Below are 72,089 nucleotides of genomic sequence, written 5' to 3' on the forward strand. Positions count from 1 at the left end.
CAGAGGGAAAATCATTATACTTAAAGGGCATACGAGCTGGATCAGGTCTCCAAAGACCTCTGATCCTCGCCAACCCTTGCAAAAAGTGGCACGTCCACAAAATCAAAACGGGTATGAGACATAAAGCAAGAATGGGTATGCACAAGCCTGAGTATGCTGTTGAAACTACCTAAAACCCTTGTGCCGCTTAAGGCGCATCGGGGTCTTTAGAGTACCAATGTGAAAAGTACCTGTATTAAAACGCCACGAGCTACACAATACAGGGAACACACGGTATATTTATTGCAAAAGTACTGTGAAATACAGGGAGCAATCAAAATGCTTCTTCTCCAGACGTGGAAAGCAGCGAAGCCTGGCACTTGGGTCATAACAGCCACACTAGCACCTTCTAAAGCCTGTCAGTGACTTCCTGCAGAAGTAGAATACAGCATAGGAACTCGATAGTAGCCAGCTTCCGAGCAGCATAATGCAAAATCCAAACAGGTACCGGTAGTACCCTTGCCTAGGAAGCCGGAATACGGTCCCTGCGAAAAAAAAAATATTTCGGGTTCCCAAGGAACTTCGGGTCCTTATGCAAGCCCCCGATCTAAAGAGGAAACCCACGATTCCCCATACGATTTCGGGTCCTATGTGTAAAATCTGAGGAAGAACCTCCGGGTTCCCCTATAGCCTCCGGGTTCCAATCAAAGATCTCAGGATCTAAGGAAGAACCCTCGGGTTCCTATATGGCCTCAGGGTTCCAAAGATAAAAAAAAAAAGCTAGAACCCCTGTGTAGCCTAAGGCGCATCGGGGGTCATTACAACTTTAAGAAACCTCAGGGTTCCAATCAAAGATCTCTGGATCTAAGGAAGAAACCTCTGGGTTCCTATATGGATTCAGACGCCTAATATGATTTTAGAAATAGGATAGAACCCCTGTGCAGCCTAGGGCGCATCGGGGTCATTACATCCCTAAGAACCTCCGGGTTCCCATGCGACCTCAGGGTCCAAATACAAACACCAGGGTCCCGATACGATTCCCAGATCTAAAAGAAAACCATGTATTCTCCCATGACCTCAGGGTCCAATCACGATCTCGAAAACCTCCGGGTTCCAATTACGATCTTCGGATCCATCAAAGAATCTTCGGGCTCCTATACCGCCCCCGGGCTCCAGTCATGATCCCAGGATCTAGAGAAAGACCTTCGGGTCCCAAATAAGACCTCAGGGTCTAGGGGAACCTCTGGGTCCCGTATAAGATCGCAGGATCTAAGGGAGAACCTTCGGGCTCCTCCACGACCTCCGGGTCCCCAGACGACCTCCGGGTCCTCACGCAACCTCCGGGTTACAAGAACAATCTCTGGACTCCAAGAGTCCATATTTTAGCTCGAAACCTCCGGGTTTACAGCCCATCCCCCGGGATCCTATTATTTAGCCTACGGAAAGAGAGGGATCATGGACTACACAGCCCCACCTCGATCGAGAAACATGCAGAAGGATATCCTCTTAAAAAGAAACATGCAAAACACTACTATCAGAAGCATGCGAAGCAATAGGAAGGAGTGGATAAAGGAGAAAAACTATGAAGCGTCATTATTCAGAAAATCAGAGGGGGCTACAAAGATCCTTTATTAAAAAAAAAAAAGAGAGCAGCAAAAGCCAGAGTCTCAAAAAACAAAGAAAGGAATCATTCAGAAAAAAGGCTCCTCCGAGAATCGCGACCTTACAACGGATCTCAGGGTTGCAGCCTGGGAAAAGCTCCCCGACTGATGGTTGATCCCTCCAGATAGGAACAGATGACGCCGATACTCTTCTTCCGGATTCCAATGTTCCACACGCTTCTCCAGCCATTCCTTCATGAGCTCCCATCTAGTCGAGGCTTTCACTTGCTGAACTAGTAGATCCCGGCGAGCCATCATGTCCTGTACCTTGCTACGAAGAAGGAATACGTCGCCGATCAATCTCCGGTAGGCATCCACCAAAAGGTCACGGTTAGGCATAACATCAGCACTTGTTGATGAGGTGGAAGAAAGACCATTACCCGATAAAGCAGCCCTCGCTAGTCTTGGCAGAGGAGTGTAAGAAAGACGCTGCTTCCGCGCTTTAGCCTTCTGATACTCATCATTGACAACCGATACCGGGAGCCTCGCCACGTTCCCTGGAAAAAGCAATGTAAGAAATAAACGAGACAAAGTCTTACCGGCTAAAAAGGGAAGGCTTACCCCAAACACGACTATGACGCAAGGCTTCCCTGCTCACCAAAAAGGTTGTTGGGATCGAAAACGGTTACGACGAAGTTAAGGTCCAAATCTTCGTAAAAATCAGCGCAAACATTTTTTACGAAAGTTATTCTTCGTAAAAAGAATCTTCACAAAGAGCCTTGCGGTAAAATCTTGTTCTAATCTCAATCGAACCACTAAATACCGATTGTCCAGAGGCAACAAACATGTATCCAAATCGGCCACAGACAAGCTCAAGTATGGCCATCGGACCACGCACAAGCCAAGCTCGGTCGCTACGTAGCGACCAAACTTTCCCAAAACGTCGATACGACACGAATCCATGCATTCTCGTCTACTCTTTAATGCTATCTCCCGTAGGCCATGGCTAAACCATTCTTTGTTTCTCAACACTCGATGTCATCAGTCAAACTTTATGATAAAAACCGCGGGAAGTTTGTTTTATCGAAAAAACTGTAATAAACGTTTCGAGTCAAAGACGGCCCAAAGAGACCTAAAACGCAACTCAAAGCCCACTTACGATTTCTTAACCGAAAATCCATAAGCCTTATGACGGTTTATGCTGGGTTCGTAAGGCAAGATAAATGTCAAGTATCCGCAGATAAATGTGAAATTTCCGAAAATAATCACGAAGATCGGGAAAATTGGAATATCTTCATTTTTGAGCTATGACGGCTTAAGGACAGAAGGGGAAAGGCGCAAACCGACCTAGGAGCAAGTATATAAGGAGTCCTAGGTGAGAGGCAAAGGAGGATTCGAGACACAACAAATTTAGCACTTAGAGCAATTTAGGCAATTTTCCGTTTTTGTTGTTCGAGCTGCGACTCAATTACGTTTAGCAGCTTTAGGGTTTTAGAACTAGAAATCTCGACGACAGCTCCCATAGCCCAGGCTCTGACCTTGTTGTAACGCTCAAATGCGAATTGGAAATAAGATCTACTTTACTCTCTTTTCAATTTCTTATCTTATCTCGTCTTTATTTCGTGTTCTGATTGCTTGGCGTGTGGTATTAGCAGATATCCGGGACCTCTGGGAAATTAGGGTTCTCCTACTTTCCTAATTTAAACGGAAATAGACAATGCGAATTTCGGTTCCCACAGTTTGGCGCTAGAAGGAGGGGGGGGGGTACGGATCAATCTAACTCTCAGCCACAACAAACTCGATCAGACATGTCATCTGACAACACGAACAACATGCAGACTCCTCTAAACGGAGGAAGCAACGACGATCAAAACACTCCAGTAGCAGTTGTGTCTGCGTCCAACGCGGCAGCCAACGCCACGACGCTCGAGGAGTTCAAAAAGATGTTCTCTGCCTACGAAAAGAGGCCAGAAGAGCAGGACAAGCTCGTGGGCACCTTGACAAAACAGGTCGAAACCTTGACGGCTAGAACCCGTGCAGTCCTCCCTCGCGGATCTACGAAAAACCGCGGAAGAAAACTCGGCTTCGCAACCCCACTTGACAGGCCTGGAACATCGCGGGAACGTCCTTCGTGTCAAGATCCCAGCGAAACATCCCCTGCTAAGAAACTGAACTCTAAAAACCCTCTATCCCCCGCAAAGGACACAGAGGTCAATGAAGTCAAACATGTCGACATGGATCCCAGCGACGTTTCCAACGATACGGAAGAAGACGCTGACGTACATCCAAGGCGAACCAGAAGCCGATCAGCTCGGGAAGACTCCCCGTTTGATAAACCAATGACGGAAGAGGAGGAAAACCTCTACTGGGTCGAACAGGAAGAGTTAGCCGAAAAACAAACTGAGATCACTCGCAGCAAACGCCGACAAGCTCGGAAATCTGCTGGCGAAAAATCAGACATTCGCGACCTTCGCGATTACATAACTAAAACTGCAGCAGAAGTAAGGGCCGTGAAATCCCAGATCCATCATGCTACCAGCGACGCCCCAGAAATCGATAAATTACTCGAAAGAGCTCGGAAAACACCTTTCACTGCTCGCATCTCGGTTACCAAGGTATCTGACCCAGGAAAAATCAAAGTACCAAAATACGATGGTACGGCCGATCCTAAAGCGCACCTTCAAGCCTTGCATAGCACGATGGGAAGGGCCAGACTTAAGGAGAGCAAAAAGGATGCTGGCTACTGTCGTCTGTTCGTCAAAAATCTGGAAGGAGCGGCGCTCGAATGGTTCGCACGCCTTAAGGGAAACTCCATCGGAAGTTTCTGCCAGTTCGCATCGAAATTTCTCAAACAATATTCTATGTTCATAGATAGAGAAACGTCTGATGTCGATCTCAGGAGTCTATCCCAGAGGGAGGACGAACCTCTCCGCGAGTTCAAAAGCCGATTCAAGCTGGTTATGTCAAGGGTTAGCGGAATAAGCGACAAGGTGGCCATAGACGCGCTCTGAAAAACGCTCTGGTACAAGTCGAGATTCAGAAAATGGATAACCCTCGACAAACCGCAAACGATCCAGGATGCGCTTCACAAGGCGACGGACTACATCATAATCGAAGAGGAAACGAAAGTTTTGTTGCAAAAACATAAGCCGACAAAAACGTGCTCAAAAGATGCAGACCAAAAGACCAGAAAGAAAAAATCTCGTAACGACAAATACGTCCATCTCGAGGGGGAAGAGCTTTAAGGCGCGCATAACTACGCAATCAACTCGGAACAAGGCAGAACCTCGGGCAATACGTGGACTCGCAATCCAGGATACGACGAAAACACCTTCTGCAAGTTCCACCAGACCCGAGGGCACTCGACGACCAACTGCAAAGTCTTGGTAGCGAGGCTGGCCGCAAAGCTACTAGCCGGAGAACTCTCCGAAGTAACCAGCGTCAAAGATCTCATCCTTGAGACCGATCATCCTCCAAAGACCGACAAAAATCCACCCGCGGAAAATTCTCCTCGGAGAAGTCTAGCAGGGGATAAACGCGGAAGGAGGACGACAAAGGAAACGATAACAATCGTCGCAGAGTGAACATGATCATCGGAGGATCACAGTACTGCAATGACACAATCTCGGCCATCAAGGCCTACTAGCGAAAAGCCGAGTCAAGTGCAAATTGGCCCACATGGTCCCCTCCCCGAGATGGTCAAAGCGACTCGATAACTTTCACTGAAGAGGAAGCCGGCGGAATCGATCAACCCCACTGCGATCCGCTCGTCATAGATCTCGTCATACGAGACCTGGAAGTCGCAAGAGTCCTCATCGACACGGGGAGCACGGTTAATGTTATCTTCCACGATACTCTCAAGAGGATGCACATCAAACTCTGTGAAGTTACCCCAACACCGAAACCATTGACGAGTTTCTCAGGCGAAACGTCAATGACTTTCGGATCAATCCAGCTACCGGTCATGGCCAAGGAAGTTACCAAGATCGTCAATTTCACGGTAGTATATCATCCCACCATCTATAATATGATCATGGGAATCCCATGGCTGAACGCCATGAAAGCAGTTCCGTTTACATACCACCTGGGCATCAAATTCCTGACCCAGAGCGGGGTCGCAGCCATCTGGGGTTCTCAGAAACAATCGCGACTTTGCTTTCTCGCAGAGCATAAGTTAAGACAGATCACGACTACCTCAATGGCGACTCGCAAACGCACGAAGTTAGCTAAGCCCTAGGCCGAAAACACTTCGAAGAAAGACGACCCGACTTCGTCTGCTGAAGCAAACACCTCGGATATCGAAACTCAGCCTGATTCCAAAGCCAACGCTACCACTCAACCGGAAAAGTAAAACCCGGACAAAGATATCGATCCTGCCACAGTCGCGACGATTAAGGCGGTCAACACAGCACCAAGCGCCGAGTAAAAACACTTGCGGCATGAAATAGAACTACGAGATGGCTTGATCCTCGAAGGGGGTACGTAGGCAGCTCGTCGAAAGAAGAGTTCAGCTATCCCCCTCTCTAAAAAGGGGGGGGAGTGGGTACGTATACTCGTATATTCCCACGTTTTAAAACATGCATTACTGTACTCGAGCTTTTTAAAACTTTTACTACAATACGCATGTTATGAACTCTTATGCTTCAGCTACGCAAAAATCTCTACAAACATTAAATTCTTGTCAACGGCCGTATCTGGTCCAAATCGAAAAACATTCGCAAACCTTTCAGAACTTAAAATGAATGTATAGTCTTCAAAATAACAGCGAGACGTCACCAAAGTTAGAATCGAAACTATACGAAAACCTGTCCAAACGCGACAATAAAATTTCAACGAATATTTACATCCTGCTTGTCGATTGTCCCCGACGAACACATCAGCCGTCTTAAACAAACGCACCCTGATCATTCTGATCCTCAAACATCCGACACAAGGATAAAAGCGCGCTATATAAAAAATCCGAAATTATGGTCAAGCTCTTCCAGTTGGCTTAAAAATTGTCTCTGGAGAGATGCTCGATTCATGCCATACAAGTTGTATAAGCCGAGAACCTATCGCGGACTTTAAATCGGTACGAATCAGGTTAAAATCGCAACAGGAAAATCGATAGCCGGCTAGTCACCACATAAAACCTTAAAACCGAAAGTAAACCTACGTCTTGCCCTAAACCCAGCACACTGGTCTCTAACATCTGAAGACATGATATCTAAAAGTGATATGAGATCTTAAACCATGTCTCTTCGTCCATATCTTAACGTTCACGAAAACTTCTTAAAAGAAAATAGGCGACTTTTACGGAAATTCACATCTCAAGCGAACCATCAGATTGAACGTCTCGTTAGAAGTAAATATGGGACGACAACTCATATTTATTTCACACATACTCAGAACAAGGTACTTCGATAAATATTTGTCATATATATAAAACCGCAGAGCGGTAGGGATTCAAAGCCACCAACAGCCAGTCCCGATAAAAATAAAGCGGCCAAAAAGGCCCACACAAAGTCTCAGCATAAAGGCCACACTCGGCCAGATACAGATAATAAAGGCCACACTCGGCCATAAACACAAGATAAGGGGAAACCGCTTCCCAAAAAACGCCAATTTCGATCCTCACATATCAAAGTTAAAATTCCCAGACATAGAGGCTCCGAATGCGTCCCCATGATAGTCCACTTCCTCGTCATCACCAGCAACCTCGGTCGCGACCTCCTCCGTGTCGGGAGAAACCAGGATGGGATCCCAGAATCCTAGAATCCTCAAGTCGATCGGGGGAATAAGTGCCTCTGCATGGGCATGATCATCTATGCCATCTTTCATGGTCGCCATCTCATCCCCGAAATCAAAGTCATCCGTCTACGTCTTCCAGAGGGTACCGACTGAACCACGACATTCACGAAAATCGCCCACCAAGGAATAAGCCTCCTTAAGGTTGCCGTACTCGGTCTTGAACTACAAAGCACGGTTTCTCATCACCTCGACAATCTCTCTCCTACCTTTCCTCTCTGCTCGACGGATGGCCCTGTCGTAATCCTTGGCAAGCTTCGAATCTCGCTCTAAAACTTTGTTCTGCATACGGGCAAGGTCCTTTTCAGCTTTCTCCGCCTTGAAGCGATAAACCATGGCATCCATGTGGCTCGCCTCAAGAGCTGAGCCGAGCAAGTTCAGACCCTGCAAAAATGACCAACGCGTTAAAAAAATAAAAAAGGAAAAAGGGCATGATCCTATCCGCAAAAAATTTCTAAAAAAAAAAAGAGCAACTAACCCCATTGATTATAGGAGATCCTTCTGCGACTATCTTAGACCTTCCCATTTCATCCACTGATGAGGGAGGATCAAAACTCGAGGGTAGACCGACAAAGAAATCGTCAAAATCTGGGATAGGCACCTCGCTCATACCGCTGCCGTCACCATAAGCAAGGTCCGGGTCCCATCCTGGGAGGAAAGAATCATCTACGGAGAAATCTATATCACCAAGCTCAATGTCTTTGCCCTTCGAGGACCTCACGTTCATCTCCTCTGCGGAAACATCGCAAGGAGGAGGACCATCGGACTCAGAACCACTGTCCGCTCCCATGCCAACTTCGAAATCAGGATGCACGAGCCTCAACGCCTTGCGAACTCTCCTAGGCGTAAAGGAGGTCCAGAAAAATGGACCGTTCCTTAGAAGATCCCTCGTTTCGACCACGTCTTCAGGGAATGGAGGGAGCGGGTTGATGAAGGGACTGTCATTCGGCTTACTTTGGAACAGTGGGATACAACTCTCTTCGACAGATGCAGCGCTTATACGGACGAAAAAGAAGAACTTCTTCCACGAGTTAGAGTTGGAGATAAGCCCCTTGATCACCGACATGTAGTTCCGAGGGGCCAACCGGTAATTATCCGGCTTTGAAACGAGTTGCAGCCTGAAGAGCGCTTCAAAGTGGTCGATGGTAGGGGAGAGACAATGCTCATAGCTCAGGATCACGACCCCAATGAGATGCTGGAACTGGTGGGATTCAGCTGGCTTATCGATACCTCGAAACGATCCTACACACGGACTATGATTTCAGGAATCGGAAACCACAAATGACAGCGCACCAAGAAGGCCTCGTAGCAAGTAAAATAACCCTTCGGCGGATTATCAGCGTCTTCCCCACGACAAGGAATTCGAAACTCTACCGCGTCTGGAATACGACAGAACGTCCAGACGGTCTTGAGAAATTCACCAGTGCCCCTGCTCGGTGCGCCTCTCTCGACCGAACGCTGGCTCATGAAAGGGAACGACTTTTCAATAGGAGGAGTCATCGAACCATATCTCGCTGTCCACCATGCCGCATTTTCGGCTGGAACTATCGAGTGAGGCATGAACTCGACCTTCGGTACAAGAATCTCGTCATGAACACCTTCGGACGAGGAACCGTGAGAGGTACCTCTTTTCGAAGTCTTCTTTTTGCTAGACATCTTGTAAACTTCAAGAAAACAAGAAGAAAGAGAGAAATAGGAAGAGGGAAATTTTTTTTTTCAAACAACTTCTTATGAGACTGAGTAAGTGAAAATGATGAGGAAAGTTACCTTCCTTCTTATAGGCATAGGAAATTACAATTTGCCTGCGAACTTTTGGTTATAAACTTCGCCCAAATACGCCAATGTTGTCTAACTCACCATACCGCACGCTAGAATCTCGTCGGAAATCCACGATTCTAACGGGCTGGGGGGCTAACAGTTGGGGTCGAAAACGGTTACGACGAAGTTAATGTCCAAATCTCCGTAAAAAACAGCATAAACATTTTTTACGAACTTTATTCTTTGTAAAAAGAATCTTCACAAAGAGCCTTGCGGTAAAATCTTGTTCTAATCTCAATCGAACCACTAAATACCGATTGTCCGGAGGCAACGGACATGTATCCAAATCGGCAACGGACAAGCTCAAGTATGGCCATCGGACCACGCACAAGCCAATCTCGGTCGCTACGTAGCGACCAAGCACGAACACGGCTCGGTCGCTACGTAGCGACCGAACTTTCCAAAAATGTCGATACGACACGAATCCATGCATTCTCGTCTACTCTTTAATGCTATCTCCCGTCGGCCATGGCTACACCATTCTTTGTTTCTCATCACTCGAATTCATCAGTCAAACTTTATGATAAAAACTGTGGGAAGTTTGTTTTTATCGAAGAAACCGTAATAAACATTTCGAGTCAAAGACGACCCAAAGAGGCCTAAAACGCAACTCTAAGCCTACTTACGATTTTTTAACCGAAAACCCATAAGCCTTATGACAATTTATGCTTGGTTCATAAGGAAAGATAAATGTCAAGTTTCCGCGGATAAATGTGAAGTTTCCGAAGATAATCACGAAGATCGGGAAAATTGGAATATCTCTATTTTTGAGCTATGACGGCTTAAGGGCAGAAGGGGAAAGGCACAAACCGACCTAGGAGCAAGTATATAAGGAGTCCTAGGTGAGAGGCAAAGGAGGATTCGAGACACAGCAAATTTAGCACTAAGAGTAATTTAGGCAATTTTCCGTTTTTGTTATTCGAGCTGCGACTCAATTAGGTTTAGCAGCTTTAGGGTTTTAGAACTAGGAATCTCGCCGACAGCTCTCGTAGCCCAGGCTCTGAACTTGTTCTAACGCTCAAACGCGAATTCGGAATAAGATCTACTTTACTCTCTTTTGATTTCTTATCTTTTCTCGTCTTTATTTCGTGTTCTGATTGCTTGGCGTGTGGTATTAGCAGATATTCGGGACCTCTGGGAAATTAGGGTTCTCCTACTTTCGTAATTTAAACGGAAATCGACAGTGCGAATTTCGATTCCCACAAAGGTCACCCATCAGAATAGTCGAGGAACTCCCATTATAAGCTTCGCTACTGCTTCTCCAGCAAAGGAAACCGGGCGGGACACATCTGACAAAGCAAAAGTGAAACATCAAATCGGGTTTCCAAAAGAATGGTAAAACTCAAAATCCAAAGGAGAACTTACCAACGGTACGCCAAGACATAGGATAACCAGCCGGCTCCTGGATCTTCACGAACACGTACCAACTGTTCCAACCATCCCCGAATGGGTAATTGCCCCTGACACCCCTCGAAGGTTCCTCGACCAGAGGGGTGCCATCACGGGATCGAAGGTGATAGAACCCCGCTTTGTTCATCATAGGAGCAAAGTAATAAGAGTATAAAATCTCATGCACCCCGACAGAAAATCCATGGAGTTCCCCAAGCACTTGGATGGCCATTAAAGTCCTCCAGCTTAGAGGAGTAAGTTTAGAAGGATAGAAACCAAAAAAAGTTGACACTTTGCCTATAAGAGAAGGGATAACGCCCCGGAAGCCTGCTTCCAGATATGCCTCGTAGAAAGCTACCTCACCCGCTCCCCCATCTGGAGAACGTTCGAACTCAGTCGGACTCCTCATCCCCACTGAAGGATGAATCGCTTACTTCCTCCTCATATTAGCTAGTTCTCCCTCTCGGATCTCAGGACGGGGGCCGTCGTCGAAGAAACAAGAACGGAGACTTCTCAGGGGCGCCATCGGAACCGCTTCACTATCAGCCTGCGGAACATTTCCCCAAGAGGGAACAGGAGATGAGAAAGGGTCGGTGAAAGGACGACGCGGCCTTGGACGACCACCCACAAGTGAGGATGAAAACATGAGCAATTCGGGATTCATCTTTCTCAATTAGGAATCAGCGCTGAGGTTGGGCTGAGGCCAGTTAGGATATATTGCGAGTACTTATATACATCTGGATCCTTCCCTTTTGCGGGGTGAGAAAAGGAAATAGGGATGTTCCCAAATATTCTGCTGAATCCCTGACATAAAGGATAAGCAGCGAAAAGGAAATCCGTTCCTTGTAGAAAAAAAGGGAAATCCTTCCTACAAAAAGGAAAGTTTCGAGAAAAGATATGCGCTTTTGAGGAGTAAGAAGAGCACCTAGTATCATCAACCGAACGGGCACCAGCCTCCTGATCTATTCCCACGCATCAAGCCTTTAGGCCTCCTTCTCAGGAAACATCAGAGCTCCAGGCTCCGCCATCTCCAAGACACCATCAGAAGCCTAAAGCTTCTCCATCTTTGACAAGAAATCAGCGGTTCAATAGCGCCAGACCCCGGTCTGGAATAAGGGAACCGGTCCTCCCCCGGGTTCAGAGTGTGGTTTCAGCCTGAGTGGAACCCGGGATCGCAGGATTACTGGAGCGATATCCTGCCTAAGGGAAGCCTGCTGAGAATGAGCAACTCCGGTTGACTTGAGTGCATAGGTTATTCCCCGAGTTCGATGAGGAGTATGATGAAGATAACGAGGAGGAACGAGCTATAGAGTACAGAGCCATACTTTCTGAGGAAGATAGACTTCTCCACCATTCCTATTGGAAAGGGAATGCGACGTCGATCGACAAAACCGTCCCAACATCGATCGACACTCGTCTTCACCAGCCAACCTGCAAATGAGCATCTACCGACATTGCCAACTACCCATCGATCAACACTGGAGTCGACCGTGCACGAGAAGGAAATTACTCAATTGGCAGTTGGGAAGATGATCACTATTACGAGAGTTTTGCAGTAGAGACAACAATATCTCAACCACACGCAGACAAGCTTCATGAGGGTTTCACTACTGAAAAACTTCATAACATGCGAGAACGTGATGAAGTAGATCAACATCAAGCAGAAGCTTGTGCAGAAGGAACACGTTTCAGCCACTTTTTCACGAGAACTACCCGACCGTCGATCGACGTTGACGTCCCAACATCTATCGACAGACACCCATAATTTGGAAAAATAGCCTATGACCGTGATGGCACTAGGAGATTTCACTGGGAGGAGAAGGATGAGTATGAAGTCTACATAGATGATTAGGGACATGCCAGAGATGTAGATGGAAACATCATCTGTGTATCCAAAGATGGTATCATATGTCTTCATGAAAGAGCATCAATGGAAGAGCACAACTACTTATGTATTCCAGAACATGCTAGGTCATTCAAGAGATCTACACCAAGGATGAAATCAATGAGATGTTTTATGGAGTCTGTGGAGCCCAAAAAAATAATGAAAGTGACTTCCAGATGAAACTTGATGGTGTCTACTACCCACTGAATGATAGCATCAGTTGGTTGACTACATGCATGGAGGAGATGAGGCAAGACTTAGCCTGAATCCAAACACAGCGTGCGGCCGAAGCAACTGCACCAGCATCGATTGACAGACACTTCTCAACTTCGATCGAAGACGACCTCACACATTCAAATCCGATGAAGTCTCAACAATATTCTTACACCAGAGCAGAGATTGATATGTTAGTAGAAGATACCTACAGAACTTTGGAAACAGCAGAAGAGAGGCTTGATAGGAGATGTGATGACATCTACTTCCCAATGGACCTTACAATGAGTTCTTTGACTTCTCAAATAGAAGCAATACATAGTAGAGATTCAGAGATACATCGCTCGTCGACCAGAGGCATCAACATTGATCGACAGACGCAACAACATATCGACCGATAGTCGTAGACGGACATCGATCGACGGAGCTACAAACCGAGGGAGGCTAGTACCAAAGATGACATCAGATATGTCTGATACAAATAACCATGGAGAGGATATCTCAGACGACGCATATGCCACACACATAAGGAATCAGTTCCAACTTGAGAGTCTTGGAGAAAGATTGCAGAAGATAGAGAATGAAACTGCAACAATGAAGGACAAATGGCGCAGAGGAGATGAAGTAATGCGAGAATTCACTGGTACATGGTTCAACAAGCGCAGAGAAGAGATGGAGATTTACTTCCCAGCAAGTCCCAGCTTTTCACATTACTAGTCAAATCACCTCAAAGTCAAGCTAAATGACTATAACAAAGCGCTGAGTGGGAGGCAACCCACTATTTGGTAATATCTAATTGGTTTTTACTAGTTTAGTACTTATGTTAGTTTTCAATTATTGCAGGTCATAAAAAGAAAAAGAAAATAAAAAGATCAGAGTAGACGATTGCCATGAGTATCGACTGACGAAATACTGCCGACATCGATCGACAGAGCATCACCTGCCGTGACCGATGACAACACCTCTGCATCGATCTACATCTAATCCAGTCTGGTATATCGTTCTAACTTGTTACATTGAGTCTTTATACTTTAGTTATTCACATAACTCCAACTGAAATTTACACTAGGGACAGTGTAGTTTAAGTCTGGGGGGATATTTACTGATATTAGTTTATTCATGAGTCTTATTAAAATGTTTTCAAAAAGACTTTTTATTGAGCCAAGAATGGGATAATGAACTTGTTAATTTTTTTCTTATTATCTAACCACACCATTCTAGACTTACTAGTTGCAGATAGCACTAAAGATATCAAAGTGGATCAACTTGTCAACTATGTTACACTTGCTGAGAATGTTTGAAGGAACCAAAGCTGACCTCCAACCTAATTGAGCTCAACTCTGCTTGTCTTGGGGCTTGGTATACATGGGATCGGATTCTTCAGATAAGTCTGGAAGGTAAAGCCTTGTGTAGAATTTTCATCCTCTCTCTCTCAATTTTGAATTTAGGTTCTTATATTTAAAATATATATATATATATACACTTATATATAATATAGTTAGAAATAGAAAAACTTAGGAAAGAATTTGAACAGGACTTGGTGGCTACATCCATTAAGACTTGATTCACATATAATCCTAGGATATAGGTCAAAAAGAAGTGAACAGGATTTGGTGGCTAAAACCATTAAAGCTTGATTCATGGAAGCATGTCCAACCTTGGTCAATGATCTTGCAATAAAGCAAACATTGACTAGGGGAGAAATTAGTAGAGAGAGAGGATAGAAACTTTTGTTTACCTGCAGGTCCAGATACTTATTTGAGCATCCTTGCATCCTGTGATCGATACCCCAAGGTAAAAGCCTACACTTTATTTACTTATGCAGGAATTGAGGTTGGTAGAGGGGATTGACAGACATGATTTGCTAAGTTGTTGACTAGATGAACTTGGTTGCTAGATTAGGATATGGAATAGTGTGCTTCTGAGACTAGGGTATTGATTTTAAGTTTTAAGATCTGTGAGTCCCTGCTGTTTTCAAACCTCTTTCAAAGAGACTGCATGTATGTTTTGCTTGAGGACAAGCAAAAGAATAAGTCTGGGGGGAGTTGATCGACCATGCATTTCACCCATTTTACCCATGATTTATAGGTGTTTTAATAACTATTTATTATATTCTAGAGTCTATTTAGTATATTTATAAGATCAGAAGTGATTTGGAAGAAAGTGACGATTTTGTATTATTTTGGAGATATTTGGAGAAAGAATCCCAGCTGACTATCGAGCACGACCATCGGTCGATATTGAAGAGGAAGAATCGATCGATGTTCACATCTTGACATCGATCGACAGAAAAGCGCGCAGAAAGCTTGTTTGGTCGCAGCCGACTTAGAGCCCAAGTCTTCACCAATTTACAAGATTACCTCTGGCGAGTTTTAACCTAACTATATAAGCATTGCCAACATGTTAGAGGCAAAGTGTGCTTTCTTGTTTTACTATTTTCACAGCAAAGGTTTTCTAGGATTTTTAGTAGATTGGTGAGAAGATCCAAAGAGATTTGTGATTGGAACTCCATTGATATATATCTATTTATCTATGCAGTTTTTATACCTAATTGTTGTTATGAATTCCTTAGCCATATCTGAGTAGTTCTCTTGTTAGATTCAGGGTTTAAATAGGTTATGAAGGATTAGCCCCAACTGTAGATTGCTAAGTTCTGATATTCATCATTAGGATTGTCATTAATGCATGTTTCTATATTAGCTACCTAGAACTTTCCCTAGGAGTTGTAGACACAAGCGATAGCTTACATATCACCCCGAATCCATCCAAACTGCGCTAAGATTGCTAGAGTAAGCCAGAGCTGATCTAGGAAGCTTAGTGAGCACATTCAACCCGCGCGTTAAAACTTGACCAAACGCGTCGATCGATATTCCAATCGAATAATAGGTCGATGGTTCAACAAGTGTATCGATCGATATTCCTATAGAATCATCGATCGACACTGGTCAATAGACAAACCTTGAAAGCGAGAGCCTAATGGTTTGTTTATAAGTGTTTAGCTGTATAATATCATGCATACAACTTGTTAGGCATCTGTAGGATTATAATCCTGATTACCTGAATAAAAACCCTAAGTCTAGCTACTTTCATCTAAGTACCAAAACCCCAATCAAATCAATCGAGCAACTGCCTTGCTCACAAACCTGCTATTTGCATTTAAACATAATCAACCTAGCTTAATCAATCTGATTAGATTTATTAGGTTCCCTAAATCCATGTGAATTCGATCCCTAAGTACTACAACTGAACAGAGTAATTCACTCCTTAGGGTAATTTGAGTGAGATAAAAAAACAGTAACATGCATGCCTTAATCGTAGTGTATAAAATGATTAATCAACCCATATAACTAATTTAGTTTAAGAAAGATGACAAATCGGTTTAAAAAAAAATCTTGGGTTAAGAGAATCAATAGAAGAAATTGCTAACGTGAGAGTTTGATGAAATTGATGGAAGACCACTTCGATTTCGTAATGAACCGTCTGACGAAACTTGTTGAGGAAGAACATTTTGATTTCATTGTTTTGTGTGTGAGAGCGAAGAGGTGGATGACGAAACCGAGGTTAGAGACAAAAGGTCTGACAAAACACCGATGAAGAACAAGGATTCACTCTAAGAACCTAAATCGCCATGGATGGAGTCAAGAGCTACGGCGGAGAAGACAAGATAAAAAAAAATAGGGTAACCTGAGACCCTTACGTTAACTGTGTCTCTTTTGTTTTTATTTTTATTTTTACCTTTTTAATATTAAATCAGTTAAGAAAATTATAATTATAAATATAATTATGTTATGAATATTAATGTGGATGTCCATCATAGGCCCATAAACCCATGTTATAGAAGGTTCTAAACCCTAATTTTGTATTCCTAAATAAGGTATCGTCGTCTACGGACTAATAATAAGATTAACCGATTTCCTCTTTCTTTCTATTCACAACACGTTATCAGCACAAAACCCTAATCTTGAGCAAAACCTAAATACACTAAACTCTACCACCAAATTAAAAAGACGATACCCTAGCCAGTGAGCAAAACCATAAAACCCTCAGTCGATCAATTTTTGGATCCTTATCAAATTTTCAAGTTCTTGGATCTCTGACTTACGGCGTCGCCCCATCTCTTTGTTGTCTTCACCAATTAAGCTAAGTATTATTTATGTTTTGAAAACATATTTTCAATCGTTTGTGCTTGTGAAAGTATAAGTCAAAATTGCTTTGGAAACATTTTTACAATCGTTTGTGCTTGTTAAAGTATAAGTCAGAATTGCTTTAGAATCATGTTTATAGCTCTTTAACTCATCACCGTTGATATTTCTTGGTTTATAATTAAGATCCGCGTATTTTAGTTACCACCAGTAATTTATTAGTACTTTACCACGTTAACTGCAATGTTATTATAATTGTATCAGTATGAATTGAAGGGGATCTGTCTTATTTGTATGTCTTGTAATTTGAATCGATCTGATCTTATTGCTATCTACCGATTTAAGTTAGACATGTGATAGATAATAAATATATTACATGTATGTTATATAGTTATATAATAATCTGAGATAAGTAAATCGTGTTTATTGAATTCATAGAAAAGTTTATTGAATTCATAGAAAAGTGAATATCACTTAGAAATTTCTTAAATTTTGTTGGTTTGGTTTATTACTGGTTTGTTTAGTCAGATTTTACAGCGTTGATATTTGTGAGGTTAATAACTCGGCGTATCTGAAGTTGGCTCCGATTTTCATATTACTTTGCTTCCAAATATGGCTAATGATGCCTCCAATAATCAAACCAACAAGATCGAGAACTCAACCTCGCTTCTATTGAGCGTTCATGGATTTTTTTCAACTCGCTTGTCCAGATAAGTATCCTTGTTTAATTTAATTTTATTAAGTTAATGAATTACAATTCTTAAAGAAGAAGATTGCTTCCTGATTTGCGGTTAATATTATAACATTTTACTAGGTTAAGATCCGCGCCTTGCGCGGAATCAACATTATATATATAAATTATTTTATGTATTAAATATTTTTACATATTATGAAATAATAAATATATATTAAATAATTAAAAGTCAGTAACTATTAAATATATAATTAAATTGGTGCGAACATATAAATCAATTTTATTATTCCAAAAATATTTTTTTTTATATTTGATAGGATATGTTACTAAATTTAAATGATACTAACATAGATAATATATTTTAGTATATTTTTAATATTAATGTCTATTAAATGATGATTTCTACTCATATAGTTTTTTGATTATTTGTAACTTTTATAAAAAAAATTTAAATTACTGATAACAAAATTTTCATTGTGGAATTAATATTTTTAGTAATTTATAATTTAAAAAAAAAAATAAGTTGTCAATGATCGTTCAAAACTTTTATCAAACAAATTGTTCAAAGTAAATTTTGAAACTAAAATATCGTATTTTATATGGTGTATAGTTTAATTTAAAATGATATATATATTAATCTTAATAATTAATTAAATTAGACTTTTTACTTATATAATTTTTGTAATCATTTGTATTTTGTCATAACAAAAAGTTTAAACCATGGATCATAAAATTTGAATGCGAGACTTTTAACAGTTTTAGTAATTTATAGCCGTTTGTAAAAATTCAGAATATAAGATATAAATAAAAATCTAAATTTTTATTATATGGTTATTGTGGTTGTTTAATTCATTTAATAGTTTAAAATTAAACAAATATGATAGAAGACACACTATTTTTTATCAAATCTTTATTATTCAAAATCGTTAATTGTCATATATACTTTAGCCACATTAGGCAATTCCGTAAATTTTATTTAAGGAAATAATAAAGTACATTAATGATGAATTTATTGTTAGTTTAATAAAAAACTTATTATATAATTAGATGGACCAACATATTTCTCTAATGATTCTAAGAATCATTATATTGATGACATGTGGCTACAAAAAGAAGTTGTAATGCTTCTCAAATAATATATAAGGGATTGATTTAAAAATCTAAATATATCTCGTATAGTATAATACACATATAATAGAGGGCTTTTTGCAGAATTGACCTATAACTTAAAGTCAAACACAAAACTAACCTCCTTTTTTTTGAAAATTGGTTTTTCCCTATTCACCCCACAAGTTAATATAATTTACGAAAATACCATCAATTTTTTTTTAATTTTTTTTTTCGAAAATGACATTTTTACTCTCTCACCCTCATCATCTTCAAGTAATTACAAGATTGTCATTGTCATCAATACAACAACCACCATGAACAACTAATTTGAAGCTCTTAATGCTCCAAAAATCGATTTACCCTTCTTCTTTTTTCATTCTTGTGAACTAAACACAACATATCTCTCACTTTCTCTCCACAATGAGCTAAAAAAACCCAAGATTTTGATTCTAATTTTTTTATGGTTCATAGAGTCATAGAAGCTAACGATTCTGGGTGGGTTACTTTCGTTTGTGATTCTGTGTGCTTGGAGAAGCCTTATGTATGCTAAGGAACTTATCTCACCAATTTAAGGTATGACATCGAGTTTTTTTCCAGATTTGTTCGTCAGACGACTTACTTGGGAAGTCGTCTGGCTGTAGACAACTTACCTAGAAGTCGTCTGGTCAACGCAGAGGTTATTTTTGCAATTGACTTTGAAATTTGTAACCTGAGACGACTGAAAGTTAAGTTGTCTGTTTTTGTTTGGTTTCAAAAAAATTTCCAAAGAACCTAGACGACTTACATTTCAGTCGTCATAGGGTAGTTTTGCATTTGACTGGATAATTTCAGAAGTTTGACTTCCCCAGACGACTTACATTTCAGTCGTCTGGCGAAAATTAAAATAATAATATTTTTTTAAAAGTAGACGACTTACAGTTAAGTCGTCATAGGTTAGTTTTGCAATTGAAAAAAAAACTTCAAAATTTAATTATACACAGACGACTTATAATTCAGTCGTCCACGAGACGACTTACTTGTAAGTCGTCCAGGATTTTTTTCCGAGATTCTGGTCAAACCTCGTAAATCCTGGACGACTTACATTTCAGTCGTCTCGTGGACGACTGAATTATAAGTCGTCCGTATACAATTAAATCTTGAATTTTTTTTTTCAATTGCAAAACTAACCTATGACAACTTAACTGTAAGTCGTCTACTTTTAAAAAAAATATTATTATTTTAATTTTTACTAGACGACTGAAATGTAAGTTCCAGAAAAGTCAAACTTCTGAAATAATCCAGTCAAATGCAAAACTAACCTATGACGACTGAAATGTAAGTAGTCTAGCTTTTTTGGAGTTTTTTTTTAGCCAAACAATAGTAGACGACTTATTTTTCAGTCGTCCGAAATAACAGATTTCAAAGTCAATTGCAAAAATAACCTCTGCGTTGACCAGACGACGTATAGTTTAGTCGTCTGGACAACTTAAATTGAAGTCGTCCGCGTCTTCTCCGCTAGTTTTTAAGTCTTCTATGTTAGTTTTTGAATAACTTGTATTTTTAAGAGTGATAAGTAACTTCAAGATATGTAAAACTCATATTTACAAAATATGTTCTCTCCCTTAGTTTTACTAAATTTGACTAAGTTTTCCAACGCAAACTTATAATAAAATATGATATGCTTTGACTAGTTACTATTGTTTGTTTCCATCTCTTAAGTATTATTGTTATAGACAATAATGATGACTATTGTTATGAGTTGGAAGAAGGGTTAAAATGCTTCTTAAAATGTTGTATCAATATAAAGCTACCAACATTCTTGTTTATTAAGATGAGAAAAAGGCCATTGGAGTTTATTATTGCATATGAGAGATCCAAAGATAAGAAAAAGACTACTGAAGTCTATTATTTCATTGATTTGTAAATGTGTAAACACATTGTTAGCACATTTAATACATCTTGGAAAACATTATTACTGATTTTACAAAAAATTCACAACTAAAAGAGTAGACATGCAATTTACAAAACACACCACAAACAAAACTATTATAGATCATTCCTCTACAAATACAAGCTTGGATTCCACTTGAGTAGACATGACCACACGACTTTTAAGAAGTCCAGACGACTTCTAAGAAGTCCAGACGACTTCCAGGAAGTTCAGACGACTTTGTCAGAAGACTTTTAGGAAGTTCAGACGACTTCCAGACGACTTTACAGGAAGTCCAGACGACTTTACAGGAAGTCCAGACGACTTTGTCAGAAGACTTCCAAGAAGTCCAGACGACTTCCAGACGACTTCCAGACGACTAACAGGTAAGTCGTCCCAGAAGTCTTCCAGATCTGAAAAACCTGCATATTAAATCCAAATCTGAAAACCCTGCATATCTAAAAACGTTCAAATGGCTAAAAAACAGAAAAAATGAGTGAAAGATTAGATAAATCTACCTTTACAGAACACACAAAAATACATATCTAAAAATAATATATCTACCTTTAAATTAGTGGAAGATGAGTACCATCTAATTAAAAACCTGCAAAAAAGATAGATTAGTAAGAAAGACATGAGACAAAACTGGAAAATTCATATAAAGTTTGGTGTTTTCAAGTCAAAGAGATTAGAGTGGGTTTGGAGAGTTTTAGTTTGGGAAAAAAGTAAGAACTTTATACAACAAGAAGTTACCAAATGAAGAAAAATCAGACATAAGAACTTACCAAAATGCTCAAATCTATTATTAAAAGGAGACTTAGTCAGAAGACTTCCATGAAGTCCAGACGACTTCCTGGAAGTCCAGACGACTTCCTGACGACTTCCTGGAAGTCCAGACGACTTCCTGGAAGTCCAGACGACTTTGTCAGAAGACTTCCAAGAAGTCCAGACGACTTCCAAACGACTTCCAGACGACTAACAGGTAAGTTGTCCAAGAAGTCTTCCAGATCTGAAAAACCTGCATATCAAATCCAGATCTGAAAAACCTGCATATCCAAAAACGTTCAAATGACTTAAAAATAGAGAAAATGAGTGGAAGATTAGATAAATCTACATTTATAGAACACACAAAAATATATATCTAAAATTAATAGATTTACCTTTAAATTAGTGGAAGATGAGTACCATTTGATTAAAAACCTGCAAAAGAGATAGATTAGTAAGAAATACATGAGACAAAACTGAAAAATTCATATAAAGTTTGGTGTTTTCAAGTCAAAGAGATTAGAGAGAGGTTGGAGAGTTTTAGAATGATGAACATTACATTTTTGTTGCAGCCATTTGAGAGGAGGAGAGAGAATGTGTAAATTTTTCTTTATATAGGGAGACAAAAAATCCAATTAGGTTAAATATTTTTGACTCAGACGACTTCCTGGACGACTTACATTTCAGTCGTCTAGTGAAGAAATTAAAACAGACGACTTACATGTAAGTCGTCAAGAAGAGTTTAATATTTTTAGCGGGAAATTAAATATTTTTAGCGGGAAACTAAAATAGAAGACTTTTCAGACGACTTACAAGTAAGTCGTTTGGTTTAAATTATTTAAGCGGAAAAATAATTTTTTAAACAAATTTTAGGCGGGAATATTTGGACGACTTTCATGTAAGTCGTCTGTTTTAATTTCTTCACCAGACGACTGAAATGTAAGTCGTCCGAGTAAAATGATCCGGTTAGGTTAAAACGTACATTGGTAAAATTAAAGGTTCGGTACGATGTGTACGACTGAAATATACGTCGTCCGAGTAAATTATTCAACAGGCGACTGAAATATAAGTCGTCCACACCCTAAACATAACCCCTAAACTTAATTATCTAATTAAAGACTTCATAAAATCAAATCAAACTTGAAAAATGTTTACTATACACATAAATAAACACATATAAGTGAAAACTAATTTTTGAAAAAAACATTTTAGTTTTCCTAAATCTAACCCTAACAATACATACAATACTACAACATATGTTTGCCAAACTCCTAAACCAAAGTATTTCATGATTCACTACTTCCACTCATCTATCTTCAAGACAAATCAATTTTATCATATCTTAATTTATATCACTTAAAACTGTTTATAATTACTTGATTTTTATTTTTCACGCATCAAAATATTTTTTTACAAGATTTATAAATTATTTTTAAAATAAACCGGTACCAGACGACTTACACTTCAGTCGTCCAGACGACTTCCAACATCTCAGACGACTCAGACGATTTACTAGGGCTATATTCGTAAAAATGGCTTCTGTTTTTTTGTTTGGTCACAAGGGGCTGAGCTGTAATTTCACTAGGCTTTTAGGTTAGTTTTGCATTTGATTCAAGTTTGGGTATAGGTTTGGGGTTAAAATCAAGTTGTGGGTTAGTTTTGGCAAAAACCCCTATAATAGATAACAATATCAAATTTAACTGGAGAAGGTCTGTGTTATGGACATGTATTCTCTTTAATTAATGCAAACTTTGTGAGAATTCGTTTTATGGTTTGGTCCGGTTAATTATTTCAAATCGACTGCCTTGTTTATTATTGATATTTTAAATATTGTTAAATTTGTAAGCAGTTTGTATAAATCAGTTTTAATATATTGATGGTTACTAACAAATAGCCATATTTCTATGAGCTAATTTCAAGTATTTCAGGATTATTTATTCTCTAGAAATAGGAGATATCATAACAGGATTATAGCCTGAAAAAAAAACATGAACGGGCGGACTTCGGATCTATGTTGCACTCCTCCTTACTAAGATAAGTATTTTTATTTATCATGTTTATATACAAGGTTAATTAAAACCTGATTAGGTATGATAATATACATGAAAGTTAATACATGATATGAAATTTATTCACTAAATTAATTGATTGGTCAAGCCTTGTTAAATAGCATGAAATGAAGAATTTAGTCCATATAATAATTACTAGAAAAATATTATTATTTCTTGATATAATAAGATGCTTCTGTTAATACATGTTTTATATAATTTGATTATCATATTTCATTACCATTATATACATGATATTTTTATATTTAAGGCTTGACCTTAAAAGATCCATAAGTCTTCGAGAATAATATAAATAAAAGTATTATCACCTGAAATAATTAGCTAAAGCTCATTCTGTATTTTGCATCTAAAGATTACAAAGACCTGAAGTCTGTAAATAAAGCCAACTATGTTGGATGTTAGGTTTAAAAGCAAAATTTCTCGAAGAAATTTTAATGATGCATAGATATTGGAAAATATATTTTTGACACAAGTAATGTTATCCAGTAGATTTATATTAAGAACATAGATTAAAGAAGTTTATACTTGTATCTCGTCTCTTTGAGACTTAGAAAAACAATGAGCTATTGATATAAGGTCAAGTGTCAAAGACCAAAGAGTTTCTTTTAGAACTCATATTCTCATTTGAAATTAAGAATAAATATGGTAATAAAGAAATGATATGATTTAATCATCTAAAGATGAAAGAAAATTATTGTGAGTAAAATATCTCGTAGTATCACAGTTGGAAGCTCTAGAGGAGCAGATACATGTATGCCTATGGGAACAAAACTTATACTTTCCCAGGTCTCAAAGATCAAAAGGATCTAAGATATAACACATGATCTTAAGTTGGGTATGTTGTTGATTTTCAATTGAGATTCAATTCGAGATTGACAAAAATGTAGTGTTATCATCTCGAGGGTGAGAATTAGAGAATCTCGCATTCCTAGTAAGTGAAACATCCATAAGTATGTTCACCCTAGAAATAGACTTGTGGAGTCATTTATAAAATAAAACCAAGGGATTTTACATCTAACAATGTTGAGACAATAAGTAAAAAGAAATGTTGAATACCTTCAATAAGAAGTATTACCCAAGATACTATTGTATTGTACTACACAATGATTAGGAAATGGAGATAAATATAATAGTAAACCAGAAGTTTACCGAAAGTGAATGTTTGGCAAACTGGCTATGCCATCCCGGTTTAGTAATGATGCGACAGATAATCATATGGACATTCGTTGAAGAACCAGAAGATTTTTACGAATGATCTGCTATATGCTGCTTGCTTACAAGGCAATATAAGAATACCGTTTTCACCAGTCGAATAGATTTAAAACCTATTTAAACAAGGACATGTTTGTGGGCTTGATCACCCACTGGTGGACTGATCATCCATCATATGTTAATGCATCAACAAGAAGGTCATATGTATCCTTGTCATAAATCGCAACCATATGTTTGCGAGACTAATTGGTAAAACTGGTGAATTCAAAAGGCTTTAATGACTATTTTATGCATGTGGATATACACGATGAACATATTGTAGCTAATGTTCATACGTAAGATGCAGCAGGAATGATTCGCGTAATGCCAAAGAGTAATTAAAAATTCTCCCTATTAAATTTGTTTTGGGTCGGGAACCAAAGATCCCCATCTAAAAAATTTTGCACAAGTTGTAATTGCTCCACCATACAACTAAAAGATGAGACCTCAAAGAAGGTTATGAATATGTTGGATATGATCTCCATTAATGATAAAATCTAGAAGCTTTAATAAGATTTATGTAAAGACTCAAAGTTAGTCTATCCAACAATAGAGGGAGAAAATAAATAGCTGGAGAATGAATGAAATGAAATGAATTATCATTGATCCTCGGCCTAAAGATCGAGAATAGAAGTCCAAAATGAATGTATAGAGATAATTCTATTACAAAGATTAGCATATGAGTTGCCAGACTCATTTACTGACCTTAAGAAAGTGATTAAGTTACAATTACCAGCTGTAAATGCTCCAATTAAAATGGATGTCCCAGAAGGACAATATCAAACTGCTAATGAGTCTAAAGAGCGCTTGAAGCGTGAAAGACCAATCGGTTTCCAATAAAATAATCCTCGGAAAAGAAAAGTAGCATGAATGAGAATGGTAGAATCGAGAAATGAAATACTAATTAAGGATCTCGAAAAGAGATAGAAAACATGACAAGAAAGAAGTTCAGGTACCTGAGAATAAATAAATCTCAAATAGCTATGTCATGTCTGGAACAATATGAACCGATATCAAATCGACGTCGTGAATACTTATGCATACAATGTAGCAGTTGATGAAAATGAGGATCATGAACCATCTATTGAAAAGTGTACACACACAAAGAAATGATTGGCCAATATGGTAATAAACAATAGATGCGGGATTAAATATCTTCAACAGAGAAGAGTATTTGGACAAGTAGTCCATACACCTGAAGTGTAAAACTAGTGGCACATAAATAGGTCTTTATGTGAAATAGATGCAATGATGAAATCATAAGATGTGACGTTGTAACAAGGATTGTGACAAAGACCTATAATTGATTAAAAAGAAACACATCATCATGTGGTGGAAGCATCAATTTTCAAGTTTCTTTAGTCTGGCAAGAATTGAAAGCCACTGGAAAATGACAATTATGCCAATGATTCAAAAGTACATAAACTGAAAGAAGTAGTAAATCCCATAATGATTTGGATTGCTATAAGCATTAAGTGCTAGTTCTCGAGAACATTACTGCGCGAGTGTATTAAACATATAAAGGAAATAATTCTTGGTCATGAAGTACCATGGTTCGAAATTTAATGATTTCTAACATGATTGAAAGATGTGATTTCAAATGACAATAAGAGTGGTCATACTAGTAAATTTTATAGGAAGAAAGAGAATAACTCGTATGTACAAAGTATGTACAATATCAATGTTTAAAAGATTGTCTATAAAAAGGAAATTTGGACATGAATTCCAAATAGACCAAGATATGACATTTTGTATGAAAGAGAGGCTATGGACTACAAGCCTAATGGTCTAAGAGATTATCTGAAAATCGAACGAGTTTATTCAATGAGAATATGTTTATATCCATTCCTAAAAGGATGATATATATGATGAGAATACATCTCCCGAGATGATGCTTCCAGGGGGAGAGTATGACGATGTGCGTGGTTGTACTCTTTTTTTCTTATCATTGGTTTTGTCCGATTGGGTTTTCCACGTTAAGGTTTTAACGAGGCAACAAAGAACAAGTAAATAATAGATACGTAAATATAAATGTTAACACTTAAGTGATGAATATCTATCAATATTCCAATGTATTTTGAGACTGAAAGAAACAGAAGAGAATGATCAAAGATCAATCATACTTGAACAAGAATCAAGATATGGACACATTTCATTCACAAGAAAGAAACGAAGGTCGAAAGTTTTTGAATCAAAGGAGACCTTCTAGATGGACTTAAAATATGAAGTTGGTGTCCAGAGAAAGATATTTGAGTCTACTTTCATCTCCAACTCGAATCAAGTCATTCAAGATGATAGAACACAAGATGTGGTTGTTTTCGTGGGACATGTCCAAGCTGTCTCAAAACACCTAATTTCGACCGATATCCCAAATATCGCTCGATATTCCAATTTTACCAGAGCTAGACTGGCGCCTAAAGTTAGACATGGATGTTAGCTTCGTTTTTCAAGTGGTTTGAAGTAATTTTGTCTTACGGTCACCAAGATATTCAAGTTTTAGTGAGGAGTGTCAGATCTATCAAGAGAAGTGAACCGGTCCAAGCCCAAGACAAAGAGTTAATTCATCAAACTGGATTGTCTCCTATCAGATATCTCAAGTTATGTTCTCATCAGTGGGAGTAGATGCGCGCTGCACTCTTTTTCCCTTAACCATGGTTTTTCCCACTGGGTTTTCCTGGTAAGGTTTTTAACGAGGCAGCATCATACGCGCTTTAGGACTTATTTTGTATAATGGACATCCAAGGGGGAGTGTTATGAATATTAATGTTGATGTCCATCATAGACCCATAAACCCATGTTATAGAAGGTTTTAAACCCTAACTTTGTATTTCTATATAAGGTATCGTCGTCTACGGACTAATAATAAGATTAACTGATTTTCTCTTTCTCTCTATTCACAACAAATTCATATTAATTGGTTAATTTTAAGGGTATTATGGTATTTATAGGAATTGAAATCCTATTTTCCTAAAATATCTGCTATCCTATTGAGACAAATCTAAGCTCAAAGTGTTCTATTTTCATATTTTCCCTTAAGAAAAGTCAGTCAACACCACTTGTTATAGGTGTTAATTACGACATTTATAGTTTCTCGTTAAGGTTTTAAAGCACTCACGAGGGAAAGAACACTTGACCTTGACTACACCATTCAATTTGTTTTATGGGAAAACATAGCATCCTTAAGTAGAGTTTGTACATAAAGCAGTCTTGGCTGTGAAGATGATGAATCTTGACATCAAATTTGCGGTAGAAAAGAGTTGATTCAGCTGAATGAGATCAGATAATATGCATATGTGATATCACTCAAATTACCCTAATGAGTGATTTTACTTTCTCAAATAAGAGATTTAGTTGTAGTACTTAGTGATCGAATCTACAGAGACTCTAGGATTACACAATAGATTTGTAGTTTTCGAAGTAAAGCTAGATAGAAATGTTTTTAACAGTAAATAGACTAAGGTTTGTTGAACAAAGTAGTTGTTCGGTTGGTTGATTGAGGTTGTAAACAATTAAAGATAAATAGCTAGATTCAGGTAAATTCTCAGGTATAATAAGGTGCTTATCTAGTGGTTTATTAGGAATTTAAGAATATTAATTGTTCACGAACTCAAACTTAAGTTACAATCTATCAACTCCCGTATGTATTGATTATCTAATGCTTAGACCTAGGAATCCAACTCTCGTATGTAATTCCTAAAGGAGTGTCAATTGATGCTTCCTATGGATTGTCGATCGATGTCTCGAATTGATTGTCGATCGATGTATCCTATGGAATGTCGATCGATACTTACTCTAGCCAGCTTTAGCGAATAGGTTTGATGTGTTCTCTAACCACCTAGACCAACTTTCGTATGCGTCTAGCTAATCAGATCATACTGGTTTTATTCAGGCGACAGGCCATGCTCTCACTTGCGCCCATCAATCTAAGATCTAAGTTTAGGGTTATCAATCCAAAGCTTAGCAGTAAGAAAAACTAGATAAAGAACTAAATAAATCACCCTAACAACAATACAAATTTAGCAAACCATAATTCAACCCTTGAGGAACCCCTAAATCTAACAAAAGAACTACTCAGACATATTCATAAGAAGCATTATGATGGTCTGGATAATACTACACTAGAATAATAATAAAAAGAAAAAGTAGAGTAAAGAAACAAAGGGAGTTCAAGATCTTCCCTCTCTCAAGGTGTTCAGATCTCTCTCTCCAATCTTATGTTTTCTCTCTCTAGAATAGTATGAAGCATAGCCGTCTGACGAGTCTGCGCAGTTCTGCACCTTAAAAAACTCCATAATCACCAAAGTTCTCTAAAACGTACCTGAACCTGAAAATACTCTAAAACAGACTCCAAACACATATAACAGAGTCTAAAACAACTATATACCATGGTCTAAATGTGGTAAAATCCATGGTATATCAACTCCCCCAGACTTATCATTTTGCTTGTCCTCAAGCAAAAAAAGAATAAATCTATGAAAGAGGTTTGAAAACAGCAGGGACTCACACAATTTTAAAAATTATTACCTTTACCTCTGCAATGTTGCAAGCCACATCAGATCAGTGCCAACTTAAGAGGCACTTCATGTACTAGACCTTCGCTTAGCAACCAAATCATCCAGCCCACAGCTCAGCTGATTCCGCCTGACATACCTCTCTACTGACCTCATTTATGCATATAAATGTGTAAGGTAAATCTTGGGAGTATCGATCAAGGGACACATGGACTCTTACTCCAACAGGTATCTGAGTAAACCGGTAGTCATATTCTGGTTTCTTTTCTTCCTATATCTCTCTTCTGTGAATCCTTTTATCTCAAATCCAATGAACAATGATGCTGATTCAGTCCATCTTATTCATCTTCTTTTCGATTTTTCTCTTTTATGTATATTTTTTTCTTTTATTGACAAAGTGTAGGCGAATAATGGGGTCACAGGAGACACTCCTACCCCTCGCTTCCAACGATGTGTGATCATTCCACTAGAGAAGAATAATGAGGTCGCAGGAGACACTCCTACCCCTCTAAACCGCAGTAAATCATTTCAATCTTTTCTTTTTCTTTCTTTTTGGATGCCGAAGAGAGGAGAGAAGGGAACCAAAAATTTACAGATTTATACCTTTCAGACCAGAAAGAGGAATCCGATCCAATGTATACCAAGCCCCAAGACAAGCAAGTTCAGTTGATTAAGGTTGGAAGTCAGCTTCGGTTCCTTCAGACTTTCTCAGCTAGCATGGATGTTATTGGCAGGTGATCCACTTTGGCGTTTCCATTCAGTACACCCTGCAGTCAATAACCTCAAATAATGGTGCTATAGAGTGGTTATATAAGTAAAATTGAAAAAGTTCATCATCTTCTTCTTGACTCAATAAAACACATAATAATTAAACTCAAAATAAAACAAAACATCAGTAGAAACCTCCCCCATACTTAAACAACAATTTCCTCAGTGTTATACAGTCTAAGATGGTGAGAACATAAATCAAAAGTACAAAATGTAACCAGGAAGAACGATATACCTGCTCGCTGATGTCAGTGTCGATCGACACAATAAAGTGGCAATCGATCGTTTCTGGTAATGAACTGTCGATCGCTATTGACCGGTCCAATCGGTCAATGCTTTGAGAAATTGCCTCCTATGACTTTTTTAAATAATAAAATACCTAATCAGTGGGTTGCCTCCCACTCAGCGCTTATTTTACGTCGTTTAGCTCAACTGTGATGCCATATCAATCGGTAGGTGGCATTTCAAGACATGTAATTTTTTTGTCTCGTATCTCTGCTTTCGCCCAATAATGCTTTACTCTTTGTCCATTTACCATGAACTCTTCTCCCTTATATTTTACTAGCACGACGGTCCCATAGGGACTTACTTCTTTAACAGTAAAGGGACCTGAACATCGTGAGCGCAATTTTCCAGGAAATATTGCCAAACGAGAATTGTACAGAACCACCTAGTCATTTGGTTCGAAATGTCTGAGATGATCTTCTTATCGTGATAAGCTTTTTTTCTTTCCTTGTATAGCTTTGAGTTTTCATAAGCGTGATGTCTGATTTAATCTAACTCATTCAGCTGAACCAATCTCCTTTCCCTATCAGGTTTGACGTTGAAATTCATTATCTTTACGGCACATGCCGCTTTGGGTTCTAACTCCACCGGAAGGTGACATGCTTTCCCATAAAGTAGGTGAAATGGTGTAGTTCCAAATGGCATTTTAAATGTAGTTCTATAAGCCCAAAGTGCATCATCCAATTTTGTAGACCAATCCTTTCTTGTTTTTCCGACTGTCTTCTCCAGAATTTCCTTGATTTGACGGTTGGAAACTTCTACTTGTCCGCTGGTCTGAGGATGATAAGGAGTAGCTACTCGACGGTGGACTCCATGCTTCATAAGAAGCTTTTCAAACACTTTGTTGATGCAATGAGAGCCTCCATCGCTTATTACCACTCTAGGAACTCAAAATCTAGGGAAAATGATACTTTTGAAAAGTTTCACGACTACAGCAGCATCGTTCGCCGGGGATGCTATTGCTTCAACCCACTTAGATACATAGTCGACATAGACTAGGATATATTTGTTCCCGTTTGAAGAAGGAAAAGGGCCCATAAAGTCAATGCCCCAACAGTCAAACACTTCCACTTCAAGTATGAAATTTTGTTGCATTTTGTGTCTTTTGCTGATTTTTCCTCTTCGTTGGTAGTGATCACATCGTGCTATGTAGGACTGAGCATCTCGAAACATGGTAGGCCACCAGAAGCCTGCTTGTAGAATCTTAGCTACTGTTTTGAAACTTACAAAATGCCCAACATAATCGGATCCATGGCAGTGGAATTGGATGTCTTGAAATTCAGATTCTGCTACGCAACGTTTGTATATTACGTCAGAGCAATGTTTATAGAGATAAGGCTCGTCCCAATGATATCTTCGGATCTCTCTTAGAAATTTTTTCGTGGTATATCCTTTAAATATCTCTGGCTCTACATCAGCAGCAAGATAGTTCACTATATCGGCATACCATGGCCTATCTGAATTGGATGCAGTCAACGCACACACCCCCCGGGTGGAACTTCTATCACCGGGAAAACCTATACCGGTTTGCATATGGTGGACAGTGACATTGATATCTATGTCCACTATCACTGCATCGTTTTGTATCTTATCATGGCCGTTGTCTAAGGTGTCGATCGATACCTGTCGTTGAGTGTCGACGATGCTTTCTCAGATGTAAGACGCACATTACCGATAAGCGTTGATTCTGCTCGATAGACGTTTTCTATGGGAAGGGAATCATTGACTGGAACGTCATTGTCAACTCTAATTCGAGAAATATGATCTGCGACCCCATTTGCCACTCCCGTTTTCTCTTTGATTTCGATGTCAAATTCTTGCAATAGCAGAATCCATCTCAAAAGTCTTGGTTTTGCGTCTTTGTTTTGCATTAAGTATTTCATAGCTGCAAGATTGGTGTGGAAAATTACTTTCAAACTAACTAAGTAGGAACGAAACTTTTCAAAAGCGAAGACCACTGCTAGTAGTTCTTTTTCCGTTGTTGCATAATTTCTTTGTGCATTATCAAGATTCCTACTAGCATAGCAGACAACATGTAATTTTTTATCCTTTTTCTGGCCAAGTACTACGCCTACAGCGAAATCGCTTGCGTCGCACATTATTTCAAAGGGTAAACTCCAATCAGGAGCTTGCACGATAGGGGCGGTTACTAAAGCTGACTTAATCTCCTCAAAAGCTTTGAAACATTCAGGGGTGAAGTCAAATTTTACTTCTTTGCACATAAGAGTTGTTAGCGGTCTAGCTATTTTGCTAAAGTCTTTTATGAATCTCCTCTAGAAACCAGCTTGCCCAAGAAAAATCCTCTCATTTTTCACATTGGTGGGTGTCGGCAGACCTGTCATTACTTTGATTTTAGCTCGATTTACTTCTATACCGGCAGCTGAAACTTTGTGCCCCAAAACAATTCCATCATTGACCATAAAGTGACATTTCTCCCAATTCAGGACAATATTCTTATCATCACATCTTCCTAATACTTTGCATAAGTTTTTAAGGCATGATGTAAAATCGGATCCATACACCGTGAAATCATCCATAAAGACTTCCATGAATTCTTTGATCATATCTGTGAAGATAGACATCATACAGCTCTGGAAAGTAGCAGGAGCATTACAAAGCCCAAAGGGCATCCTGCGGTATGCGAAAGTACCATATGGACAAGTGAATGTGGTCTTTTATTGGTCGTCCGGATGGATAGGAATCTAGAAAAATCCTGAATACCCATCAAGAAAACAGTAGTACTTGTGGTTTGCAAGCCTTTCTAACATCTGATCTATGAAGGATAAGGGGAAATTATCTTTTCTTGTGGTAGAGTTGAGCTTCCTGTAATCTATGCACATCATGTGCCCAGTAACAGTCCTCATAGGGATCAGCTTGTTTTTATCATTCTTTACCACTATAACTCCTCCTTTCTTGGGAACCACATGTACGGACTGATCCAGTTGTTGTCTGAAATTGGATAGATAATTCATGCATCCAAAAGCTTCATTATCTCTTTCTTCACCACTTGTTTCAAATTTGGATTCAGTCTCCTTTGATGTTCAATAGATGACTTTGACTTGTCTTCCAGGTGTATCCTATGCATGCATAAATCGGGCGAGATTCCTGGAATGTCATCGAGAGTATACCCAATAGCTTTGTGATACTTGTGAAACTTATTTAGCAACAAAGTTAGTTCTCTGCTAGTTAAGTTAGCATTGACTATGACAGGGTATGAGTTATCATAGAGGAAGGCGTATTTGAGTCCAGCTGGAAGTTGTTTTAATTCAACTTTCGGTACTTTTTCCGAACCCCAGCTGTCCGATGCAAGAGGGTGTCGATCGACACTGTCTGATAGGTACCGATCGATTTTTATTTCGAATTCATTATCTTCTTCCTTGTCAACACGCGTGACTTCCTTATTGGCATCCATTAGTCGAGCGTACTCATTGGCTTTGTCATCAATACTGAAAATGTTTCTTTCAAGAGCCGTGAGAGTATTTTCTAATGGATCGTTAGAACACATTTCTATGAAAGCTTGGTCAACTGCCTCAGATAGGTGATCGACAAGGAAAGTTTTGCCATCGATCAAAATTTTCTTATCAGATTTTCCATGTCGAAATTTATTGATAAATCTCCGATGTTCAGACATATACGCCCTTTCCTAACATCAATGATTGCACCAACTGTGGCCAAGAATGGTCTTCCCAAAATAAGAGGATCTTTAGGTTCATGCCTATACTTTAGCACTACAAAATCTGTGGGTATATGGAATTCATTTATCCTTATGGGCACGTCTTTGAGGACACCTTCTGGAGTCCTAACAGATCTATCGGCTAGAACAAGAGTGATATTTGTGGGTTGGATTTTAGTTAACCCGAGGGCTACTGCAACGGAATAAGGTATTAAATTCACACTAGCGCCTAGATCACAAAGATATCTCTAGAACTGCTCATTGTGGATGTTGCAATCCAAAACAAAACTATCGGGGTCTGGTTGTTTAACTGGGATTCGCTCTTGAATCATAGCGCTTACTTGCTCAGACACTATCATCACACTCACTTTTTGATTGGAAGAGAAATTTGTATGGAGTCACTGAGTGGCAGCTCGACATTTAACTTGTCGAATGCTTTCTTGCATATAGCCTTTTCCAGTTCTCGTTTCGCTTTCATTTGGGTGGGAGGGAAGGGAGTCTTGGGTCTATATATCCTTGATACAGCTGGTTTGAAAGACTTAAACGGTTGGGGATCCGGATGGACAGGGTGTCGATCGACACTTTCAAGCTGTTGTCGATCGATACTATCAACAATCAGCGATTCGGCTTCCTTTTCATCAAGATCGGGTTGCACTTCTTCTAATCCTTCAACTTGATCTAATTCCTCCATTTCTTTTCTCTGATGTGGGGTGAGTCGTCTTCCACTTCTCAGTGTAATGACATTAACCGGATGTCTTGGATTAGTGTCAGTTCTTCCTGTAAAGAATCCTTCTTCCCTTCTGACAATCCCAGCGTAATGCGCAACTTGACTATCCAATTTCTTGAGATGAGCACTGAAACCTTCGAACTTCTCATTTAAATTAGAATACATGGTATCCAATCTTGCATCAAAATTCGCACTCATCTTCTGCTGGCCTTCCAGAACTTCTCCCATTATAAGTTCCACTCTGCCTTCGTGAGTATGTGCTGCCTCGTAACCTCTTGTAAAGCTCATGTTTCTTTGCTGATCAACAAATCTCTGTTCACGAGAGCCAGTCTAATCGATGAGGTCTACATTCTCTTCTTCATCTCCTTCACTTGAAAGGGCTGGATTCTCATCGGTAAATTTAACTTGCTCCTTTCCTATTACGAAAGCATGAACTAAATCTGATGTTGCTTTCACCTTAGGTATCCGATCTCCATTCGAATTCTCAGCCATCTTCCTCCTCTCAAGATCAGTCTTCTTGGCACTAGTACTAGTCGCCACATTTTCAATGAGCCTCGTAGCTTCTTCATGGCTCATGGTTTTGAAATTCCCTTGACTCGCAGCGTCCAAAACTACTTGGTATGTCCAATCAAGACCTCTGTAGAAAATATTAAGCAGCTGAATCTTGGGAAAACCATGGTGTGGGCGTTCAAGTTGGTAACTCCGGAATCTTCCCCAAGCATCCTTGAAGGGTTCACGGGCACCTTGCGAGAATTTTGAAATATTTTTTCTCGCTTCCCAATATCTTTCCTCATCGAAGAAGTTGTTAATGAAAGCGCTCCTAATCCCTTTCTAGCAAGTTAAGGATCCAGTTGGTAACTGATCAAGCCATATCATGGCTTCTCCTGCGAGGGAAAATGAGAAGATCTTGCAGCGACTGTAGTCATCGTCTAACATGTCTTCCAGCTTTTCGATGTGATCATTCGGATGTTCTGAATGGGATCCATGGAAAGGGTTTTGACGTACCAGGACAAGAAAATCGAAATTAAGCTCAGATCTTCTTACATTGTTTTTTGGTAGTTTAATTGTTGGCCTATTGGAATAGGTTCTGCCAGGATCTGAGTAGTCTTGCAATGGCAATGTATGTTCCTTCTCATCAAATAAAGTTATGTTAATTTTACCAGGGATTGCATCCCCCTGTTCATTAATGATTTGGTTTGTTGCGCTGCATGGTTGACCTTTCGGTTCTCCTAAGACTACTTCCTTATCACACAAATCGGCAAGTAAACACTCACCTGCTTCCGGCCCGGTGGTGTCAATCGCTTCCAGTAGCAAGGTGTCGATCGATTCTTTTATCGATTCATCGCTCGACGTGTCCATCATTCGTCGATCGATGTCCGTCCGAAGCTCATGCTTTTCTTCTAAGGTACATGTGTCAGCAGGAAATGAAGAAAAACTTCCAGCAAACTAAGTAACAAAATCTAGACTATATTCTAAACTTAATCTAATGGTAATAAGAAAGAGTACTCGGCAACGGTGCCAAATTTGATATCACTCAAATTACCCTAAGGAGTGATTTTACTCTCTCAAATAAGAAGTTCAGCTGTAGTACGTAGGGATCGAATCCACAAAGACTCTAGGATTACTCAATAGATTTGTAGTTTTCGAGGTAAAGCTAGATTGATATGTTTTTAACAGTATATAGACTAAGGTTTATTGAGAAAGGTAGTTGTTCGGTTGGTTGATTGAGGTTGTAAACAATTAAAGATAAATAGCTAGATTCAGGTAAATTCTCAGGTATGATATAAGTTGCTTATCTTGTGATTTATTAAAGATTTAAGAATAGTAGTTATTCACGAACTCAAACTTAAGTTATAATCTATCAACTCTCGTATGTATAGATTATTTAATGCTTAGACCTTGGAATCGAACTCTCTTATGTAATTCCTATGGGGGTGTCGATCGATGCTTCCTATGGATTTTCGATCGATGTCTCAAATTGATTGTCGATCGATATATCATATGGAATGTCGATCGATACTTACTCTAGCCAGCTTTAGCGAATGGGTTTGATGTGTTCTCTAACCACCTAGACCAACTTTCGTATGCGTCTAGCTAATCAGATCATACTGGTTTTATTCAGGCAACATGCCAAGCTCTCACTTGCGCCCATCAATCGAAGATCTAAGTTTAGGGTTATCAATCCTAAGTTTAGCAGTAAGAACAACTAGATGACGAACTAATTAAATCACCCTAATGATATCTTGCATGTTTGCATTGTTTTAGTCATTCATTCTTGCATATTTTGAATAATTTAGATTAGTATTTAGGCATCTTTAGGTTTCATTTGCATACATAAGTCTTTATTAGGTGTTGGAGTATCCTTTGGAGTTTTTGGAGGAGTTTTGAGACATTGTGGTCGAAAAAGGAGGTGAATTTGGACGAGTTGAGTATCAGAGCGGGCTCTCGCAGTGACCTAGAACACCCGCTCTACACAGAACAACACGGAGCGGCCAGCCGGAGCGGGTAGGAGAACCCGCTCACCATTCTTTGAAGACACGGAGCAAGGAGCTGGAGCTACCCTCTGTTACGGGGTAACCAACCCGCTGCAATCCAGAGCGACCATCCGGAGCGGGATGACGAACCCGCTCGGCATTCCTTGGTGTAACGGACGACATCCAGAGCGACCTCATGGAGCGGGGTCTGGACGCCGCTGCGAGACAGAGCGACCTGCTGGAGTGACTTGAGCAACCCGCTCGCCTTTTACCACTTACTCGAGTTTTTATGTTTTGTTGGGCTTTCTCAGATTTATTGACTGAGCCCACTAGGTTTTTAGAAGTCCTATAAATACTCTCTAAACCTAAAATTAGGACTTATCTTGTTTTCTATCTAATCAAAAAGCCACCTTTAGGTGAAAGATCTAATCTTGATCAATTTCTCTTGTGTTTACTTGATTGCTTTGATCATTAATCATGTTTAGACTTAGATCAACTAGTGATTTAGTATCTACCATGATAATGAGTGAGTAGTCATCTTTGGATTCATGGGCTAGGATGATTAGGATGATTAAGTGATGATCTAGAATGTTTTAAAGTAAATTAATATGTTTCCTTGCTTGATTGAGTGATCTTAATACTAATCTTGAGTTGGCCATTTTAGATTAGACCTCTAGACATTTCATTGCCCGGAAGGTGTTCGATGAAATGTCTGAGCCAACTCAACATGCTCTTAACTTACCCTACCAAAGGGATTTGATGATATGGGAGTTTAGAAATTTGAATGATCTGTCTTTAATGATTGCTTATTTGACACAAACCAAAGGAATTTGATGTTTGATCAATGAGAGTAAATGAGTTTTTGTCTTGGAAAATAACTTGCTTTGAATTGCTATCTAGACTTAGAGGAATGTGTTGATTGAAACCTTGTCATTTTAGATTAAATCGTACTTATTCGAAATCGAAATCCTATGCCTATGATTCCTCTTTTATCCATTTGATTGAATGTTGCTGTTTAGTTGTGTTAGAACCTTGTTAGCTTGATTGAATCACCTCATCATATTGATTGTATTTAGCTTAATTGAAAACCTGAATTCTCTTTGATTCAAAACTCTTAGAAATTGATTGACATCTTAATTACTATAATGATTTGATTATTGGACCCTTGAAAAGTCTATTTCAAATTGGCGCCGTTGCCAATTCTAAGTTGATTTTGACATTGAGATTTGGTCTTTACTTGAGACTAAGTCTTATTTTTCTTATATGTAGTTACTGATTCTCTTTCCTAGCCTTTTGTATCTCAGGTGCATGAACTTGCGGAGCAGAGGCCCAACAGACCTAGTTCCAAGAGTTGAAGACATTAGAGCACTTGAAAGGGAGATTGCAAGGAGGAGAAGAGAAGAGAAGAAGAGCAACAGGCTCACTTAGACAGATTGGGGTTTGTGATGGATCAACATCAGAATCAGCCTCAAGATGGAGAGGCTAATGGCCAAGGAGCAGACACCCTTAGGCCACAACACCCACAACGCCAAGCTAGAGCTATTGGCACCCATGATGAGCCCAATATCCATGGGCATAGAGATGGCATTAGAGCACCAGCTGTTGAAAACAACAACTTTGAGATCAAGTCAAGCTTGATAAACATGATCCAGAGCAACAAGTACCATGGTCTTGCCATGGAGGATCCACTAGACCATTTGGATAACTTTGATGAGCTGTGTGGAACTACAAAGATCAATGGTGTCTCTGAAGATGCATTCAAGTTAAGGTTGTTTCCATTCTCTTTGGGAGACAAAGCTCACACATGGGAGAAGAGTCTTTCAAGAGATTCAATCACAACATGGGATGAATGCAAGAAAGCTTTCCTCACCAAGTTCTTCTCTACTTCAAGAATTGCTAAGCTAAGGAATGAAATCTCTGGATTTCATCAAAGAAATCTTGAAGGCTTTGGAGAAGCATGGGAAAGGTTCAACAGCTACATCTCTCAATGTCCTCATCATGGCTTCAATATGGAGAGTTTGCTTAGTACTTTCTACAGAGGTGCTTTGCCCAAGTTTAGAAGCCAGCTTGATACTGCTAGCAATGGTTTCTTCTTGGGGAGAACTGAAGTAGATGCTTTGGAGCTTGTAGAGAATATGTCTAAGAGTGATTCAGTCTATAGTGATGAGCATGATAGAAGCAACAGAGGCAGTGGAGGTGATGATACAAACACAAAGAGAGAGTTGAAGGCTTTACAAGATAAGATGGATTTTCTTCTTTCGGATAGAGCCAAACAAGAAAAAGTAAACTTTGTTGGTGAGCAGAAACAAGAGGAGACAGTTGTGGTTCATGAAGTTGATGGACTAGAACGTCAAGAAGAGCTATGTTTTGTGAATGCTAATGGAACATGGTACAAGAAAAAGCCTAATTTTCAGTACAACAACTACCAACAAAAGCCCTTCTACAACAACCAACAAGGTGGTTACCAAGCTAGGCAAAACTACTCTCAAGGCTTCTCCTCCAAAGGAAATCAGTCTACACAAGGCCAAGCCGGATTTTCTACTTCTGCTCCACAAGAGAGTAGCATTGATGCAATGTTGAAACAGATCTTGGAATCCCAAACTAGAAGTGAGAAGCACATTAGATATGATCTGAAGAAACTTCACACCAAAGTTGATGGAAGCTACAATGACCTCAACAACAAGTTCCTACAACTCTCTTCTCACTTCAAGGCTTTGGAGAACCAGTTTCCCTCTATGCCTTCAACCTCCAAGATCCCAATGGGATCTCTACCAGGAAAATCAGAGCAGAATCCCAAAGTATATTGCAATGTTATCCTCTCTACTACTTCTGAGATTGAGTTGAGTGATCATGAGAAAGAGAAAGATCAGATTGAAAGACTCATGTATGGAACAGAAGTTGTTACCAAGGCTGAAGCACAGATTTTGGAGAAGGTTGAACACAAGAATGTGGAAAGGGTTGAGATACAAACTGTAAAGAAGGTTGAGAGAAAGGTTTTGCAACTAGTTAGACGCAAGGCTGAAAAACCGGTTATTGGGAAAGCTGTCACGCAATTGAAGGAGGTTCAGCTAGAAGAAGCTCATGTGGTTGAGCAATCACCTTATGGCAAGCACCCATTTCCACAAAGGTTCCTCACTAAAGCTCAAAAGAAGTTGATCTCCAAGTTCAGAAAAGACATGGGAGATGTAGGAGTCAAGCTTCCACAGATATCGAATATGCATGATGCTCATGCCCAAATGATACTTATCAAGGACATTCTAGCTCACAAAGAAGAAGTAGGAGAGCTCTTAAACATCTCTACTATGCAGCTTGATCCACCAGTCACACCAAAGTCTATTCCAAAACTAGAAACCCAAGGGAAGTTCACCTTGTCTTGCTCCCTTGGTAAGTTCACACTTGATGATGCTCTTGTTGATTCTGGTGCAATGTGAATGTGATCTCAATGGAGATGGTGAAGAGTTTTGGGATTGAGAACATGGAGCCAAACACATCTTCACTCATGTTTGGATACTCTTCTTCAACAACTCCATTAGGCTTAATCAAAGACTACCCTATGAAGATTTGAGACTGCACCATCCCTATTTATCTCACTGTTTTGAAGATGGCAACTGAGAAGAGAGTCTCATTGATCCTTGGCACACCATTTCTCACAACAGTAGGAGCTTGCATTGACTTTGCCAACAAGAAGGTCACACTCCTCAATGTGAACAAAGCTGTCTTCTACCCAATCAAGTCTCCAATGATGAATTTTGAGTATTGTGGAACCATTACTTATGGAGAACCTTGCATTGAAAAGCTCAAGGATGAAGTGATTGTTAGTGAGAAAGAAGGTTTTGATGGAGACTCCTCTAAAGAGATGTGTGATGAGCACTTGGAAAGTGCTACAAAGGAGGGGGTGAGTAGAGCCATAGAGGCTACTCATGACAAGAAGAAGATGATGAAACAACTCACCCTACTTCTATTGAAAAATCTTCACACATTCTCACTCTTCACCCAATAAAGTTCAATAATTAATGGTCCCAAATTTTTGGTTGATAGAGAATCAAAGTCAAGTAGACTTACCAAAGAATAACGAAATGCTATGGTTCTAAAATATGATTTTTTATTGAATTTTGTATTCAGAAGTAATTCGCGGGAGTGCAAGGGAAGGTTTAAGTCATTCTCAAGTGCAAAGGCCATCATCACTCCACAGCTCCAAGATGATCCAATCAAGCTTCAAGAGCTTCTCTCTCAAGTCCTCATCATCACTCTTGAAAGTGGGAAGGATCCTCCTTCTCTACTCTCCGCTTGAGGTACCACTACAACCTTTCCATTGTATATACCAGTTTTTCTTTGCATTTATTCTTTCTTTTGGGTATCTCTTTCAACTTATTAAAACTGTGTGAACTAATTTTGGGGGAGGTACCAAGTATTTAATCATGTTTGCTTTGATGATATTGCATTGAGTCTTGTATTGTACATACATATTTGCATAGAAAAACCAATAAAATTTGATAATTTTGAAAAACACAAAAAGAAGCATGTAGTTGCATCACTTGCATTTTTAGGATTGAGTCTAGAGCATATAGGTTGCATTCATGAATAGGGAGAAACCTTGTAAAGAAAACATGTCTAGAACTCAATTTCACATCCTAGCTAAACATATCAAGTAGCTTAAGCATCTCTTGGAAAAGCTTGTAAGCTTCGAGCCTTGAAAACTCTTCTTGAAACATGTTGCTTGCTTGATGATTGACATTGTTCTTGAAACCAATTCCAAATGAACTAAGCCTTAATGAACTTAATTTCTCTTGCATATGGACATTTGCATACTTGATCATGGATATTATACACATTTGGGTTATCTTTCTCTCTTTGTACCAATCTTTGTTAACCCAAATGGCACTCCATACCCATTAACCCTCACCATTTTTTGAAGCCAACATTAATTTGCTTGAGTGAGGCATTTTATTGATAGCATGTCATGTGAAAAATCTTGAGAGTATTAGGAGCGACAATGGGGTTGTTCTCATCTTTGGCTAGCATTAGGACTTCATTTGAGCTAGCCTCTAGGATGGTTTTTAGGTTTGTGAGCTTAAATTCTTTTGATCTTGGGAATGAGAGAGATTGAATGAAAGAAATGAACCAAAAAGAATGCTTAAAGAAAAGAAACCCCTAGGGACAAAGAAAGTTAGAAAAGAGAAGCTCAAGAGTATAAATAGAACCCCCTACCAAATTAAAAAAAAAAAAAAAAAAAAAAAAAAAAAGAGGGAAAAAGAAAAGAGCTGAGCCAAAAAGATTGAGTCCCTAGTTGGTTTAAAGAAAAGAGTGTTCATTGGGTGAGAGATGAAAGTGGGTGTATTTTGGGTTTGGGAATGAAGAAAAAGATGGGTAGAACTTGATACTACTTAAGAAAATAGTAGAATGATGAGAACAAGGCATTGTATGCATGAATTGCTTCTTTTCTTAGATAAATTTTGCATAATGATCTTGCTCATATTCTTGAGTGTAAGCAACTATAAATAATGCAATTGAAACCCATTTTTCTTCACATTAGACCACTTTTTCTCACCAAACCAAATGATTGAGATCAAATATCCATTTGCAAGAATTCACTTTGTGTGTGTGTGTGTGTGAATGAATGTGAGAGTTGGTTAACGAACTTGTTGGTTGAATGGCATCACAACTTGTATAGAGATAAAAGAGTTTTGATAGGCCTTGAGAAACTATAGTGCACTAAGAGATTTGTTCATGCTATTAGCTATGTTTTACTTGTGGACAAGTAAAGGACTAGTGTGGGGGAGTTGATATCTTGCATATTTGCATTGTTTTAGTCATTCATTCTTGCATATTTTGAATCATTTAGAATAGTATTTAGGCATCTTTAGGTTTCATTTGCATACATAAGTCTTTATTAGGTGTTGGAGTATCCTTTAGAGTTTTTGGAGAAGTTTGGAGACATTGTGGTCCAAAAAGGGGGTGAATTATGATCATTGGACGAGTTGAGTATCAGAGCAGGCTCTCGCAGCAACCTAGAGCACCCGCTCTACACAGAACAACACGGAGCGGCCAACCGGAGCGGGTAGGAGAACCCGCTCGCCATTCTTTGAAGACACGGAGCAAGGAGCTGGAGCGACCCTCCGTTGCGGGGTAACCAACCCGCTGCAATCCAGAGCGACCATCCGGAGCGGGATGATGAACCCGCTCGGCATTCCTTGGTGTAACGGACGACATCCAGAGCGACCTCATGGAGCGGGGTCTGGAAGCCGCTGCGAGACGGAGCGACCTGCTGGAGCGACTTGAGCAACCCTCGCCTTTTACCACTTACTCGAGTTTTTATGTTTTGTTGGGCTTTCTCAGATTTATAGACTGAGCCCACTAGGTTTTTAGAAGTCCTATAAATACTCTATAAACCTAATATTAGGACTTATTTTGTTTTCTATCTAATCAAAAAGCCACCTTTAGGTGAAAGATCTAATCTTGATCAATTTCTCTTGTGTTTACTTGATTGCTTTGATCATTAATCATGTTTAGACTTAGATCAACTAGTGATTTAGTGTCTACCATGATACTGAGTGAGTAGTCATCTTTGGATTCATGGGCTAGGATGATTAGGATGATTAAGTGATGATCTAGAATGTTTTAGAGTAGATTAATATGTTTTCTTGCTTGATTGAGTGATCTTAATGCTAATCTAGAGTTGGCCATTTTAGATTAGAACTCTAGACATTTCATTGCCCGGAAGGTGTTCGATGAAATGTCTGAGCCAACTCAACATGCTCTTAACTTACCCTACCAAAGAGATTTGATGATAGGGGAGTTTAGAAAGTTGAATGGTCTGTCCTTAATGATTGCTTATTTGACACAAACCAAAGGAATTTGATGTTTGATCAATGAGAGTAAATGAGTTTTTGTCTTGGAAAAGAACTTGCTTAGAATTGCTATCTAGACTTAGGGGAATGTGTTGATTGAAATCTTGCCATTTTAGATTAAATCTTAGTCATCTGAAATCGAAATCCTATGCCTATGATTCCTCTTTTATCTATTTGATTGAAAGTTGATGTTTAGTTGTGTTAGAACCTTGTTAGCTTGATTGAATCACCTCATCATATTGATTGCATTTAGCTTAATTGAAAATCTGAATTCTCTTTGATTCAAAACTCTTAGAAATGGATTGACATCTTAATTACTATAATGATTTGATTATCGGACCCTTGAAAAGTCCATTTCACCTAACAACAATAAAAATTTAGCAAATCATTATTCAACCCTTGAGGAACCCCTAAATCTAACAAAAAGAACTACTCAGACATATTCATAAGAAGCATTATGATGGTCTGAATAATACTGCATTAGAATAATAATAAAGAGACAAAGTAGAGTAAAGAAACAAAAGGAGTTCAAGATCTTCCCTCTCTCAAGGTGTTCAGATCTCTCTCTCCAATCCTAATCTTTCTCTCTCTAGAATAGTATGAAGCATAGCCGTCAACAATGTCTTAGAAACAGTAAAATAGGATTTTTGGGTCGTCCAGGGGTATTATGGTAAATAGTGGTAACTTCTGGGCCTAATTTGGTCACAAAATATGCTCGGTCCATCTTCTGGGATCACCGTCGATCGACACCATGGGAGCACCGTCGATCGACATTTCTTTATCTCCTCGACAGCTTCCTCTCGCGAGACAGACTGACCACTATTCAGTAAAACGGGCATAACTTCTGATCTAACCGTTTGATTGACCTCAAACCGGTGGCATTGAAAAGCTAACTTAAATCTATATCTTGTATCAAAAGATGGGCTCAATCCCACCGTGAAAAGTCTCCATCCATAGCTAAACATCTGACGCGTATGTGCAATTCTGCACTTTAAAAAGCTCCATAATCACCAAAGTTCTCCAAAACGTACCTGAACCAGAAAATACTCTAAAACAGACTCCAAATACATATAATAGACTGTAAAATAACTATATACTATGGTTTAAATGTGGTAAAATCCATGGTATATCAATATGAAAATTCTAAACTGTACAAGAAAAGAACTAAGACATACCATGGTAAAAATGGTCATCTCCATAAACGTTAAACCAAATGATCAAGTATTTCTATATAACTTTCTTTTACAATTATTTGCTGACAAATTATGTTTTATTTGGTCATGTCCTTTCACCATTAAAAAGATCATATTATATGGTGATGTTTTCCTACGAAGTTATGAAGGCAATGAATTCACTTTGAATGGACAAAGGGTTAAAACACTATTGAGCGAAAAGCCGAGATTTTGGACAGGCGCATTGTACGTCTGGCTGATGCACACACTGCATGATTCACTACCAAATCAAGCTAATAACTGAAAACACGTGCTTGGTTGGAGGCAATCCACTGGTACATCTGTACATAATTGACTTTTTGTTTTGTCAATTTTTTCGTTTTAATTACCTCAAAAAATGAGTCATGAAGATGGAAATATTGAACGATAACAACGGCAGTATCAACATGCATACTTGTTGTCTGTCGACACCCTTCTCGCACACATGATAAAATTTTCTTATTCTCTTGGTTTTTCTCAATTTCAGTTGTTTCTCTTCACCAACTTCATGCTTTATAACACTTGGGATAGTGTTATTTAAGTCTAGAGGAGGTAGTTGCTAACATTGTGTTTGTTTTTGAGAGTCGGTTGTGTCATTTTGAGTCAAAACTAGTCGGGAATTATGATATTTTTATAACTAACCATATAACTAATGTCTTAGTGACCATTCTTTCAGCTATTGAATGCAGTCTATATAACATGAAAATGCCAGAGTGGATTGATATACCAATAACATCCATTCCTGTGAGAGTATCTGGAGGATCTGAAACTGATCTCACATCTGATGTATGTGATTTTCTTGTTTTGGGGCTTGGTATACACTGGATCGGTTTCCTCGTTTAGGTTTGAAAAGACTAGTCTGTTTGCGTATAGTTTCCCTCTCTCTTCCCTTCAATAAATTAAAAACATTGATATGAAAATAAGGGGTAAAGGTCGAAATGAAGTGAACCAAGTTCTTGGTGGTTACTCCCATTAGTTGTATCTCATGAAAGCATGTCCAATAAACTCAGTCGATAGAAAAATAGAATGATATCTTACAAAGTAGGGAGAAATTGACTGAGTGAAGTGAGAAAAAAAGAGAAGAAAGAAACCAGTGTAAGACTGTCTGTGTAATCAGAAAATGGGTAAAAGTCCATGTGTCTTATGATCGATATCCCTTCGATGAGATTGCACCATAAATTCTTAAATGAGGCTAGTTTTGGTGAAATTGGATATTTCTTATGAGTTGTGGGTTGAAAATGGTTAGGTTGCTAAGCAGAGTTCGAATACATAGAAGTACCTTTTAAGGTTGGTACTAATTGATATGGCTTACAATTATTCAAGGTGAAAGTGATGTTCGAAAGGATATGTAAGTTCCCATATTTTCAAACCACTTTCACTAGTTGAGTCCTCTGTTTTGTTTGATGGCAAGCAAAGGCTAATTCTGAGGGAGTTGATATATCATAGTTTTTGTGGACATTTAACTATGATATGTCCGGTTTGAGAGTTTTTAATACTATTCTCGAGTCTTTTTGAGTCATTGTAACTTCAGATATGTTTCAGTCAAGATTGGGGATTTAGGAGCATTTTGGATCATGAGGATCATTGTAGCTAAAAAAACAAGTCAGATTGCATCTTTGGACTTTATGTCGGTCGACAATGATCGCGTAAAACAATTCTCCACGAGTTATTAATAAGTTTCAAGAAATAGAAAATTGACCCAAAGTTTTTATTTATTTGCAAACAAGTACTTTTGTATTTAAGATAATATTTAATTTTTTAAAAGTTTTTATTTGGGGACTGAAATTTGAGTCAGACTTTTGAAAGAGATTGCTAGAGGTTTTTGGAGAGAAAAATCAGAATTCACTTTGTAGAGAGAAGATTTCGAACTCACTTATTTTCTTCTATTTTTTAATGCAACTTATTCAGTCACTGATTTCTATTTCATTAACAATGTCCGAGAAATTTTCTTATTATATTTATTGTTTTTCAAAGATTAAATATGAATTGTTAGCTAATTATCCAGAAACATGCAATGAGATTAATCGTGGTGAAGGATGCAGCATGATTACCCTAGCAATAAATCAATCAACAGTTTGACATTAGGCTCATGAAATCCCTAAATCTAACATGTGGTTTATTCATACATGATAGATGCAAACATAATCATAGAATGAATAAACTGCGTAGATAAATCCGCATGAGTTCTAAGAAGACTCCCCAAAGAGTTTTTCTTTTCTCTCCCAATCTCAAACAAAACATAAAAGAAAGTGTAGCCTAAAACATTGTCTGGAAAATAAGCTAAACATGTTAAAACACGTCCACAGACTCTTGTGAAAATACAAAAAACTTTGAGCCAAATTGTAATTTTTCAAACTTGAACTCGTCGGTTTTCGAATTTTAGATTAGTGTCGTTCGATACCCATATGGTGTTTGACACAATTCTGCAACCTTGATAGCTTCCTCTCGCGCGTCAGACACATCATGCACCACTCTTTAGTAAAACGACCATAAATTTTGATCCAGCAGTCTGATCGACCTCAAACCGATGAAAGCTAGCCCGATTCTCTATCTTGTATCATAATATGAGCTTCACCATATCCTGTGAACTTTTTCATCCGTTGCTAGACTTCTGACGCGATTGCACAGTTCTGCATCTCAAATTGCTCCAGAATCTCTAAAATTTTCCAAAACGCACTTAGATCTGCAAAGACTCTAAAACAAATCAAAATACATACTAAAGACTCTATAAAAGACTTATACCATGGTCTAAAAGTGGTAAAACCACTGGTTATTAAACTCTAAAAATTCACAATCTAATGGGCCTTTCTACAACCACGACAGGCATCCGAAAATAAATTTTTGGATTCGCGACTCTCCAACGAATTGAAAAGGGACTTACTGTTGAAGGCGGGCTTTGCACCTGTATCATTATCCGTCCTAGTTCCAGAAAAGGTCAATTTAAATCGAAGGCCCGAGCCCAAGGAAGGCCAAACTTGCTTGGTGACAAAATTGATGATGAAAGCGACATGACGAGCTTGCGCCCTTGCGCCCATATTCGAAGGGAAGCATGCTTACCCACTCGAGAAGTACGGATAATGCAGTCTGACCATAATTCACTGCCTTGGATGAAGCGAGTTACACCTTCTTCGTAGGGAATATGTGACTTCACCTGCCAAGACTAAATATATGACCTCAACAGCAAGGACAGCGAGCTGTATTTTGTCGCATTTGAGTCGTCCTCGACTATAAAAGAAGGGCTCAGACGTAAGAACAAAGGACATGCATTTCTCCCGAGAACTTCTAGAATGATTTTAAGAGAGAAACTGAGTGACCTCGATACTCATTGTATAGCGAGCTTAATTCGATAATTGGACTCGCCTCGCATTTGTAACCTCTTTTTCGATCTCGATTTACTTTTAACAGAAACGAGAATTCCGACCTACTTTGTCCATGATCTGTTCATTAATCACTTACTAGAACCTCGCACTCGACATAGATTAAACATATCAATCAAATATTTTTTGTTACAAAAACAAAAACAAAAGATAACCTAACACGATTAACAAAGGAATCCAAAAACGTGAAACCATCACTTAAAGAGAAGTTGAACCGCTTCTCACGAATTTCAACTTTGGAGAAGCTAAAGCATGTATCTTTATTTCTTTCTACACGCAATGAAGGACATGCCACCGAAGAAACATAATCAAACAAGGACTAACTAGAGCATATATTATTCGACTACAAAATTCACAAACAAGAGAAACAAGCCAGTCAATCTAAGAATTCGTTGAATTTCTTATTTTATTTGTAGAAGAAACTATACTTCAGCAATGATTCAATGAAGGAGAGACACAAATCATAGAGGACCCCTGGTTTGTCAACCAACAAAGACACATACAAAATTAAATTATAACGCCCCGCCCCGCCCACGGCTAATGGACCATCCACACCCGTTCACTCGGCCAGTGGGCCCCATCCCTTCTGTCGGTGGAGCGTTAAATTTTTCAAGGTCCGAAAGTCTTGTTTACTGACCCTGCAATCACCACCCGACTTTTTCCCGTGCTTTGGCCTCACTCACACGGTATCGCAAATCACTTCCCGATAGGTTACCCATCCTTTCACTACTCCAGCCCAAGCACGCTTAACTCTGGAGTTCTAAACGGATGTGTAATGGAAAAGGTAAGTCAACTTTGGTGACATAGGTAGTCAAATCAATTCTCTTAAACCTTTCCATATATAACAATTCGGGATGTTACAATTCACCCTCTCTCAAAGAACGCAACGTCCTCGTTGCGCCCCACGACAGGTCTCAAGACGCCTCTCGGGTCAGAACCGAGATGGCTAACCAGCTCTGATACCACTTATAACGCCCCGACCCGCCCACGGCTAATGGGCGACCCACGCCCGCTCTCTCGGCTCGTGGACTCCATCCCGTCTGACGGTCGGTCCGTTAATTTTCCAAGGCTCGGAATCATTGTTTACTGACCCTGCAATCACCACCCGACATTTCCCCGTGGTTTGGCATCACTCGCACGGTATCGCGAATCACTTCCCGATAGGTCACCCATCCTTTCACTACTACAGTTCAAGCATGCTTAACTCTGGAGTTCTAAATGGATGTGTGAAGAAAAAGGTAAGTTAACTTTAGTGACATATGTAGCCAAATCAATTTTCTTACACCTTTCAATATATCACATTTCAGGATGTTACGTAAATACGAAGTCACAACTTCACATCTATAAAAACTCAAAATTGTGAATCAGAAAAACCGGTTGGAAAGAAAAAAAATATATAAAAATTCGAAAGAGAAAAAGAAGCATGTTCACATTCGTTATGTGGTTTAATTATATGTCAATTCTAAGTAGTTTGGAAGCTTCTTAGGATATCTACTTTCCGTTTCAAAATCAAAATCGGATTTTGAGCTTGTACAAGCTTAAAGAAGCACATTTCCAGAAAATTTTAAAAATACATCTTTAAACCTATGATGAAAGCTTATGTTTCTGTTTTTAAAGCTTATACTTCCATTTTCAAATTTATGTAGTAAATAGATAAAATTGTATAGAAATCATATATGAATACTGAAACTAATATTTGATTATTGTGCATAGTAACTTAATTTTTTTTATTTCTAAGAGTTCTTACTTAGATAGATAGATAAATTAATCATTTGTCAAATATTAAGAGTGATTAATTGATTATTTGGATAATATTTTCATTTTAGTTTTTTACAACATCATTTGAAGTCGGTTTTCTTGAATAGTTTATAAAAAAAGAATACAAGGATTTTAAATTTGAATCAAATATTTAACTATATATAAGTTATATTAATAATCATATTAGAATATATATATTTGTTTCCAACACATAACTGTTTTCTAATTAAAATAAAGATTATGCGCTTACATATATACGATTCCGCTTCAACGTGTCTAAATTGCATGCAAACAATAATTGATTAAGTTGGTTAACCGCTAATTGTTAAGAATAATATTATGAATAGGCATGTAGATGAATTAATCAAAGAACTTAGGTTGGTCAATTGAATTTTACACTTGGATTGGGTGAGCTTTGTGTTGGGTTTTGTTTATCTGACAAGCAATTTTGTAAAATAATTGTTGTTGCAAAATTGTGGACAAGTTCTTGTAATTTATAGTTTGGTATTAATTGTTTGAGGCATACTTAGTTGAACCATTAAATTAAAATATAAATAAAAGTGACGAAAGTTAAAAGTATAAATCCCCTATATATTAATTGAGAAGCATTTAAAAAATTAGAACCTTAATTTTGTACTAATTAAAAAAAACCTCAAATCCTAGGTGACACTCTAAATGCCTTCTAAATGCCTTCTAAATTCCATTTCAAAGAATTCTAAAGCATCTAATATAAAGTATAGTTTAATCTAATGGTGTCACATTATTCCATAATTATATAACATTAGAGAACATTATATTAACCTAAAATATAGGAAGTGTGTATTCTTTCCTTAAATAAAAGCTACGGAATTACCTAATATGATTTACATATATACGTCAATTAATGATTATGAATAATAAAGATTTGATAACAATTTTTGCTTTCTTCTTCACTTTTGTTTAAATTTATATTATTAAAAAAATTAAACAATCACATTAACCAAATAATAAAAAATTAGTTTTTTCTTATATGTTATATTTTGAATTTTTTAAAATGATTTTAAAATTACAAAAATGAGGAAACATTATATGTTATATATATTTTTTTAAAACGACTTTAAAATACAAAAATGAGGACATCTTATATGGTATATTTTTCTTATATGTTAGAATTTTCTTATATGTTATATTTTAAATTTTTTTAAAACGACTTTAAATTACAAAAATTTAATTTTTCCTTAAGTATACGACTAAAACATTAAAATAACATATATCAATTCGATGGTTGTTTTGAAAGCTTTCAAAACCATATTGAAGATAAAAGTCAAAATAATTTAACTGTGGAAACAATACTGTTCATTTTTTTCAAGAATGTGTTCGATGGAAAAAATAAGATTTTTATGTCATAATTTGTTTAATGTCCACTAGAGAACATTATATTAACCTAAAATGTAAGAATTGTCTTTCCTTGAATAAAAGCTACATAATTACCTAATATGATTTACATATATATGACAATTAATGATTTTGAATAATAAAGATTTGATAACAATTTTTGCATCTTTCTTCATTTTTGTTTAATTTTATATTATTAAAAAATAAACAATCACATTAACCATATAATAAAAAAATTAGATTTTTTTCTTATATGTTATATTTTGAATTTTGTAAAATGACTTTAAATTACAAAAATGAGGAAACCTTATATTTATATTTTTTTTAAACTTTAAAATACAAAAATGAGGACACCTTATATGTTATATTTTTCTTATATGTTATATTTTTTCTTATATGTTATATTTTAAATTTTTTAAAACGACTTTAAATTACAAAAATGTAAATTTTCCTTAAGTATACGACTAAAAACATTAAAAGAACATTTATCAGTTTGATGGTTGATTTGAAAGTTTTCAAAACCATATGTAAGATAAAAATCAAAATAATTTAACTGTGAAAACAATACTATTCACTTTTTCAAGAATGTGTTCGAGAGAAAAAATAAGGTTTTTATGTCATAAATTGTTTAATGTACACTAGAGAACATTATATTAACCTAAAATATAAGAATTGTGTATTCTTTCCCTAAATAAAAGCTACGAAATTACCTAATATGATTTACATATATACGACAATTAATGATTATAAATAATAAAGAATTGATAACAATTTTTGCATCCTTCTTCATTTTGTTTAATTTTATATTATTAAAAAAAATTAAACAATCACATTAACCATATAATAAAAAAATTAGTTTTTTTCTTATATGTTATATTTTAAATTTTTTTAAATGACATTAAATTACAAAAATGAGGAAACCTTATATGTTATATTTTTTTTAAAACGACTTTAAAATACAAAAATGAGGACACTTTATATGTTATATTTTTCTTATATGTTATATTTTTTCTTATATGTTATATTTTGAATTTTTTAAAACGACTTTAAATTACAAAAATGTAATTTTTCCTTAAGTATACGACTAAAAACATTAAAATGACATGTATCAATTCGATGGTTGATCTGAAAGCTTTCAAAACCATATGGAAGATAAAAGTCAAAATAATTCAACTATAAAAACAATACTGTTCACTTTTTTCAAGAATGTGTTCGATGGAAAAAATAAGGCTTTTATGTCATAATTTGTTTAATATCCAATCCGATCAACCCATGATGTATTAATTATAGTTTTGTTCCATTATTTTTAATAAAAATTGATCCGATCCATCGGAAAAAAATTATATAATAACAACAAAAAATATTTTATATATATAAATAAAATGATCAAATATATAAAAGAAACTATCGATAATATATACAAATAAATTCATCATGCGCAAGGCGCAGGTTCTTGTTCACTTCTCAACGCGCCACGTCAGCGTTTTGTGGGCCCCACTTTTAAAAAGTGTGAAAAAATGTCAAGTCCATGGCTTGAACCCGGGTTATTGAGATATAAACACCAACATTTATACCACTAAGCTAAATGATACTTTGTACATTGATGGCCGAACCTAATATATATTTATGAAAGTCAGAAGCCCTTGCTTCTTCGGCTTCCTCTGAAGGGCGGGCCTACAAGTGTGTTATGGGTTTCATTTTTAAATGAGATTCATTACGTTATATGAAAAAACTCAAGTTTGCAACAATTATAGTTTTCTCATATTGTAAATCGTTGTCGTTTAACAAGAGTTTGGGTTCTTTTCATCATTGTCTCAAACAAGTCTGAGTTACAGAGTTGCGCCGTGTGTCTGTTCGTAATCTATTTTTTCACCGGTGAACTCTTCATGTCCACATCTTAAATCGCTTGATCATAAATGTTCCTGATTTGTAGCCCCTATGTAAACCCTATATATGTGATTCTCATCTTTGATGAACCCAATCTTCACTCGACAAAACTCATTGATTCCTCTTAGATTTAACCATCTTTTAGAAAATGTTTCTCTCATCCTCTCCAGTTCGTCAAACCGGCGTCCCGGCGTCCGTCACTCAACCTTCGAGTCTCTCCGTCTTGGTCGTAGTAGTCAGAGCATAGCCTCTGGCTTCCTCGCTTCTGGGATTCCCTGAACTTCAAGAAAGACAGGGAGTTTGTTCTTCCTTGATGAAAAAGTAAGTTAATCTTCGATATATCACACTTATTTAACATAATTTTTTTAATTGATTTCCTAAATCTTTGTTGAATAATATTATTTGCAGATTCCGTGATTCATGGGTTTACTTCCGTCGGACGCGCTAATCATTACATGCCATCTTTGAAAGCAGGTTACATTGTCAAAGTCGATCGTTTTGAGGTTGCTAGATGCTCAAGCATGTACAAGATAACTGATCATCTATTCCTCATTCGTTTCATCTCACTAACCATTATCGATGAATTCTTCACGGGTGCTCCTGAGATCAATCTTCAGTCAAGATTAGACTGTTCAATAATCTCCAAGTGATTGCGAAAACAAACCTAGAACTCCCAGGTATATTATCATATTGCATCTGAGTTTATATTATGTTTTGATATCATAACTGAAATTTAAACTCGCAGATGTGGTTGAGCAAATCCGTACTGTCCAGGGTTCTGACCTCACCAAAGAAACAACTCGAGTCGTTTTATGTCTCCTTACTGACCCATAAGAAACAATCAACACATAAATCCCTTTATATTACTGTATATATTGTGCTAACATCAATAATCAAAAATATTTCCTACCCAAGATTTGTGGTCGTCTACTTATCTCCCTTACTTATCAATCTAATTTTAAACAAATCTTTATTTTACAGCTTAAAACAAACCACAATAACCCAAACAACCAAAACACCAAAAACTAAAATCCCAAAAAAGACAAATCATTAATGATCACCTCTCTTTTTGTCTAATCTTACAAATAAACTTCAAAATAAATATACCAAACCAATCAACTCAAATAAAACTCAACGACACATACATTGAGCCAGCTAAACAAATAAAAACTACACGGCCAGCTATTTAACAATTTACAAACTTACTTTCACAGATGCTTACGAAGAAGACGAAGACGACAACCAAGATCAGTGAAATTACCTAAACAAAAAAAAGAAGAGTAAGTTACAAACTCTGATAAATACAACTAACAATGATTTTTGTTTACATATTACCCATCAAATAAAAGAGAAACAAATACAACCACAGCAGGAGGTACAAGAGACATTCCCAACAGACATAAATGCGGTAACAACATCTCCACCTGCTCACTCCTCTTGTCTTATGAAAATAGCTTACATGTTCAATGTCAACAGGCCAATGCTATTGTCTTCTTATGAGAAATGCATATATTCGTTTAAAACCCATTAAGGCCCAAATACTAATTGTACTCATTTTATAGTCTTTTTCTACAAGTCTTCGTGTATTTATTTTAAAGGTTTGGTAAAACCAACAAATTTAAAAATAAAAAAAAACATATAACCAACATAATAATAATAATAAATTATTACTCAATACACACAACTTACACAACTAAACTGGAGAAAAAATATCCAGAAACAAAAAGTACTCTCAACAACACTAATATAATTTATGTAATCTCAACAGTACAAGTAACAAATTAAAAAGACAAACAAATAATAAGTATCAGTGATACATCAATACACAATGAAAGCAACAAATTTAAAAATAAAAATAACATATAACCAACATAATAATAATAATAATAATAAATTATTACTCAATACACACAACTTACACAACTAAACTGCAGAAAAAATATCCAGAAACAAAAAGTACTCTCAACAACACTAATATAATTTATGTAATCTCAACAGTACAAGTAACAAATTAAAAAGACAAACAAATAATAAGTATCAGTGATACATCAGGCAACACTATGAACTATATCAATTACATTACTAACACAGTTTAGTCTTTCATGAATGGAGAACAGTGCATACACAGTTCATCATCACAACTATAACCCTATAACAATAAAAAAACTTGAAAAACAATAACCAACCCAAAACGCAAAATTAACAGGTACAATAATCCTAACAAATATTGAGATGAAAGAAGAACTATGTCTACAACCCCAACCCTAACCCCAAGTGCGGAGGCAATGCCCTGGTAAGTATGAATAGAATGGGTTAATGTAACTAGAGACTAAAATTTCACGTATAGAAACATTCACGAGGCTAAAAGTATAAATTGCGATGTATGATATCAAGACGAAGTTTGTATGATTATGAGACAAGTACAACTGAAGAATGTATATAACTTTTTCAAGTTTTTAAAGTGAAGATGAATTTTGGCGACGTGTTTCTAATCGATGATTGAAATATCTCCGAGATTTTATCCGTGAGATGGTTCAGAGCCGCAAATGGGACAAACTTTCTTTGTCTGAAGCCATTTGGTTATACATTCAGAGTGGTACGAATGGTTACAAAGTCGGAGTATGACCAAAGATTCTCCTTCTTCAAACTCCATTTGGCAAACCACACAACGATCAATCTCGTTTTTGTTATGTGAAAATACGTAGCTAGATGGCTTCAGACACGTGGATATTTCGGTCTGCGTCAGGCCACGTTTTTCAACTCCGATGAATTCTCCAAGTGCAATCAGTTCCTCGTAAGACAACTGGTCGGGGTCAATCTCGTCTTCTTCCTCCAGGAAATCATCCTCCTCAACGTAAGAGTTGCTTTCTTGGTCCTCAAGAAAATCATTGATTTCATCTTCGTCTTCTCCAAACCCATTGCTATCGAAATACTCGTAGTAGTTGTCATTTCTTCCTTCGTCGCCTTCTTCTTCAGATTCTCCGTCACTTTCCATCATGGAAAACCTTGAGGAGGCCAAATCATGGATACGAGGGGGGAAATGGGAATTAGCTTGGGAGGCAGCAAGAGCAACTTCTGAATTTGCTTGCTCGAAGAGGGTTAGATCATCCGGAAGTTTGTTTGGAGGTTGCTTGGGATCTTCTTCTTGGTTATCCATAGGAGAAGAAGAAGCAGCTTGTTTTGTGGTTAGGAAGAGCCTTGCTCTAAGATTTATACGAAAATAAGTTTCATGCAATAAGGTTACTTAAGCGTCAAGACAGGAATAATGTAGAAAGCCTCAGTACAAAGTAATACATAAGAAAGAAGTTAGGGTATCCTTTATCACTGTTGTAAGCAAAGTAATGCATTAAAATTTAGTTTACAGATCAGGTCTGCATTTTCTTTAACGTTGGGTCTTCCAAAAAGTCATAAATATAAATGATAAATATAATTAAATAAGTTAATAAAATATTTTATATATTAAAAAAAAATAAGCTTGAATAAGTATGCACATAAAACAACACTATTTTTTCAAATAAACTTAATTTTTGGTAACTAAATATCCTAAATAAAATATTTAAATTAGTATCAATTAAATTTAAATTTGTATTAATTAAATATAAAATATTAAAAGTTAGATCAATATATATTTATCTTAGAAAAAGATATATAAATTACTAAAATTATATTATTTAATAATTATATTGTGGATCAGATTTTTAATAGATGTTTCTTACGATTGCATGTATATTCATCAAACATATAAACTATTTAAATTAATAAACGATTTAAAGTTTCTTCAATCTATACAGGAAAGGGATCTAATGATATTGTTGTATACCTTTGTTCTTATTTATTGAAACATCTCAGTCTCATTGTGATAAAAAGTTTCTCAGGGGCTGATGAGGCGGCCATCTTGTAGTACCGCCCCAACTATGTCCATTGAAGTTTTTGACCATGAGGTGGTTCCAGCTATTCACGGAAGGGGAGTTCAAGTATGGGATGTTGGAGAACACAATCATTAAAATGGTAGTGTCCGCAAACAATGAGTTGACAACACCATCAATGAAAATTCTTGCAGTGTTCTTCTTTTGAAGGTAATATCATCAGTCATCACCTTATTCTTCACAGGAATGTCGGCTTTTTAAAATTCTGAAAATCCTCTTAATAAAATCTTCTGGCTAATGCACGAACAGGTAAAACAAATCGGATTTGTAACCGAGAATATCCAGGCAGTTAATATGTCAAAGAGAAATCTATGATCGGTAATGAGATTCAGTGAAAGAGAATGATGGTGGCAGAAAACGAAGCTTCAGTGGTGGTGGTCGCTGAGACTACTAGAATTAGATGAATTTTTTTATTTTGTGTGTGTGTGTTTTTAATATAATTAATCTATTTTATTGTATTGTATCGTATAATATTATTTTGAATAAAACTAATTTCAAATTTCAAATATGATTTCAGTCTTTTTTATTAATTTAATTTATAAATAAATCAGGTATATAAAATGAGCAAAATTTATGGTAACAATATTAGTAACATTTTTCTGACCATTATTGGTAACAATGAGACAAATTCTTGAAGTTATGACAGTGGTAGATTACACGATTTGAGACATTTTTCTGTAATTATTTAGGACGTTTTGTGACAATATATTTTGTCGCAAGAGGGATTTGCCAAATATGACTCAAAACTTGATTTTAAATACAAAACTATACCCAAACTTGAATCAAATGTAAAACTAACATAAAAGCCTTGTGAAATTACAGCCAGCACCTTGTGACCAAACAAAAAAAAACATAACTCATTTTTACGAATATAGCTCCGAAGAGTCGTCTGAATCTTCTGAGATACTGTAAGTCGTCTAGACGACTTCCAGGAAATTCTTATGGTGTAGTTGAACTTAACAATAATTTATAAATTAAAAAAAAAATATATTTTTACAAGTGAAAAATTAAAATCATGTAATTATAAACAGTTTTAAGTGATATAAATTAAGATATAATAAAATTGAATTGTTTTCAACATAGAAGAGTGAAAGTAGTGACTCATGATATTCTTTGGTTTAAGGTTTGGCAACATATATTGTAATATTGTATGTATTCTTAGGGTTAGATTTTGGAAAGCTTAAATGTTTTTTTGAAAAATTAAATTTTTACCTATATATGTTTATTTCTTTCTATAGTAAACATTTTTTAAGTTTAATTTGATTATATGAAATGTTTAGTTAGTTAATTTAGTTTAGGGGTTATGTTTAGGGTCTAAACGACTAACAGGTATGTCGTCTGCGATTAGTATTATCGGTTAGAAGACTTTTAGACTACTCCCGCTAAAAATATTTTAGTTTCACGGTAAAAATATTGAAGTCTTATGGGCGACTTACAAGTAAGTCGTGTAGGAAGTCTTCTAATCGAAGACTTACTTGAAAGTCTTCTATTCGAAGACTTAATTGAAAGTCTTCTATTCGAATACTTACTTGAAAGTCTTCTGAATCGAAAATATTTAACCTAATTAGATTTTTTGCCTCTCTATATAAAAAAAAAATTTACACATTTTTTCTCCTCCTCTCAAATGGCTGCAACAAAAATGTAATGTTTCTCATTCTAAAACTCTCGAACCTCTCTCTAATCTCGTTGAACTTATGAACACCAAACTTTATATCAATTTATTGTTTTTGTCTCATGTCTTTCTCACTAATTTATCTTGTTTGCATGTTTTTCATCACATGGTTCTTATCTTCCACTCATTTAAAGCTAGATCTATTAGTTTTAGATATGTATTTTTGTGTGTTCTATAAATGTAGATCTATCTAATCTTCCACTCATTTTCTCTGTTTTTTTAGCCATTTGAACGTTTTTGGATATGCAGATTTTTCAGATTTGGATTTGAATATGCATGTTTTTCAGATCTGGAAGACTTCCGGGAAGTCTTCTCGGAAGTCTTCTCGGAAGTCTTCTAAAATATAATGGGCTGGAAGACTTCTCTTCTAAAATATAATGGGCTTGAAAACTTCCTGGAAGTCTTCTGACGGAGTCTTCTCCCATGTCTCCTTTTCATAACAGATCTGAGCGTTTTGGTAAGTTTTTATGTCTTATATTTTCTCATTTGGTAATCTCATGTTGCATAAAGTTCTTATCTTTTTCCCAACCAAAAACTCTCCAAACTCACTCTAATCTCTTTGACTTGAAAACATCAAACTTTATATGAATTTTTCATTTTTGTCTCATGTCTTTCTCACTGATCTATCTTTTTGTTGCATGTTTTTAATCAGATGGTTCTCATCTTCCATTTGGATATGTACGTTGTGTGTTCAATAAAAGTATATCTATCTAATACTGTTAAAAATCTCACATTAAAAAATTTATGATCAGTGGGTTAACTTTTTTTTAATAACAAAATACAAATGATCATAAAATCATATGAATAAGAATTTTCATTTAATAGACATTTAGATTAAATATATATATATATATATATATTATTTAAATTAAACCATATGCCATATAAAATACATAAATATGTTAATTTTAAAATTTGCATTCAATTGTTAAAAACGATTTTAAATTACTAAAATAATTAAAAATCTCACATTGAAAATTTTGTGATTAATAGTTTAATTTTTTTTGGAACAACAAATATACAAATGTTAATACAATTATATGGGTAAGAAGCCTCAGTTAATATTCATATTAAAATATATAATATATATCTTATGAATATTTATCTATGTCAATATCATTTAAATATAACTATATAACATATAAAATAAATAAAATAATTATTTTAATTTATTTACCAATAAAAATTATTTTAAATAAACAAAATGGATTGTTTTGATTTATGTGCTTACTACAATTTAATTATATATTTAATAGTTATTCGCTTTTCAATGATTTAATATATTTATTATTTTATAATACGTAAATGAACACAAAATAAATAATAATATTTGAAAGTAATTTATATATATAATATTCATTTCGCGTCTTTTTTCTGCGTAAGGCGCAGGTTTTCACCTCATATATAATTAATAACTATATTTTGATCCGTTGCGGAAGATATTTTACATGATAAAAATCCAATGAGAACATATCAAATGTTTTGTTATAGATGTTATAATAGGAAAACATGCCACATTTAACCCGTTCCGTTTAGAAACTACCCCAATTTAAATTTCATTTAATTCAAAACCCGTCTTATTTAAGTTTGTTCCATTTATCTCAGTCCATTTAGAAACCATCTCATATTTTGTAAATATGTTTGTATATTAAATTTTTTAAAAAATATAATTTAACATGTTATCTTACCAGATTTTGAAAGCTATAAAGTTTGACCACTATGATGAAAACTTAATTATATGAAAGGTATTTTACAACATAATCATATTATTATAATGTAGATATGCAAACTCGATATAATAGCATTAAATATAATTTAAAAACAATGTAGTTAGACATGAAAAATGAAATATTAAGTGATTTACCATTAAGGAATCTTGTGTAAATCTCCAAAAATAAACTACATTAAGATATTTATACGTAAAGTGTATTTCAAATATATTATATGTAACTATTATTAGAAAGTATTTAGTAGGAAATATATTAATATATAGCGATATTCTAAAATTTATTTAATATTTCAAATTATTATTTTTTGTTGAAAAAATTACTATTTAAAGGAAACTATAGTTTTCGTATCGTACATGCATGATCCTCTCAAACAATTTGAAATTTTTTTGTTCAGATTTGTGTAAAGATCTTCCTTCATTGTTTTCTTTGTTTCCATGTCAGCCTTTAATTTTTTTTTCTTCTCAACGCTTTGTCCACTGTTTCAAAGCTCTTAATATTTTCCTCTTCTTTCCCAAGATTATCTCTCAGTTCTTGCCTCTCATCAGTTTTAATTTTCTTCCCCTCATCTGTTGTTGTTAAACCTACATATCTAATCATTTCATCTTGCCGCCAACTGCATTCAACCTTGTTAAACCCTTTGGATCTGCTGCTGGTGGACTCAATCCAGGAAACTCACATGCCATACCAAAAACATAATATTAACTTTGATCTAAAATAATTTACAGGTGGTGATGAGAACCTGAGGAAAAGAAGAACCATAGAAATTAAGTTGAAAATATATATATCAACGTATTCACTACCTTTCATGTTTTTTTTGTCGTCGGGAACACGATCAATTCAAGAAAATATGTTGATGGACTTGAGGAACTGAAGAATTGATCTTTTTCGTTTTTATAAGAGAGAGTTTATTTAAACATCAGGTGCATATAAAATATATGCATGAAAATTAACATTATGTGACTATTATCTATGTGATTTGTATGTGTTCTTATATAAACTTAAAAATAAGCAAGTGATGGAACACGCATGGTGTAAAATATATGATTTCAGTAAAAAAAATTAGTAAAGTATTTGTATGTGTTCCCATATAAACTTATCAATTTATGGCTATGAAAACTACAGGTTCAACGTGGAAATTTGTACATCTTTATTTTGAATTTTTTTTGGATTCTTCTAAGACTAAAAGTGAAGAAATATTGAAAGAAAGTAAATACTCTATTTAACATATTTTTATATTTCATAGAAAGTATTGGACTCTTGGGTATTATCTTAAGTTAGACTAAAATTATCATTAAGATTTTTAATCCATTTCTAAAGCATTTACATTTACATCCATATTGAAACATAATTTTTGGCCAAGCCACAAAATTTATTCTATTAAACTCAACTAAAGGTTCGACTGATCATAAACATATTGGGAATAAGCTCGTATCAGTATGTTTTGCTCATGTAGATCTCATGACTTGACTTTGCCTTCCTTTAATTCTTTTAAAAACACTCGTCCAGATATGATAAAAGAATCAAAATTGAAGTTTTAAATATTATAAATGTTAATCTTCTACGCCAAAATTCTTACGAAATGATACAACTATTTAGAACAACAAACAAACCCAGAAAATTTATAGCCCATTTGGAAAATTAAGAAAGAGAATAAGTACAAAGTTTTTTTCATATTCGGCTATGTAGAGAAAACATCTTTCGTGGGGATTTGGTGCTCGTCGTCCTAGATCTCTAACCAGTAATCAGTCTCTAATATCTGCAACTACAAAAGTCGTTTGGCCTTTATATAAACTTGTTAGCAAACACATGCCAGTGGTGCAAACATAAGTTTAGTCAAAGATAATCATCCTTTGGCTTCTGCAACCTCTTCAATCAATTTCAGAATAAATGACAAATTGGTCACAATATCATTCGCCATCATTATCAGTTATACACCTAACACAGCTTATAGAATTTTATAACCTTTTTAACTTAACTTAAGGGAATCGTGATAATGGTGGCTGACAGAGATGTAAACGGTATTGTCCCAAGATAGTAATACATTAAAATGTGGAAGAAAGCCACACACTTGTAAAGAAAAATCAGCACTTGTGCAAGGTAACAAAATCTTTACATGTTCGACAATGTGAAATATAATGGTACAGTATGCATTGTTACATTAGTATTAACAAAAATAAAAGTTTCGCTGACCTCTTTCAAAGAGTTAAAAAAGTTGCAATTTACAGAATCTTCTCCTTCACATGGTATACGTTTCTAGAATATCCTCTTAAGTGTATCTGCAAGCAAAAGTTTCTGGAAAGATCAAGAACAGCAAAGATAAAAGTAAATATTTTTGGTGCATTCTGATTCAATGTTTTAGTTTGCAGCTTAATTCATCCACTTACCCTATCTCTCAAACTGAAGAAGAGAGAAAGATAAGTTACTGTGAGATTCCAAGGTGTTTCTTGTACTGCGCATAGGAGATGGAAGAGAACGCCTGTTTGTATTACTAATTTAAACAATCAATAACCAACATATTAAATCCTTGTGTTTCCCTTCTCAATCCATATAAATTGACTCATGAAACAAAATCAAAGCTGGATATAGAACTTGTAGCGATGCCATTACAGGGAAAAAAAATTATATTCAAATACGAAACGCGGAGCAAGAGCAATCCTTAAATGATTCATTCTTAGAGAAGAGGAAGAACAGCTAAGTCTGATCGCGGCCCGGAGAAAAAACCCTATAGTGCCTAGCCTCCACAACCGATGAACACTTCCCGACCTTCAAATCAGAGAAAAAAAAACACCCTAGAGTGGCCATTGAGAGAGATGAGTAGAAGATCGAGAATAAAAGATATATATATAGCAGAGAGATGAAGAGAGCAAGATCTCTAGAAGGAGAATACCAACCTATTTATAGCAGAGATCTCGCCGCCGGAACGACGCATTGAAGGGCTCGTACTGGGCGTCTGTATTAATGCCATTAAAGTCGAATTCCGTTACAGGGAGAAGGAGAACGATCAATCGTCATTCTCGCCGCCGAAGTCAAGATCAGATGAACAAAGGAGACGATTAGGTTTAGCGGGGTAGCGCTTTCTGATAATATTCGCAGGAAGCAACAAATGGACCGAAGCCCAACTTTGCCAAAACAAAAAAAGCCCGTACGGAAATACAATGGAGCACATCGTTTTGATTAATGAGGATAGGTGTTGCATCACCAGAGCACAAATTGATGACGTGGCATTTGAGCTGGACCTCCTGAGAGTGATTCAAGGTCTTCTTTATATATAAAGATAATAGTATACAAATCAATTATTTAAAGATCTACAAAAATGTTATAAAGATTTATAAAACCATTTATAAGGAAGAATTTCTCTTCATTTATAGGAGTTTAGAAAATGTTTATGAATGTTAACTGATTTGTAAATTATTTAAACTTATTAAAATGATTTAATAATTTTCTAAAATATTTTTCTAAATATTTTATAAAATTGATAACCATTGATAAGGTTAACATGTTTGTAAATTATTTAAAATTAAAAAATGATTTAACAATTTCATAAAATATTTTTATAAATTCTTATCGATGGTTTTTAATTTTAATTAATATATAGAAATATTTTATAAAATTTTAAATCTTTTTTTAAGTTTATAAATTATTCTTCATAGATAAGAAATTATTTTCTTGAGTTATTTATAAGGATTTTTAAATTTCTGAGAAATAATTCATAAAATGTAAAATTTATAAATATTTTATTAATTATTTATAGTTGTATAGTTTCGTTTCTAAGAGGTTATAAAAATGTTATCAAATCAGAATCAATCGCAAAATATTATTTTCTTCACAAGTTCATCATTTTAAAACACTACAAGAAAACATATTTTTTACTAGGGCAGTATTTGTTGTAAATTCGTCGTAAACGGGGTGTTACGACGAATTAACCTCGAAAGACGTTTCGTTGTTAAACGTCCGTCGTAACGGAGGTTTCGTCGTAAACGACTCGTTACGCTTACGACGAAATATATTCCTGGTAAAGCGCAGGGAAAGAATTCGTCGTAAACGACACGTAAGATTTTGTGGTAAAGCCCACGTAATGATTTTGATGTAAAGCACACGTAAATACTTTCGTTGTAAATCACTCGTAAACATTTCGATGTAAAACCCTCGTAAATCTTTTGATGTTAATCACTCGTAAACATTCGATGTAAACTCCATGTAATGTTTACGAGGAGTTTACATCGATTCTTATTATATTATTATTAATTAGTATATAATAAATTTTAATTTGTATTTAATATTCAGAATTTAAAATAATTTAAATTTTAAAACGAAATATGAAATTGAAAAACATATTTTTAAAAGGCATTTAAAAGTCATACAATAATATTTAAATTCATAATACCAACAGAAATATAAAAAAAAACTACATATCCTCGAAGTAGTTGGTGGGATTGCTCGGCTGTTGACGGGTTGGATCGGACTCTTGGGGATCTCGTACTGGCAACCCAAGAGCGGCTCGTCTCTCACTCAACATTCTCTGCATAACCGAGTTTCCCACGGCCATCACGTCTAGCAAGTCCTCAAGAGAGTCTAAACGAACCTGCTGGCTATCCAATCAAGCCTTCATCTGAGCAGTCTCTTCATCCCGTCTCGAAGTGTATGACGAAGTTGCCCTTGCAACTTCGTTAATAGAGCCTATACCGACTATCCGTCCCTTCTTTTTAGGAGCCACCTATAAAATCAAAACATATATTAATTTAGTTAACTATGTTAAAATATTTAAAATAATGTAAACAAAAATTTTAAGTTGTACTTCTTCGAAGATTCTGTCAGCCTCTTCGGTGGACAATGTGACTGGTAATCCATCGGGAGACTCCTGGGTTAGTTGCGTCTCCCGTTCTTCAATTCGACCAGCCACTGCTTGGAAGAGTTTATCAGATGCAGGATCCACAAAAACTCCGTCAGATGTGGCGTGAGTCATCTTGAATAGGTGAGACAGAGTTGGTAAGACTCCCGTCTTCTCGAACTACAAAAAAAAAATTAAATTAAATATTAAAAATTATATTAATTGAATATTTTAAAATATATATTTTAAACAAAACTTACAACTTCTAGACGGACTCCTGCATGAGGTTTTTGTCCGATTTTGTGAAGCATGGGCAAATGACCATCTTTATCCTTCGTCCTTCGAGAAGCCGAGCACGAATTGGCCTTTTTGATCGAAGAGGGGTGCTCCCAATAGGCGATGAGGCCATCCCACACATCCGTCGTGAGCTCAGTGGGCATTCCCTCATACCCGTAGATCTCCCACTTGTCCTTCCAATCGGAGACTGTGTTGCAGAGGCGGATCTTTGCCTTTGCAACGAATTCCGCCTTCACCCTCTCGGTGATTCCCAAAGACCAATGTCACTTTTGCTGAAACAGAAAAATTTTGAAAAAATTACAATTAATAATAAATATTAAATATATATATATATATATTTAAAAGTGAAAATTTAATTAAATTTAAAAATCTTACCGTAAAACATTTAAACCACGTGATCTTAACGTGATTTGGTGTCTTGCTCCAGTTCGGATATGCCCCGTCGTAGTAACCCTTAATCGTCGCCGAAATGCTCCGGCTAACACAGTTGTTAGCCCCAAACCTGAAAAAAAAATAATTTAACCGTTAGAAAATAAAAATAATTTAAATTTTAATGTAATAAAAATTAATAACTTACCAATAAGTTCCTCAGGGTCTATCGGGGTCTAGAACATCCAAACCCTCCTGTCCATGCTGGACAAGCAAATCCTCCACCGTATATCTCGCGAATGGAGAATATGAAGGCTTACGCAAATCCGGATGAACTGCACCTTCTGGGACAGGCTGAGGTGCAGCCGCTGGAGGAGGAGGTGGAGGCATCTGCGGTGGAAGAGGAGGACTCGAAAAAACTCTCTGAGAAGTCTGAGAGTCTGGAACTGCATCAGAAGACGATGGACCGGAAGAAGATGTACCGGAACCATCGCCAAACAACTGGGCATAAGTAGGTGCTGCTGGTTTCCTTCTAGGAGCCATCTAAAAAAAAATTAAATAAATTTAATCAATTATGACGACATAATTAAAAAATTATTCCGTTACCTAACTAATCACCTAAACTATAGTATTCCGTCATCTAACTAATCACCTAAACTAATTACCTAACTAATAACCTAAACTAATTACCTAACTAATTAATCACCTAAACTAACTTAAAAATAAAAGAGTAAAGAGAGTGTACCTTAGAGGGAGAGGAGATGAGTTTGGGAGGAATGAACGAGGCAGCCTCGTTCTCGGCTTCTCAATATATAGAAAACGTTTCGTCGTAAACGCGACGTTATATTACGACGAAGTTACCAGGCCCGCGTTTTTCCATTTACGACGAAGTTACCAGGCCCGCGTTTTTCGGTTTACGACGAAATTACGTCGAAACATCCGTTTACGACGAAGTTACCAGGCCCGCGTTTTTCCGTTTACGACGATTTTACAACGCTTAACCCTAAACACCGAGAATGAAATCCCTAAACCTCAAAGTCACATATCATCTAACATCATATCTTCTTCTCTACTACTCTTGCTCTTTCTCCAACTTAAACTCTAAAACCCTAAAACTCCAAATGATTTTTTAAAAACTAAAGAAATACATATTATATAAAACAACATTTGTTACACATACATTAAGATGGTAAAAAAACAATATTTCTTTAAACATACGTTACAATAGAGAAATACAATATTTGTTACATATATTACATCACTCTAAATCGTTTTCGTTCTCATCAATATTACATCACTCTAAATCGTTTTCGTTCTCATCACTATCATTACAATCATCATCGTCGCTTCTCTCGAGCTCGTCTTCACGTGCTTCATCTGTCGCATCTTCGGGAATATCTTCATATTGAAAGTTTTGCGGGTCGATCAAAAGGATTTCATCAGTTGGTTGTTCTGGTACCTCAACTTCATTGATAGCGTCTTCTTCTTGCAAGGGCGGTTCTTCTCCAGCGACAATGCGTCCACGAGGTGTAATTTTGATAGCAGCTAACCAGTTTATCCCGGAAGTTCGAAGCTGAGGATAAGGAACGAAGCTAACTTGCTCGGCTTGTGAAGCTAAAATGAAAGGCTCAAATTTGTTGTATCTTCTCCCAAAATTGACATCCACAACACCAAATTTGTTATACCGAATCCCTCGGTTCACAACAGGATCGAACCATTCACATTTGAAGAGGATGCATTTTAGCTTCAATAACCCCGAAAATTCCACTTCAAAAATCTCCTGCAAGATCCCGTAAAAGTCTATTTCACCTTTCACACATATTCTGTAGTTATTCGTTGCCCGATGTCTCCCATACTCGTATGTGTGAAAGGTAAATCCTCGTGTGAAATATATAGGTGATGTGGTGACCTTTGCAACTGGACCTTGAACCAATTCGTGAAACCATACGGGATAATAAGGATCGTCATAATCAACCTGCAAAAAGCAGATATTCTTAATTAATATTGAAGTATCAAAACACTTACTTAATTAATCAATGTATGAGATATATTACGTACCTGTGATTTTAACCACTTGACAAAGTGCTTATCTTTACGTGTGTCCACATCAGTTGCAGATATTCCTGGTACTGCTTCTTCAACTTGAGATACAAACATGCTGCAAATTAAACAAATAATCAAGTCATACATAATTAACTTCAATATATATAATTAACATTCACAAAAATATTTACCTTTCAAAGTAACGGGTCACTGCATCCTCGCAGTTGAGCAGAATATAAGTGTGGGCACTATGTTTATCCTCTTCACATGACCACCATACTTCTTTCGTTTTACCACCAAACCGTGCAATTTCACAGAAAATGTCAGGAACACCATCAATTGGATATGATGTCGGTACTCCACCATCATCATATCTTCTAGGAACTCTTTTTCTTGTACGAACAGTTGGAGCAAAGTAGTATGATGTGAAGTTAGATGTTTCGGATGGGCAAGTGGAAGAAAGCGACGATGACAATCAAACCAACAACTCTTCCTACCATTCTTCAGTTGAAAAGCATCCGTCGATCCAAGACAATATGGACAAGATAATATTCCATGTGTTGTCCAGCCAGACAACATCCCATAAGCAGGGAAATCACTTATCGTCCACAGCAGAACTGCTCGCATCGTATAATTGTTTTTCAAGGAACAATCGTACGTCCTCACCCCTTCTGACCACAATTGCTTTAGCTCTTCTATCAACGGTTGAAGAAAAACATCAAGAGACCGTTTTAGATGCTTCGGCCCAGGGATTAATATGGTCAAAAATAGAAATTCTTGTTTCATGCACATATCCGGCGGTAAATTGTACGGCGTAAGAATGACTGGCAACAAAGAATATTGTCTACCAGACATTCCAAATGGACTAAATCCATCGGTGCATAACCCAAGATAGACATTCCGAATATTTGTAGCAAAATCTGCATGTACCTTGTTGAAATGTTTCCACGCTCTTGCGTCTGATGGATGTGCAACCTCACCATCTCTCTGGACATGTTCCGCATGCCACCTCATCGACGCAGCAGTCCTCTTAGATTGATATAATCTTTTCAATCTGTCTGTAATTGGTAGGTACCACATCCTTTGGTACGGTACCCTATTCCTCCCACGGCCTTGCGGTTTGAATCGTGGTTTTTTTGCAGAATCGACACTCTTCTAACTTGTCATCTTCTTTCCAGTAGATCATGCAGTTGTCGATGCAAACATCAATCATCTCCGAAGGTAACCCAAGACTATAAACCAATTTCTGAATCTCATAATAAGATTCAACAGTCACGTTGTCTTCTGGCAAATACTCTTTAAACAACTCCGCCCATGCATCCATGCAATTCTCAGGTAAATTATGATCCGTTTTAATATTCATCATCCTAGCTGCTAGAGACAATTTAGAGAGACCTTCTCTACAACCAGTGTAGATTGGTTGATTTGCAGCATCTAGCATTTCATAAAACCTTTTTGCATCCAAATTAGGTTCTTCTACATTTCCAGTTCCATCAGCTATTGTTGTAGTTGTTTCTAAAAATGCATCACTAATCATATCTTGAACCCTATCATGATCTACCATCTGCTCCTGATCTTGATGATAATTATATTCATTATGAAAATGATTCGGTTCTTCACTATGATGAGCATCCTCAAAATTATTATTACTACTACTAGCTTCATTTCCCCCATAACCCTCTCCATGTTGATACCAAATGTAGTACTGTGGTGTAAATCATCTGTTTACTAAATGCTTCCATACAGTTTCACTACGTACAAATTATGGATTCTTGCATTTCCGATAGGGGCAGAACATCTTACCGCTTTCCTGCGTGATCGGTGTACAGCCCGCCTGGTGCATGAATGTCTCTAGCCCACTCAGAAATTCGTTCGTCACCCTCCCGTCGGAATCTTTGTGCAAATACATCCAACTCCGTAACTCGTAAATACTACCGCCACCGGCCATTTTTTTTTAAATCATTTTTTTACTGATTTTTTCGGACTTTTTTTTTCCGTTTGTGTGTTGTGAGGAAGAGAGTTGTGGGAAATGACATATATATAGAGAAATTTTCGAGTTGGGTAGTTGAAATATAACAACGATTTTACAAGGAATGTTTTACATGGATTTTACATGGTTTTAACATAATATTTACAACGACTTTACGAAGAAATTAGGTAAGTTAGCACATTGAATACATGTTTTCACCTAAATATAACGGTAACATGTTTCGTTGTAATGTCGATGTAACGATTACGACGTATTTCTCATTCTACGTACTTTCGTCGTAAACTTACATGGATTTTACGACGAACATATTTCGTCGTAAGTTTATGTCATTTACGACGAAAGTTAGTCTTCTCGTAACTGCGTTGTAAACACCATGTAAATTTACGACGAAATATTTTCGTCGTAAATCTTCGTTGTTATTGGCACGTTTTCTTGTAGTGAAAAAAAAATAACCACAAAATTACATGAGTCATAAAACAATCCAAAGAATATTATGAATAAAAGTACATTCTTAAAATTTATGAAATTTTTAATATAGTTACCTTTTTATTAAATTAATAGAATTCACATATATATTGTTATGTTTCTTCTTAATAACTTTTGTGTTTTATACTTTAGTTGCAAGTGTAGGTCTATTTGTCACATGAGTTCATGTTTTTTATTTTAATATTTTTTATGGAAGAAAAGTTTGATATACAAACCAATTAAACTATATATACATGTTCTAACGATAATGGTATAAAACAATTTAATAAAATATTGTTTTGTAAAAAGTGTAAAAAATCTATCTAAATACTATATAAATCCGATTTAAGAATTTAAAAAGTATTAATAATTAAAAATATTTTATTAAAAAATTATCTACCACAAAATTCACATTCAGTTTTAAAATATTAAACTATATTATTGCATATCGAAGACACAAAATATTATATTATATTAAAATTTTAATTTTTTTAATTTTTTTTATTATTCTTACATTTTTATCAAATTAATAGAATTCACATATATATAGTTATTTTTATTCTTAATAACTTTTGTGTTTTATACTTTAGTTGCAAGTGTAGGTCTATTTGTCACATGAGTTAATGTTTTTTATTTTAATAATTTTTATGGACAAAAAATTTGATATACAAACCAATCAACTATATATACATGTTCTAACGATAATGCTATAAAACAATTTAATAAAATATTATTTTGTAAAAGATGTAAGAAATCTAACTAAATACTATATAAATCATATTTAAGAATTTAAAACGTATTAATAAATAAAATATTTTTATTAAAAAATTATCAACCAAAAATTCACATTCAGTTTCAAAATATTAAACTATATTATTGCAGATCAAAGACATAAAATATTATATTATATTAAATTTTTTAAATTATTTATACCCGCAAATTTGCGGGCAACCACCTAATTTGTTATTAATCGCATTAAATAAAACATGATATGGAAGATCTTAATTAATATATAATTTACCGAGATGTTTGTTTTAGATTTGTTTGTTTAAGTCTTACTATAGATAAGATATATTTTAGGGAAGTAGTTAATAATATTAAAGTTGTATACACATTTATTATAGAGTATAGTTTTAAAAAAAAATTCACCAAGAAGCAAGTTTTCCCAACACAATCTTCATGTTTTAATTAGATAGATTAAATAGAAAATGATATAGACGATCATATTAATATATAATCGACCGAAATGTTTGTTTAGATTGGC

General features: G+C 36.4%; 1 protein-coding gene, 1 long non-coding RNA gene and 2 other non-coding genes across 4 annotated transcripts; 1 reads left to right on the top strand and 3 right to left on the bottom strand.

Moving 5' to 3' along the window:
* Positions 1-35,246: 35,246 nt before the first annotated feature.
* LOC125584845 lies at positions 35,247-35,352 on the top strand. Its single transcript, XR_007321752.1, has one exon. It is a non-coding gene; the product is annotated as a small nucleolar RNA R71 (small nucleolar RNA).
* A 3,596-nt stretch (positions 35,353-38,948) lies between these two features.
* Positions 38,949-39,055, bottom strand: LOC125584643. Its single transcript, XR_007321553.1, has one exon. It is a non-coding gene; the product is annotated as a small nucleolar RNA R71 (small nucleolar RNA).
* Positions 39,056-55,863: 16,808 nt separating this feature from the next.
* LOC106374970 (E3 ubiquitin ligase BIG BROTHER-related-like) lies at positions 55,864-56,707 on the bottom strand. The gene has a single exon (XM_013814880.3). The coding sequence runs from the start codon at positions 56,660-56,662 to the stop codon at positions 56,024-56,026; it is 639 nt and encodes a 212-aa protein (XP_013670334.2). The 5' UTR covers positions 56,663-56,707; the 3' UTR covers positions 55,864-56,023.
* Positions 56,708-62,359: 5,652 nt separating this feature from the next.
* On the bottom strand, positions 62,360-64,358 carry LOC125583950. The gene is made up of 3 exons (XR_007320958.1): positions 63,725-64,358; positions 63,218-63,622; positions 62,360-63,109 (listed from the first exon to the last, which is right to left on the bottom strand). It is a non-coding gene; the product is annotated as an uncharacterized LOC125583950 (long non-coding RNA).
* Positions 64,359-72,089: the final 7,731 nt, after the last annotated feature.

The sequence above is a fragment of the Brassica napus genome, chromosome C3 (assembly GCF_020379485.1).
Source record: "Brassica napus cultivar Da-Ae chromosome C3, Da-Ae, whole genome shotgun sequence".
NCBI lineage: Eukaryota > Viridiplantae > Streptophyta > Magnoliopsida > Brassicales > Brassicaceae > Brassica > Brassica napus.

Coding starts and splice junctions, on each gene's coding strand:
- LOC106374970 (XM_013814880.3), bottom strand. CDS start 56,662: ATGGATAACCAAGAAGAAGATCCCAAGCAACCTCCAAACAAACTTCCG.